At 45.1% G+C, this 72,089-nt stretch overlaps 2 protein-coding genes across 3 annotated transcripts in view; both read left to right on the top strand.

The window, feature by feature from the left end:
• LOC129695516 (aquaporin-3-like) overlaps positions 1–836 on the top strand; it is an 18,550-nt gene extending 17,714 nt beyond the window's left edge. The window contains exon 5 of one of the 2 annotated variants that reach the window (XM_055632517.1): positions 230–836. In XM_055632517.1, coding sequence (XP_055488492.1) covers positions 230–404 — 175 coding nt within the window. In that variant the 3' untranslated portion in view covers positions 405–836. The remainder of the gene's footprint in view (positions 1–229) is intronic. The other variant, XM_055632507.1, reaches the window with a different exon arrangement.
• A 13,425-nt stretch (positions 837–14,261) lies between these two features.
• aqp7 (aquaporin 7) lies at positions 14,262–49,554 on the top strand. Its single transcript, XM_055632493.1, has 6 exons — positions 14,262–14,476; positions 24,069–24,195; positions 24,895–25,032; positions 26,145–26,266; positions 40,360–40,577; positions 41,512–49,554. The coding sequence occupies exons 1-6, from the start codon at positions 14,369–14,371 to the stop codon at positions 41,684–41,686; spliced, it is 888 nt and encodes a 295-aa protein (XP_055488468.1). The 5' UTR covers positions 14,262–14,368; the 3' UTR covers positions 41,687–49,554.
• Positions 49,555–72,089: the final 22,535 nt, after the last annotated feature.

Here is a 72,089-nt window from a genome sequence, read left to right as displayed (position 1 = left end):
CCTGACAGCATTTGGTCCATTTCCCTCCAAACCTGTCCTATCCATGTACCTGTCTAACTGTTTCTTAAATGTTGGGTTAGTCCATGCCTCAACTACCTCCTCTGGCAGCTCCTCCATGCACCCACCACCCTATGTGTGAAAAATAATGACACATTTATACACTGAAGTGTATTCTGGCAGCATTTTCTCATTTTGTATTATTGATTCATTGCTTCTCTTTTATTTTCAGTGCTGGAAGCTATTGGTTTTGGATTCCACTTGTCAGCCCAATCATTGGTGCTATTTTGGGTGTTCTGATGTACCAATTCACTGTGGGATTACGTGTTGATACAAGAGATGACTCCTCATCCAATGCAGAGCAAAATGTAAAATTAATGGGCCAGGAAACAAAGGGAAGGTGCTAATGTATGGACACTGAAGAATTTGTTTTAGTAATTTTCAGTATATTTTGCAATAGTTTATTTGCCACATTACATTGATCTCTTTCAGCTTTGCATTTCTTGTGTGTCATGTATATTTTCAATTATTTTATTAGTTATGAAATAAAATGTCGAACTTTCTATTACTTGATGAAAAATAGAAACATATGCCAGGAAACAGAAATTTTAAAATGTCAACATTTCTTGATGTATTGACAACTATTATGTACATTTCATTTGGCATGGATTAAACTAATGCAGATCTCAGTGTTGGTGGCAGATAAAGTCTGTATTTCACTAATTTAATTCGATAGGCAATTACAATGAAGGTAGTGCACCAAATGCCTATCCCTATTCACATTTCATTATATGGAATTGCCAGAGATATTTTTATTGAAATTTAAAAAAAAAAATTGCTCTTAACTAAGTTAGGAGGACAAGGGATAGATCAATTTATTTATTTATTTTGTTTTATTATTTATTTCGAACAGAATAAAAGAATAAAAAGCAAGTGTGAAACAGCATACAAAAAACAAAACAAGAATATTTATAAATTGTCATAAACAATATCTATAAATAAATGAAATCGTATGTGTCCGAAAAGGAGCAGGAAGAAGCCAAAGCTTATTAATTCCCACCCCTTATTCAATACAATACAATACAATACAAATTTATTATCATTTGAGCCCCAGTGAGACTCAAACGAAATGTTGTTTCCACAGCCATACAAACAAAGACACTGTCTTACAGACATACACATAATTAAATTCACACAAACATCCATCACAGTGAAGCCACTGTGATGGAAGGCAAGTCTTTTCTCTCCCCTGTTCTCCGTGTCTCTCCCGATGTCCAAGCCCCAGGCGGGCGATGATAAGTCCCACGGCCATTTTAGGCCGCGCGGGGCGATTTACGGCCCCGCTCCTGGTCTGAAAGTCTAAGGTTGGAACCCCCACGGGCGATGGTGAGTCCCACGGCCATGAAGCCGTGCCGGGTGATGTACTGTCCCGGTCCGGGTCGTTCCAACCCCGTGACACCGGCTGGAGAAGTCGCGTTGCGGGAGCTCCGGGAAGCGGTCTCTCTCTCTCCTCCCAGACCCGCGAGCTCCCGATGTCACAGTCCACCGGACCTGCGGCTGCGTTGCTGGAGCCTCCGGGCCCCAGGAGTCGAGTCGCAGCAGCGAGTCATCACCGCTCCCCACGCTCCGAGGCCGGCCACCCCCGACGATGGTGAGTCCGCAGATCCGCAGCTCCGCAGCTCCGCAGTCTCCCGAGCCCCCGGGTCGTTCAGGCTGGAGGCCGCTCCACGGTGCTAGGCCCCAACGACAGCCGAGACCCGACAGGGAAAAAATCGGGGTCTCCCGGACAGGGAAGAGATTTAAACAGTTTCCCCCTCCCCCCCCCCCCCCCCCCCCCCCTCCCCCATTTAGACATTTAAAAATACTTTTAAAAAAGTCCTTACAAAAACCAAAAACACTACATTTAACTAGACAAAAAATAAAAAAAAGACAGACAGGCTGTAGGGGCCGCTGCAACGGGTGAGTCGCGCCGCCAACCCTGCTCTAATTCAATATTCAACTGCTTGTAATGATCTCATACAAATTTAGCAGCTATATGTACACCAGCAACTATATGTACACCAAATTATTTACATTTATACACTAATCAAATATTTACAAAGCCATACAAAAAATAAAAAAGGAAAAAGAAAAGAAAAAACCCTCATATACTATATTGATAGATAAATAACAGAAAATGCTGGAGTAACAGTGGGACAGGCAGCATTTCTGGAGCAAAGGAATGGGTGATGTTTTGGGTCGAGAACCTTCTTCAGACTGAATGTCAGGGGAGAGGGACAATAGAGATATGGAAGGGTAAGGTGTGACAGTGTGATCAAGCGCAGATTGGGCGGAACTCTTATGCTCTGTCCGCCATGGCCTATGCAATCTCCCGGTGGCCAAACATTTTAACTCCCATTCCCACACTGACCATTCTGTCCTGAGCCTCCTCCACTGTCAAGTGAGGCCACACACAAACTAGAGGAACTGCGCCTCATATTTTGTCTGGGCAACGCACAACCCAACAGTATGAATATTGATTTATTTAATTTCAAGTAACCTTTGCATCCCCTTCCTCTCCTCTCCCCCCCACCACCCTCACATTAGTCGTCCTGCAAGTTCCATTGTTTGAATCCTGGTATCCTTCCATTATCACCTCTTCCCCAACCAACAATGGGCCATTATGGACTCCACCCTTCTTCCTTGGTCATCTGTTGCAGGTCCTGGTTTGTTCTGGCTTATCTCCAGTTCCCTCCCCAATACTTTTAGTCTGAAGAAGGGTCCCGACCCGAAACGTCACCCATCCTTTTGCTCCAGAGATGCTGCCTGACCTGCTGAGTTACTCCAGAACTTTGTGTCTATCTTACTTATGCCCCTGTCCCACATAGGCGATTTTCTAGGCGACTACAGGTGACTAGGCAGTTGCCACATGTTGCCGGGGTGTTGCCTGTATGGTCGTGAGTTTTCTCCTCAGTTGCCACATGGTTGCCGGGAAGTTGCCTGTATGGTCATGAGTTGTCTCCTCAGTTGCCCAAAGTATCGTAGCGTTTTTCTGGTCGCTGCTGGATTTTGAAATGTTCAAAACCTTTCGCCGACAGTCGATGACAGTTGGCTTGACGCCCATGAGACTAGCTTGACTTCTCCTGACGTAGGTGCTGTCGTAAGTTGTCGCCAGGATGACGTAGGTTGTCGCCGGAGATTACTTCGTTTTTTGTTGTTGTTGAAGTAATGATTCTATTTCAAACTTTATGTCAAAGCGGGGTCCAGTCGCCATTTTCTTGGCGACCTGCTATGACTATGACAGTTGCCTAAAAATAGCCTAATTGGGCCAGGCCCATTAATTAATTTCTATAATTGAGGAAGATAAGGAGTTATGAGGAATTATACTGTTGTGAGATCCTAAAACTTCTTTAGTGCTTCCACTGCATTATTTTAAGCTAAATTGTGATTGCTGGAAATTTCTGGATGAAGTTGCTCTTCTTGGCTTACACACCCACTGGTTGAAAGGTACACTGTGATGCATACATATGAACATGACAACATACTTTAGAATGAGCCATTACCTTTGTAAAGACTATAGAAACATAGAAAATAGGTGCAGGAGGAGGCCATTCGCCCCTTCGAGCCAACACAGCCATTCATTGTGATCATGGCTCATCGTCCCCAATCAGTACCCCGTTCCTGCCTTCTCCCCATATCCCTTGATTCCACTAGCCCCTAGAGCTCTATCTAACTCTCTCTCTTAAATCCATCCAGTGATTTGGCCTCCACTGTCCTCTGTGGCAGGGAATTCCACAAATTCACAACTCTCTGAGTGAAAAAAAAAATTCTCACCTCAGAGAGAATGGCTTCCCCTTTATTCTAAGACTGTGGGCCCTGGTTCTGGACTCGCCCAACATTGGGAACATTTTTCCTTCATCTAGCTTGTCCAGTCCTTTTATAATTTAACTAGACTAAGTGGGACCCGTTGGGTCCCATGTTCACATGGGAGGGCTGGTCCCCCGACGCAATATTCCACCTCTCCACCAATTCCAATATTGGTGGCCAGTGGGGGGGGCTTTCTGGAGTGCTGGTATGGGTTCTTGGGGTGGCAGCTCAGTCCCTCAAGCCTGATGTGCTGGCAGCTCACTCACAGCTGGTGGGCTGGCAGTTGACGCATGACTATTCCTTGAAATTCCATTTCAAGCAGGGTGCAAGGCCACCGAATTCAAGTGCAGTTTCCAACCACTTCAAGCAGGGTGCAAGGCCACCGAATTCAAGTGCAGTTTCATACCACTTCAAGCTGGATCCAAGGCCACCAAATTCAAGTGCAGTTTCATACCACTTTCAGCAGGGTGCAAGGCCACCAAATTCAGTGCAGTTTTATACCACTTCAAGCAGGATGCAAGGCCACCAAATTCAAATGCAGATTCATGCCATTTCATGCAGGGTGGGGAAACCACCAGAAAACAACACAAAACACCAAACTCACAGTTCAGTAGACATTTAGTGTGTTCAGTTGATTCACAGCTCAGACAGAGTCGTAACCTCTCCCTCCCCCATCATGCAGAGACTGAGCCACACCCACACTTCCGGGTTTTATAACCCCTCCACTCCCACCGAAAAAGGTGTGGCTTTCATGGCGTGATTGACAGGCGAGAGATTCTCAACATATTTTAAACATTAATAACACTTTTATTTTTCATTGATGGGAAGAATTCTCTGCACCTGCTCAGCGGAGGGGGGAACCGAGTAAGATGGCCAAAAATCACAGCCTTTCAACCTCAAGCCAAAGCACCCAAGCCACCATTTGCAGTAAGCAGTGCCTTTCAACTTCATGCCACCATTTGCAGTAAGTAGTGCCTTTCAACTTCAAGCCTAATCACCTGCCACCATTTGCAGTAAGTAGTGCCTTTCAACCTTAAGCCAAAGCACCCACACCACCATTTGCGGTAAGTAGTGCCTTTCACCTTCAAGCAAAGCACCCACGCCACCATTTGCAGTAAGTAGTGTCTTTCAACTTCATGCCACCATTTGCAGTAAGTATTGCCTTTCAACTTTAAGCCAAAGCACCCAAGCCACCATTTGCAGTAAGTAGTGCCTTTCAACTTCAAGCCAAAGCACCCAAGCCACCGTTTGCAGTAAGTAGTGCCTTTCAACTTCAAGCAAAACACCCAAGCCACCATTTTCAGTGCCTTTCAACTTCAAGCCTAAGCTCCCGTCACGATTTGCAGTAAGTAGTGCCTTTCAACTTCAAGCCAAAGCACCCAAGCCACCATTTGCAATAAGTTGTGCCTTTCAACTTCAACCAAAGCACCCAAGCCACCATTTGCAGTAAGTAGTGCCTTTCAACTTCAAACCAAAGCACCCAAACAACCATTTGCAGGCAGAGCCTTTTTACTTCAAACAAACCATATTTTCATTTTCAAAACACATTAAGGGGACTCACAGTTGTGTAGACATTTGTTCAGTGTTATTCAGAGCTCAGACGATGTTACCCTTGGCTTCATCCATCTTGCAGAGACTGAGTGAGGCACACCACTTCCTGGTTTTATAGTCCCTCCCCCTCCCTCCAGCAGGGGCAGCAAAGAGAATGGTGATTTTTTTAAAACATTAATATCTCTCTGATTTGTCATCGATGGGAAAAGTCCTCCGCACCCGTAAGGTGGAGGGGGGCTCTGAGCGAAGTGGCCAAAAATGACAGCCGTAGGTGGCGGTGTTCTGTCGGAAATCGCAGCACAGTGGGCCAAAAGCGGTCAAGATCAGAGTTTTAGTAATACAGATATGTTTCTATAAGATATCCCCTCATCTTTCTAAACTCCAGTGAATACAAGCCTAGTTTTTTCAATGTTTCCTCATATGACAGTCCCGCTGTCCCAGGGATCAATCTCGTGAACCTATGATAGACTAATTTCATCTAACACCAAATGTAGTGGGTTATAGACAAAGACACAGATCAATGCAAATCTCCATGGCCTTATCCCATTACTCCTGTTGAGAATAGAAGGGGGTAACCTAATGGGAAGAGTGTGCTTGGAAATATTCACACCCAACCAGGGGGGAATAAAAAAGGGAAGGGTGGGAAAGAAGGGGTGGTTTGGTTGGTTAGTCAGCGTACAACCCAATGTTATAAGCTTCCTAATAACATTGGAGTATCGATTCTCTAATTTTAACCAATAATTGTAACTGACCAACACCACCTCCCCTCCAGCCACCCCATCATCACCTCCTCTCCCCCCCATGCTCCACCTGGACTCGACCATGTTTTCCCTACACCTCTCCTCCAACATGCCTTTCCCGAGCTTCACAATTTGCAACTCTTCAATCCTTTTTCTTTTCATCTATGGCCTTTGTCCAGCCAACTGCCAATTAAAACCCTCCCTCGCTGTATCCATCAATTAGTGTCATAAGATTCCCTCTCATCCTTCTAAATTCCAGTGAATACAAGCCCAGTCGCCCCTTTCTTTCATCATATGTTGGTCCCGATATCCCGGGAATTAACCTGGTGAACCTAGGCTGCACCCCCTCAATAGCAATAATGTCCTTCCTCAAATCAGGAGACCAAAATTGCACACAATACTCCAGGTGTGGTCTCACAAGGGCCCTGTACAACTGCAGTAGCACCTCTTTCCTCCTAAACTCAGATCACCTCGCAAAGAAGGGCAACATACCATTAGCTTTTTTCACTGCCTGCAATACCTGCATGCTTACTTTCGGTGGCTGATGTACAAGGCCACCCAGGTCTCGTTGCACCTCCGCTTCTCCTAATCTGACACCATTCAGATAATAATCTGCCTTCCTGTTCTTGCCACCAAATGGATAACCTCACATTTATCCGCATTATATTGCATCTGCCATGCTTCTGCCCACTCACCCAACCTATTCAAGTCACCCTGCAGCCTCATAGCATCCTCCTTGCAGCTCACACTGCCACCGAGCTTTGTGTCATCCGCAAATGTTACATTTAATTCCCTCATCTAAATCGTTAATCTTATATTACTATAAATCTAATCTTGACGGCTTTTGGCTCGCTGTGCTGCGATTTCCGAGAGAACGCCACCACCTACGGCCGTCATTTTAGGCCACCTCGCTCAGAGCCCCCCTCCGCCTTCTGGGACCAGAGGATTTTTCCCATCGATGAAAAATCAGAGAGATATTAATGTTTTAAACAATGTAGCCATTCTCTCTGCTGCCCCTGCTGGAGGGAGGGGGAGGGACTATTAAACCAGGAAGTGGTGTGCCTCACTCAGTCTCTGCAAGATGGAGGAAGCCAGAGGGTCACGTCTCTCTGAGCTCTGAATAACACTGAACACATGTCTACTCAACTGTGAGTGCCCTTAATGTGGTTTGAAAATGAAAATATGGTTAGTTTGAGTAAAAATGCACTGCAACTGGTTGTTTGGGTTGAAGTAAAAATGCACTGCTCATGGTTGCTTGGGTTGTAAAAATGCACTGCTAATGGTTGTTTGGGTTGAAGTAAAAATGCACTGCTAATGGTTGTTGCTAATGGTTGTTTGGGTTGAAGTAAAAATGCACTGCTAATGGTTGTTTGGGTTGAAGTAAAATGCACTGCTAATGGTTGTTTGGGTTGAAAAAGTGCACTGCAAATGAAAGTAAAAATGCACTGCAAATGGTTGTTTGGGTTGAAGTAAAAATGCACTGCTAATGGTTGTTTGGGTTGAAGTAAAAATGCACTGCAAATGGTTGTTTGGGTTGATGTAAAAATGCACTGCAAATGGTTGTTTGGGTGGGTTTTGGGTTGAAGTGAAAAGGCACTGCAAAGGGTTGTTTGGCTAAACTTGACAACTTCCTGTTTGTACTATATTAATTTTAGGTAAAACGCTACCACTTACGGCTGTGATTTTTGCCCATCTTACGCAGTCCCCCTCCGCTGATCAGGTGCAGAGGATTCTTCCCATCAATGAAAAATAAAAGTGTTATTAATGTTTTAAAAATATTGAGAATCTCTCTCCTGTCAATCACGCCATGAAGGCCATACCTTTTCCGGTGAAAGTGGGAGGGATTATAAAACCCAGAAGTGTGGGTGTGGCTCAGTCTCTGCATGATAGGGTAGGGAGAGGTCACAAGTGTCTGAGCTGTGAATCAATTGAACACACTGAATGTCTACTGAACTGTGAGTGTGGTGTTTTGTGTGGTTTTATGGTGGTTTCACCTTGCCTGAAATGGTATGAAACTGCATTTGAATGTGGTGGCCTTGCACCCTGCATGAAATGGTATGAAACTGCATTTGAATTTGGTGGCCTTGCACCCTCCTTGAAATGGTATGAAACTGCACTTGAATTTGGTGGCCTTGCACCCTGCTTGATGTGGTATGAAACTGCACTTGAATTTGGTAGCCTTGCACCCTGCTTGAAGTGGTAGGAAACTGCACTTGAATTTGGTGGCCTTGCACCCTGCTTGAAATGGTAGGAAAATGGTTTGAATTTGGTGGCTTTGCACCCTGCTTGAAATGGAATTTCAAGGAATAGCTGTGAGTCAACTGCCAGCCCACCAGCCGTGAGTGAGCTGCCAGCACATCAGGCTTGAGGGACTGAGCTGCCACCCCAAGAATCCATTTGGCCCACAATGTCCATACTAGCCCTCTGGAGACCAGTAGTCCCTGCAGCCAACAACACGCATACCAGCTCTCCAGAAAGCCCCCCCCCTCCACTGGCCACCAATATTGGAATTGGACGAGAGGTGGAATATTGCGTCAGGGGACCAGCCCTCCCGTGTGAACATGGGACCCAACGGGTCCCACTTAGTCTAGTATATATTGTAAATATCTGGGCCCCAGCACTGAGCCTTGCGGCACCCCACTAGTCACTGCTTGCCATTCTGAAAGGACCCGTTATTTCCTACTCTTTGTTTCCTGTCTGCCAACCAGCTCTCTATCCATGTCAATACCCTACCCCCAATACCATGTGCTCTAATTTTGCACATAAATCTCTTTGTGTGGGACCTTGTCAAAGGCTTTTTGAAAGTCCAGATACACCACATCCACTGGCTCTCCGTTATTCATTCTACTTGTTACATCCTAAAAAAACTCTGGAAGATTAGTCAAGCATGATTTCCCCTTCATAAATCCATGCTGACTTTGACCGATTCTGTCACTGCTTTCTGAATGCGCTGCTATAACATCTTTAATAATAGACTCAAGCATCACGCCTGCGCAGTGCGAGCCCGTCAGCTGCGCATGCTCAGTTTGATGGAATATTGCATTGGGGGAACAGGACCTAATGGGTCAGTGCTTGTTCTAATTTTCTATGTCCCGTAGTGGGGCACCAAGTAACAACATCCGAAAAGATTGAGAAATGCTGCAGGTTATAGTAGCAATGTTACAAAATTTTGAGATTTAAAAAATCAAGTCTGCAATTTATCCCATCAGATAAAGCATAACAATAAGTTTAATTTGACACCTAATTCACTTTCATATCTTCAGTAATTAAAAAGTTATGGCCATTTTCATACTCGGAAATTAGCATCTTGTTCCCTATTGCTTTTCCATTGACTTAACACAAAAGCTGTGATCGAGGACAGTCAAATGGCCATAACTTTCTTAAAAATTAAGAGAACTGAAATAAATTTTCAGTTATTATAGGTTGAAGCATTCTGAAACAAATATGAAACAATCTTACTTAGAAGACTTGAAATTAAAGCATATAATTAGTTACCTAATTGTAGCTAATTACAAAATTAAATTACTAGATCTAAACATCTATCAATTTCTTAAGAATAGATGAACATTTTTAAATAGCCTAAGTGTCCAAATAACATTCACACAAGAATTCACAATATAACATAATTTTCAAATCTCCAATTCCAATTGTCACGGATTTATAGGCCAAATGGAAGGAATTTAATGTTTAATACCTGTAAATTAATAGCCATTTAAATCAATGTGAGTGGGTTTTTGTGGAACGCGACCATTTGGAACGTTGCGGTTTGCAATGATTTAGACCCCCATATCGGCATGAAAAACACTGCCAGTTGGTATGGGGATTAAAGCACCGTTTCACAACTTAAAATGTGAACTAAAGGCATATTAAGGACCACTTTTATACATAAGAATAAACAGCTTTCTTTTACCAGTCACCTACCTGAAATCCGTCCCCATTGTCGGCATTGACGGCTTTAGAAGCAGATTTTAAAATGACTCCAGCGCTGAACTAGTCGGGCGATTAAAAAAAACAAAACAAAAAAAAACCAAAAAAAAAACCACACAGAACGATTCTTCAGAAAAAGCTTGCACTCCAAGCAAATATAATCCAGGACAAGGTAAGAAAAAAAACGCGTTTTAACCCCGCCCCCCCTCCCTCAAAGGCGCCAAAATCGCGCACACGGCCAGTGGCAGAATTGCAGTGCCGCTGAAGGTAAGTATTGTAACATACCTAGTTATAGCAGAGTAAGTAATAATTGGTTGCAGACCGTCTTTCAAAATTGCAACGCCATTACAATATGAGACATCATGGCTGTTTAAAAAACAGACCCTATCCCCAACTCTTTCATTTCCTTTGTTCTTATCTCCTTAAAGAGATTTGTTTCCCTTAGCCACAAATTCACGTGCAAAACCCTCTTAAATCCTAGCCTAAGAACTTGCCTCAACTGAACCTGTGGCTAATGTTCCAGTACTTCCATGTACTTGTGAACATGAAAGATCAACTCATAACAATTTTGTCTTGAATTTATATAATATCCTTAAGCTGTGACCCCAAACATCCTGGATTCCCCATCGGGAAAATGCCTGATGCATTATATAAGAACTTTTAACCAACTCCACTACGTTAAGGAAAATTTTAAAGATTTCTATAAGATTTCAAGGTCAATCTCCTTTTCAGGAGGAGTATAAACCAAGTCTATGGCGGTGGGTTCCTTTGGTAGACAGTCCTGCCATCCCAAAGAATCAGGTCAAGAGAACTACAGTAACTCTGAGGTCCCTCTAGCTGGAGGATACAAGGGTAATGGTTTGGAGACCAGAATCAAATACACAGGACTAGATGTTGTGGTCCCCAAGTGCCAATAAACTGGGGAGCATTTCACGACATTCGTAGATTATAGAGAGTGGTAAGACGCTAACATCGGTGGGGGGCAGGGGGGGTCTTTCAAAATTGAAACATGTGTAACCTTCAGTATAGTTGGGCACAGGACACATAATCAGTACTGTACCCTTGCCCCACTGGGTGTTTTTCCTTTTAACACTATACACCCTCCAAAAGAGTTTGCTGCAGATTCAGACCTCAATGCGTGTCCTGTGTCAAACCATCTTTAAGATTCACCCTGAGGTACTTGGGGCCCAGAACCTTGCCTAATTGAGCCCAAATCCACCGGTGCTTATTTCAGCCGCCTCTGAGAGTGATCTTATGGTCTTCTGCAGAGCCTGACCGTGGATTCCAAGCTCCTTCAGCAGTAATATTGTAGATGACGCAACAATGTCCATTATATATCCCACTGACTCCACATGTTAAGGATAGAAAGATTTTGGTGTTCCAGCCACGCTGGTATTGCCTCTGCTGCAAGCTATAAACATCTATAGCGCAGCTTCTTACGCTCATAGGCAGTTAAAACAGAGTTCTCCCATGGAACTGTGAGCTCTATGATGTAAGCAGTCTTCTGTGAAGGGGACCAGAACACCAAGTCTGGCCTGAGGTTGGTGGAAGCAATTTCAGGTGGAAAAACTACAAAAGAATATGACTACCCGAATGATGTATTTCTCAATAATGTGTCTTTGGCAAAATATCTCAGAACCATATTGATTCCTTTCAATTAGAAACAAGGAAGGGCAGATGCTAGTTTACCAAAAAAGAGTAACTCAGCGGGTTTGGCAGCGTCTCTGGAGAACATGGCTATGTGATATTTTGGATATGTGATAAGAATGCTCCCGACCTGAACTTGACGTCACCTGCTGCCTGACCTGCTGAGTTAGTCCAGCATTTTGTCTTTCTCTTATTTCTTCCAAGGTGGTTTTCTTAAGCGATACATTTTTTTTTAAGGGTTTTCGTTGGATTGACAGATTATAAATCAGCCTATGTATAATAGGAATTTATGACATGGTTGTGAAATTTATCTGTGCCTGTAACGATTTGTTCCTTTGGATTTGCAATTTCAATGAATAGACAGTAAAATTAAACACTCTGAAGCTTAACATATCATTTATTTTATTAAGATATAATTGCATGAATACATTTTGACTTCTTCAAGCCAGATGGCTTCCCGATGACCTGCGCGCGGCCAGAAGGCTTCCCATCAGGCCGTGGCTGTGGACTGGGAACGCGGACTGTATCGCTTATCGAAGGGGGGGGGGGGGGGGGGGGGGGGGGAGGGGGGGGGGGGGAGGGGGGGGGGGGGGAGGGAGGAGAGGAGGAGGAGAGGAGAGGAGAGGGGGGGAGAGGAGGGGGGAGGAGGGGGAAGAGGAGGGGGGGGGGGAGGAGAGGGGGGGGGAGGAGAGGGAAGGGGGGAGAGGAGAGGGGGGGGGGGGGGAGAGGGAGGGGGGGAGGAGGGGGGAGAGGAGAGGGGGGGGAGAGGGGGGGGGGGGGGGGGAGGGGGGGGGGGGGGGGGGGGGGGGGGGGGGGGAGGGGGGGGGGGGGGGGGGGGAGGGAGGGGGAGAGGGGAGGGGGGAGGGGGGGGGGAGGGAGGGAGAGGGGGGGGGGGGGGGGAGGGGGGAGGGGGGGGGGGGGGGGGGGGGGAGGGGAGAGAGTGCCTTTTTACTTCAACCCCAAACCCAAACAACTATTTGCAACTATTTTACCTCTAACCATATTTTCCTTTTCAAACCAAATTAAGGGTACTCACAGTACTGTAGACATTTGTCAGTGTCATTCAAAGCTCTGATTGAGGCACACCACTTGCAGAGGCTGATTGAGGCACACCACTTGCAGAGATTGATTGAGGCACACCAATTCCTGGTTTTATAGTCCCTTCCCCTCCCTCCAGCAGGGGCAGCAGAGAGAATGGGGAATGTTGTGAAAACATTAATATCTCTGTCAATTTTAATCGATGGGAAAAATCCTCGGCACACATGCGGCGGAGGGGGGCTCTGAGCGAGGTGGCCAAAAATGACGGCTGTAGGTGGCGGCATACTGTCGGAAACCGCAGCACAGTAAGCCAAAACCGGTCAAGAACAGAGTTTTAGTAATATAGATAGATATCCACAACAGTTTTAGCCACACGTATTGTGCAAAAAATAATAATTTTGATTATATTGAAAGTGGATGTTTCTAGATGAATTTATGGGAATTAAACATTAAATTCCTTCCATCTGGCATATGTTCATGACAGTGAGATTTAAAAATCATGTTATATTGTGAATTCTTGCGTGAATGGGATTTGTTTGTTATTTGGATACTTAGGCTATTTAAAAAATATATCCTTTTCTTAAGAAATGGAATCTACAGGACATTGTTAATGGGAAAGTAGTGGGCAGAAAGGCTCATCATGCGTGGTTTGAAGAGCAAAAACCTGTAGTTTACAATGCCAAAATTGAAAAGTTGAGGAAAAACCAGGTGTACAGAGTTGCTTATTGGTTACATTCTGAGGAGTATGATGATGCTACTGATTATGATATGCCAATGTACCAGCTAGCAACTGATCTTCTCCATAAAGACTTGGTCTATTGCTAGAAATTGTAATTTATTTACCTGTCTGTTACGGACTTTCAGCATATAATACAATAATATTAAAGTTCTGATCTTGAGAATATCACATTTTTGATTTTTCAAGGCAGTCTGGGTGTTTATTACTATTTCCGTCACAACGGTCAATTTTGTAATTAGTTACAATTAGGTAATTAACTAATTATATGCTTTAATTTCAGGTCATCCAAGTAAGATGTTTTATATTTGTTTCAGAATGCTTCAATCTATAATAACTGAAAATTTCATTCACTTCTCTTAATCTTTAAGAAAGTTATGGGCTTTTGACTGTCCTCGATCACAGCTTTTGTGTTAAGTCAATGGAAAGGCAATAGGGAACAAGATGCTAATTTCCGAGTATGAAAATGGCCATAACTTTTTTAATACTGAAGATATGAAAGTGAATTAGGTGTCAAATTAAATTTATTTTTATGGGATAAATTGCAGACGTCATTTTTTTAAATCTCAAAATTTTGTAACATTGCTACATTGGGTATGCAGCAAATAATTTTGCCTTGCCTCATCACATATATTGACAATAAAGTATTCCATTCCATTCCATTGTTCAATGAAGGGAATCGAGTGAAATGCTATTTAATGTTGTGTTTGATAAATTCCAAACTTTCTTGCTTTAAAAAACATGTTTTTTATCTGGTTATGCCTGAGGCTGTCCACAGGATTCCCAGGTACTTAAAAGGCAGGGCAGTTTTCCAGCAGTTTGCAATTGCACTGCATCAAGGTTGCACCCAGATTAGTCCGCTGAAATCTTCATTTCTCAATTCAAAATGGGAAAACAGAAAGCAATGATCAAAAAAATTGAAAATCATTGCCGAATAGAAAATCTGTTGGGAAGACAGTGTCTTGCTGAATGTCTAGGAACATTGATTCTTGTGGTAAGCATTTCACTTTAAGATTCGATGTTACTTGTCAAGCACTCTGTTTACATAACTTTGATAATGCTCTCACAGGAGAGTATTGGATGTTGTTTGTCACAAAGTGAAAATTACTACGTGGAGGTGAAAAACCAGAAAGAATTTGAATATGTAGAATAAAAGTTGGAAATTTTTTTGTCGAATTCCCTTGACATTTCTAATTTTAAAGCACCTATTTACAGTATTTGTAATGTGTAATGTTGCAAAATGATGGTTCTCCTTTAAGTTTTATAGCCATTTTATGCTTGTATTTTTTTTTCTTATTTGTCTACATTAATAATTCTTCTTGCATCAAAATGTCTTGAAGTTTGATCTCAGGTGTTCATAGTTCTAAAATCTGGACATCAGGGAAAAGTGGAAATTGTGTCGAAATTTCAAATAAAACTGGAGTTTATTGGTTTACTGCAACCAAATCTGTCAAGGGCATTACGATGCTTGAAAGAAAATAAGTTGTGATGTATTCTATGGGTAGATGTAGACGAGTTGCTGCAGAGAGGAAAAGCTCTGAATTTTGGTTCTTTCATGTTAGATCACCTCAACAATATATTTTTGGAAATTCTGCATGAATATAACCAGATTATAACTGCCTTTCAAAACCAGCGCTAACATTTTCCTACGGTTATTTTCCACCTCATTCAATCCAATATAAAACATATTTTGTCAAAGCACGTTGAAGAATTATTAATCATTGCCAGACGCCGTCAAATTTTAAAATGTATGCCTGAAAATAAATGATGAAAGATTTAGGGAATGTGCAATATAAAATCATGTCCTCTAGCAGTACTAATAATAGTTTTAACCATCTGATCACCAATTGAATATTTATTACATGTCATTTGAACCTCAGTGAGGCTCAAACGAAACTCAGTTTCTACAGCCATACAGAGACAATTCCTACAAGACACACACACAATTCAATTTACACAAACATCCATCACAGGGAATCTCCTCTTCACTGTGATGGAAGGCAAAGTCTTTTCTCGCCCCTGCACCATTTTTCTCCCGATGTTGAAGCCCCAGGCGGGCGATGGTAAGTCCCACTGCCATTTGAGGCCGCGCCGGGCGATGTACGGCCCCGCTCCAGGCCCAAAAGTCGCAAAGTTGGAGCCCCCGGCAGGCGTTCGAATGTCCCGCTGCCATTAAAGCCGCGCCGGGCGATGTACAGCCCCGCTCCGGATCGGGCTGGAGAAGTCGCGTTGCGGGAGCTCCGGAAAACGGTCTCTCACCCGGATCTGCGAACTCCCAATGTCCCAGTCCACCGGACCTGCGGCTGCAGTTGGAGCTTCTGCAGTTTATAGAAATATTTGCAAATATTTGTATGAATAGTTTTGTCCAAATCTTTGGATATTTGCAAATTTTTAGATATAAGGCGATCGATGGATTCATGTGGCCTCATCATTTATTCTATTTATTATTAGGTCGATTTTTAAAATGTTGATTTTGTAACAAACCACAAAGATATTGAATATCTGCCTGTTGTAGAGTTCTTCCCATATGTGAATTAATCACTTTTTTACGATAGGGAGAAAATTAATTTTGTTATTGAATGTTCTGGTTGTGTATTGCCCTACAGAGAAGTAATGTTTCAATGGTTGAATTTTATTTATTATCACATGTACCAAGGTACAGTGAAATTTATTTGCATACAGATCAGTAAGTTTCTTGCCATACATTACAATCCCCGATTAAGTTAGTCATTTTCAAAGCCGGCCCTAAAGGCCCGTTGCAGTCGTTGTCCATTGTCCCTCTCCTCACCCAGCCACCTTTAGCCTTTGTGCCCCAGGGGCGCCTCCCACAGCCGAGCTTGAGAGAATGTAAGACCACCAGTTCATCTCACCGGCCCCATGTTCCTACATCCACCATCATCGCCAAATCTCCCCATCTTAAGCTCCTGTCCCACTTTCACGACATAATTGGCGACCTCTGCCGAGTTTGCCCTTGACTCGTACTCGCAGCATGGTCGCCACGAGGTCGTGGGTCACTCTTCCACATGCTCGTAAGTGGTCTCCGCGTACTCGTGGCCTCAAGTAGACCGCGGCGTTTTTTCCAGCCTGATAAAAAAATGTCCACGATTTTAAAAAAAAGGTCGGCATGGTAAAAATTGATACTTTTTAAGTCATAGGTAGGTCGTAGGTAAGTCGTAGTAGGTCGTGATGGTAGTCGTAGGTAGTCGTAGGTCGGTAACTGGCCCAAGAATAAACATGCAAACATGACATCATTTTATCATGTGATCATTTCCACTCGTAGCTAGTCGTAGTTGGTTTTAGGTGTGGAAGACTGAGGTCGTGGGGGGTTGTAGGAGGTCGTCGACATAGTTGTAGGAGATCGTGGACATAGTCGTAGGAGGTATTTTACTTTGACAAGTCAACATGACCGTGCCATTTTTTTCAACTCGTCTAGGGTCTTCTAAACCCGTGGATTAGGTCGTCCAAGTGGGACGTCCCCTTTACTCTCCAGTTCTCTAGTTCTCGGGGGAATGTAGGAAATGACCCTCGGATGAAGCTCCCACTCCAGGTGGGGTTCCCGGTTCCATGGCGGGTGCGACAGGCCTACTGCCGGGGTATGGCCATGGCCCGTCGGGAGTTCTTCTGCTGCGGGCGGCCTGTAAAGTGGGTTTGGGTAATGTAGATCCAAGATCACCATTGGACAATATGTACATCAGCTGTGCAGAGATCCCATATCATGTCACAGTGCTAAGTTACGGAATCAGGACACCCCTAACACCCAGTGCTAGACCTGATCGTGGGCACATTGATGCAACTGATTCTACAATTTAGACCAGAAGATAATCACTGGACAAAAACACTGACGTGCAACACTTCCACTGAATGAGACGATGTTAGCAACATTGTTACTGGAGATCTTGAAAGACAGTAGCCTTACCTATAGCTTTACATAATGAACCATGTCAGAGCAGTCTCAGGGACTGATGAAGGAAGATAAAACAGTGCATTTTCACAGATACACATCACTCTGCAAACTTCTTCTCAAATTCCTCAGGTATGATTCCTAGATTTTCCATTTCCAGCAGGGAGTGATGGAATCATAGAAACATAGAAATTAGGTGCAGGAGTAGGCCATTCGGCCCTTCGAGCATGCACAGCCATTCAATATGATCATGGCTGATCATCCAACTCAGTATTCTGTACCTGCCTTCTCTCCACACCCCCCTGATCCCTTTAGCCACAAGGGCCACATCTAACTCCCTCTTAAATATAGCCAATGAACTGGCCTCAACTACCTTCTGTGGCAGAGAATTCCAGAGATTCACCACACTGTGTGAACATTTTTTTTCTCATCTCGGTCCTAAAATAGTTCCCCTTTGTCCTTAAATCAGCCTGGTGAACCTTTTCTGTACTCCCTCTATGGCAAGAATGTCTTTCCTCAGATTAGGAGACCAAAACTGTACACAATACTCCAGGTGTGGTCTTACCAAGGCCCTGTACAACTGCAGTGGAACCTCCCTGCTCCTATACTCAAATCCTTTTGCTATGAATGCTAACATACCATTCGCTTTCTTCACTGCCTGCTGCACCTGCATGCCTACTGAAGAAGGGTTTCGGCCCGAAACGTTGCCTATTTCCTTCGCTCCATAGATGCTGCTGCCCCCTCTGAGTTTCTCCAGCTTTTTTGTGTGCCTACTTTCAATGACTGGTGTACCATGACACCCAGGTCTTGTTGCATCTCTCCTTTTCCTAATCGGCCACCATTCAGATAATAGTCTACTTTCCTATTCTTGCCACCAAAGCACCAGAGTGAATCACAAGCACATACGATACAATATTCTGTCTATTTATGAATTTTAAAATGTTGAAAGTGTGCTAGGGGTTCACAAGAAATGGAGGAATAAAATTGGGTTTGGTATTATAGAAACAAGGAACTGAAGGTGCTGGTTTGCAAAAAAATACACAAAGTGCTGGAGTAACTCAGCAGGCCAGACAGCATCTCTGGAGAACATGGATAGATGATGTTTCGGAATGGGACCCTTCTTCAAACGGATTGTATGGGGGGGGAGGGGGGAGAAAAGAAAACTGGAAGAGAGACTGGAAGAGGGGTTGGACAAAGTGTGGCAGTTAATAGGTGAACACAGGCGAGGGGGGGGGGAGGGGTTGGGGGGGTTAATAGGCAGATGGTTGGACAAAGGTCAGGTATGAGTAAACAAGTGTGAGACAGAAGGATCGGCCTAGCATATGGAACCTTATCAAATGCTTTGCTGAAATCCATATAGACAATGTTTATGGCTTTGCCCTTATCAACCTCTCTGGTTACCTCTTCAAAAACTCAATCAAATCCATAAGATATGGTTTCCCATGTATAAAGCTATGCCAACTATTGCTAATCAGCCCCATATCTATCCAAATGCATATTTCCCATATCACTCAGATTGTGTAGGAAGGAACTGCAAATGGTGGTTTAAACCATAGACACAAAATGCTGGAGTAACTCAGCGGGACAGATAGCATCTCTGGAAAGAAGGAATGGATGACGATTTAGGTCGAGACCCTTCTTCAGACTCACTCATATATCACTCAGACCATATTTTGCAGCCCTTCTTAAATAGAGGCACTTATTAACCACCTTGCACTCTTCCGGCAGCTCACATGTGCCTAATGATCATTCATATTTCTCAGCCAGGTTGACTGCAATTTCTTCCCTAGCTTCCCACAGTGTCCTCAGATATATCTAATCAGGCCCCGGAGATTTATCTACCTTCGTACGCCTTAGGATGTCCAACACTTCCTCGACGGTAATACGGACTGTCCTCAAGACATCTCCATTAACTGTCTGCTGTCGCAAGTTCCCCAATCTTCATGTTTCTCCTCAAAAACAGAGGAGAAATACTCATTGAAGACCATGCCCATCTTGCACCTCCACACAGAGATGACCACATTGGTTTCTGAGGGGCTAGATTCTCTCTCTCTAGTTATCCTCCATCCCTTAATGTGCTTGGAAAATCTCCTTTATATTATTTGGCAGTGCTATTTCTTGCCCCCTTTTTACTCTCCTTATTTCTTTCTTAAGTATGCTTCTCAGTTTCCGAAACTCCTCCAGAGTGCACTTGATCCCACCTGCCTTTACCTTCTACTTTTTCCTGACCAGAACCACAATTTCCTTCATCATCCAAGCTTCCTTACTCCCACCTGCCTTGCCCTTTGCTCTAACAGGAACATGCATGCCCTAAACTAGACTTTTGTCATCACACTTTTAAAAGCATCGGTTGTAGCACACCATTAAGGATAAGGGGGAAATCTTTTAGGACCGAGATGAGAAAAACAGTGGTGAATCTGTGGAATTCTCTGTCACAGAATGTAGTTGAGGCCAGTTCATTGGCTATATTTAAGAGGGAGTTAGATGTGGCCCTTGTGGCTAAAGGGATCAGGAGGTATGGAGAGAAGGCAGGTACAGGATATTGAGTTGGATGATCAGCCATGATCATATTGAATGGCGGTGCAGGCTCGAAACGGCCGAATGGCCTACTCCTGCACCTATGTTTCTATTCTCTTTGTACAACGTGTAGTCAATAGTGGGGCTCTGGGACATGCCTAACAGGCCAAAAGGGAAAATGAGCCAACAACTGGGCAGCACAGTGGTGCAGCGGTAGAGTTGCTGCCTTACAGCGCCAGAGACCCAGGTTCAATCCTGATTATGGGTACTTTCTGTACCGAGTTTATACATTCTCCCTGTGACTGTGTGGGTTTTCTCCGGGTGCACCGATTTCCTCCCACACTCCAACGATGTACAGGTTTGTAGGTTAATTGGCTTCTGTAAATTATTGGTAGTGTGTAGGTGTGTGTACCATAGAGAGTATCCTGACCACCTGCTTCACGGTATGGTACAGCAACTGCACTGCTGCGGACAGGAAAGCACTACAACGGGTGGTGAAAACCGCGCAGCACATCATCGGTGCCCCGCTCCCTGCCATGGATGCCCTCCACCGAAAACGGTGTCTGAGATGGGCTGGGAAGATCATCAAAGACCCCCCACACCCCAACCATGGACTGTTTGCCCTCCTCCCATCAGGGAGGCGGTACAGGAGCCTCAGGTCACGTACCAGCAGGATGAGGAAAAGCTTCTATAACAACACAATCACACTGCTGAACTCGGAGTCCCGACGATAGATTTCTCTGGTCCCTCCGTCCCCCTTTGTTTAATCATTCTGTATTTCCTGATTATTCTGTATCTTCTCTCTTTCTATTTTTTTTCTTGTTTTTTCTCTTTATGTACAACTACTACGGACTGACGCAAAACTGCATTTTGTTGTACTGATACTTGTATTTGTGCGATGACATTAAAGTTGAATTGAATTGAATTGAATTGATAGTGTATCATGTGATACATTTCAATACAACGTCAGTTACCATGACATCCCTCCTTTATCAAACCAAAAGGATTTCCCCATCATCATATTGTAAATTGAACATTACAACACCATTCAGGATAGTGCTAGTGTACGGGGTGATCGCTCGGTTGGCGTGGACTCGGTGAGCCGAAGTGCCTTTTTCCACGCTGTATCTCTAAAGTCAAAATAATAACAGGCAGAATAGTCCAGTTCTGATACAGACAGAGAGAAAGAGTAAGTTACCTAAATTTGCAGAATTCAACAGCCGGGAAAGCTGTAACATGCCCAGACAGAAAATGAGGAGCTGTTCTGCATATTTATAATTGGCCTCGGTCTAACAGTGCAGGCGGCCACAGGCAGGAAAGGTGAGGTGGGAGTGAGATTGTTTAATTAAAGTGGCAGGCAAACTCTGGGCCACTCCTGCACATCGAATATAAATGCTCAACAAAGTGACCACTCAATCTCCATCTGGTTGTTATTCTTTGTCTGCTTTCAGTAAAGTAACAATGGAGTCTACCTTATAATGAATGAAGCAGAGATTTCATTGCTTTACATTTTATATTTTAAATGCATGACGTTCACCTGGTGACATCCTGGTTCTTTATCCCTTGGTGTAGGAAAGAACTGCAGATGCTGGTTTACACCGAAGATAGACACAAAATGCTGGAGTAACTCAGCAGGCCAGGCAGCATCGCTAGAGAGAAGGAATGGGTGGCCTTTCGGATCGAGACCCTTCTTCAGACTCCAGTCTTCAGGCTGTCTGTCCAGCTGAGTTACTCCAGCATTTTGTGTCTTTATCCCTTGGGTCTCAAAGTCATCAATCATTAGAGATATCTATAGTCTGAAGAAGGGTCTCGATCCGAAAGGCCACCCATTCCAGTCTATAGACTGCCTTCATAGAGGTGTCATTAACAATTTCTCCAAAAACCTGAAATGATGCAGATACATTTTGTTAAGCCATTTGGCAAAGTCCTTCCCTGTGCTCAGTCTCGGAGATGTGGCATCCATGGAAAAGTATGATCTCCTGTCCTTGCAGATGGCCGTTAACTTGTTTCCACTCGCAGTCTGCATCCATCGCCTGCCCAGGTGGTAGAAAGGTCACAGTGTGAGACCACCCAGTCAACAGCTTGAGATGCAGATTACAGGATCTGCTTTAAAACTAAGTTGCTGCAGATTGATTCAGTTTAGTTTAGTTTTAGTTCTGTAGACCTGGTGAAACAGCTGAAGTTCCCACAGCACATTGCCACGACCACCCTGAGTCCAGACATCCTCCTGGTCTCAGAGGCGGCCAAAAACATCGTCTTGTTGGAACTGACAATGCGTGGGCGGACCGTCTGGAGGAGGCCCACAAGATGAAGATGACCAAAAATGAAGAGCTGGTCATAGACTGCAGTAAGCAGGGCTGGAAGGCAAGGTGTATGCCCATCGAGGTTGGCTGCAGAGGTTCTGCAGGGCAATCGTTCCACAAAGCCTTGAGTGCACTGGGCATCAACGGAGTGGCGAGGAGAAGAGCCATCAAGAACATCACAGAGGCAGCAGAGAAGGCCTTGAGGTGGCTCTGGATCAGGAGAGAAGGTCCATGGGGAGGAGCGAATGCCACCTGAACACAAGTCGTGGTCTGATCAACCGCGGCTGGGTCGCCTGGGTGAGGGTGTCTGATGTTGAAAGACCCGAAACACCCAATGACCCCAGGTTACATCACTGATGATGTGTTCAGGAGCATCAATACATGTATTTGTATCAATAGTTTGGTTTGTTGTTGTCACATGTACTGATGTACAGTCAAAGTTTTGGATCAGCGACCATTCATCAGAACTGGGAACGAATTCTGTCAAAGGGTCACAGACCTAAAATGTTGGCTCTGTTTTCTACAGATGCTGCCAAACCTGCAGAGATTTTCCTGCATTTTCTGCTTTTTTGACTTTTTTGAGCTAAAATTTGTGAACATTCCCATATTGTTTTCTTAAGAACATATGTGATTGTTATTATCATATTACCTGGGTTGAATCCTAGTTACTAATATTGTACAGAGAATGGTCATTGGGAAGATGCGGTTGGATAATGGGTTATTTTAGTCTGTAATTTCATTTAGCTTGTGAAGTAATAACCTGGGCTGCCCACTGCCACTCTTCCTCCAAAACCCTTCACCCAATGTGAAGTTCTCAGAACATCATGCCTATCATCATGACTACTCTGAGTTACTTTGTGTGGATCCAGTACAGTTGCTTTTATTTGGTCGAGCCTTTAATTACTGTGGATTACAGCATGCGTGAGATAGAATACATTTCAGGAGTAGAGGGAAATAAAGAGACAATAATGGGATCGACGGGATTGCCTTTGTGGGAATCTGCATGGACTGTATGGATAATGAATGTTCAAGTCATCAAGTCCACTTTATTTGTCACATACACATACAAGATGTGGAGTGAAAATGAAAGTGGCAATTCCTGCGGATTGTGCAAAAACAACAGAACACAGAACAGAATAGAACAGAACCAGTATTTCCATTTTAGAAAAATAAATTAAAAAGACACAACACAACACAACTCTTTTCACACACCTCCCTGACCCTAGTCTGATGAAGGGTCTCGACCCAAAACGTAACGTACTCCTTTTCTCCAGAGATGCTGCCTGACCCGCTGAGTTACCCCAGCATTTTGAGTCTATCTTTGGACTGAGTAGTAACTCTCCTGTGAAGTAAGATATGACAAAACTCCAGGCTGGCATCTTTCTGATGACTTCTGCTACATGTTTTAACTCATGTTAACTCTGCTGCATGTTTTACCTGTGTCCACATATCCTGGTTGGCTGTACATTAAACTGCTATCAGAAAATCATGGAAACTCCCCGCAGATCAGGTAGAAGGTCTATTCATGGGTACATCTTTGTTCCGCTGGGCTAATTATACTTCTTAATGAGTCTGTCTACTTCTTTACTGAGGAATTAAATCCAATGAAATCTGAACTGACAGATCTGAGTCCAGCTGTAGCTGGGGTTTTAATCCATTTTATTGTCGATTTCAAAGCTCTGCACATACACAAAGAATCTTACTACATAAATACACAGCAATCGTATGTACTGCTCTCCCTCGATAGTTTTCAGAGCATAAACAATCCCGGACCCTTCTCTCATGCTGAAAGGAAGTCAAAAGAATGTAAAATATTAATGCCAAATATAATATGTATTAAGCTTTCCATTTTTTTCTCCAAACAGTTATTTGGTTGTGGAGCAGTGGCACAAGTTACCCTCAGCAGGGGTACACATGGACAATTTTTGACAATTAATTTTGCCTTCGGATTTGCAGTGATGCTTGGTGTGCTCATTGCTGGTAAAGTATCAGGTATGTCTGTCTATTGCCTGTCTGTCTGACTGTCCATCCATCCATCCATTCATTTAACCTCTCTCTCCCTCTCCCTCTCCCTCTCCCCTCTCCCTCTCCCTCCCTCTCCCTCTCCCTCCCTCTCCCTCTCCTCTCTCCCTCTCCTCTCTCCCTCCCTCTCCCTCTCCCTCCCTCTCCCTCTCCCTCCCTCTCCCTCTCTCTCCCTCTCTCTCTCTCCCTCTCCTCTCTCCCTCTCTCCCTCTCCCTCTCCTCTCTCCCTCTCCCCCTGTCCCTCTCCCTCTCCCTCTCCCTCTCCCTGTCCCGTCTTCCCTTTAGAAATGAACCATCCACAGTGGACACATACTCTACATGATAAAGAGAATAATGTATAATGTAAGATAAAGCCCAGTAAAGTCAGATTAAAGAAAGTCTGAGGGTCTCCAATGCGGTGGATAGTAGCTCAGAACCACTTGTTGATAGGATGAGACGTGGCGTGAAATGCTTCATAGGAAGCCACTTTTCAAAAATTTATTTATTAAAAATAAAAAAAATGAATATGTTTGACATTAATCTTTTAATCTGGTTCAGGGAGGTTTCATTGTGGTGGGTGAAACTAGAATGGGGGAGGTAGAGGGAAATGGGTGATGGGGAGGCTGGAGAGGTGCATGGGAAACAAAACAAATATTCATTTATTTGTTGTGCTTTTGTTCCTTTGTACAGGAGCTCATCTGAACCCCGCCGTGACCTTTGCCATGTGCTTGCTTGCCCGTGAGCCCTGGATAAAGTTTCCCCTTTACTCTTTGGCGCAAACACTTGGTGCCTTCCTAGCATCGGGTATTATTTTTGGTTTGTATTATGGTGAGTTCTTATTTCATTTAATACATTCCATTGCAAAAAAATATGCACAATGAATAGAAGCAGAACATGCGAGGACAGGTGGAAACCAGTTTAGTTTATTGTCACGTGTACCGAGGTACAGTCAAAAACTTTTGTTGCGTGCTAACCGGTTAGAGGAAAGGCAATACATGATTACAATCAAGCCTTCCATAGTGTACAGAGATGCATGATAAAGGGAATACAGTTAATTATGTTTAATGCAAGATAAAGTCCAGTAAAGTCTGATTTAAAGATAGTCCAAGGGTTTTTAATGAGGTAGACCGTGGCTAGTTACTGCTCACTAGTTGTAGGTAGGATGGTTCATCCAGCTGCAGCTCCAGTTCCTTACTGCGATCCTTAACAAGCTGCAGCTGAACAAACTTACTACAGATGTTGTCCTCAAGGGCACTGGAAATCCCCCTGGCTTCCACCATCCAGCAGGGAGGGGGAGCATTCAACTATTCCGCACCACCTCAATGACACCGTAAACCCAGGGAGAATTACACAGAGAAAATGAACGCACCTTAGCCTCCCGTTACCCTATCCTCAGCCCTCTTGCCAAAGCCTTTTGAGCCAAAGTCTCAATACTGTGGTGACCCTCAACACAGCACATCACCTCAACACAGCCTCTCTTGTTTACTTGTGTTTAGAGTTTAGAGATAAGGTGTGGATACAGGCCTGAGTTCTCTTCGACCAATGATCACCCATGCACTAGTCCTTTCCTACACACTAGGGGCAATTTAGAGAAGCCAATGACAAACTCTACAAAATCGTCTTTGCAATATAGGACGAAACTGGAACACCCGTGCAGTCACAGAGAGAATGTACAAATTCAGCACCAACCCCTGTAGTCAGGATCGAACCCAGGTCTCTGACGCAGTGAGGCAGCACTGCGCTACTGTGCTGCCCTAATCTCCACTGAATAGGAATTATGGTATTCTGTGTAGTTCTGTATTTCCAGTGATGGGCACTATTTATATTTAGGCCTGCAGTTGAATTCTGTAAAATGGTGGCATAGATTGTGTTGTTAAATCTGTAAAATGACTGTAAAGTGAATCTATGGAATCATTACTAATCACCCTTGTGCCATTCAGATGCGTTTTGGGACTTCAGTGGTCAAAACCAACTACTAGTTTACGGTCCTAATGCCACGGCTGGAATTTTTGCAACGTATCCATCTGCACATTTAGGTTCATCCAATGGTTTCTTTGATCAGGTGAGCAAGCACAAATGTACTTAATTAAATGTTATATGCTGTATCATGTAAACAGCAGCTTCTAATCTTTACGCTGTTTAAAGATTAATTACAAATTGAAACCTCGGCTAACTTCTTTCTGTTTGTCTATTAATAACTCATATGGAGGATGATATCGTAAAATAATTCACAGATTAATGCATTAAACTATCCTTGAAGCACATAATTAGAACTTGAATATAATATGTCGAACCAACAAAGGATGGCATTCCTTCACTCCATAGTTGCTGCCTCACCCACTGAGTTTCTCCAGCATTTACCAAGGATGGCAAAAAAATCAGTTTAGTTTATTGTCACGAATACCGAGGTACAGCGGAAAGCATTGCCAGCAGAGCTCACCGAAGGACATAAACCACATCAGAAACACAACGAAACAAACTTGGCAGAAAGTACATACATTTTAAATGAATGGAAATTGGTGGCCCATCCCGATGAATTCCAGCAAGTTAGTGCAGCACCGAGGCTTTGCATTGCGGATGGCATGAATCCTGTTGCATGAAAGACATCAGCTTTGCTCACCATCCCTTACAATAGGGGTTCACAGGCTTCTCGGACTGGATGACTGTGACTAGTGGTGTGCCTCAGGGTTCGGTGCTGTTTGCCATCTACATCACTGATTTAGATGAGAACATACAGGGCAAGATTAGCAAGTTTGCTGAGGATGCAAAAGTGAGTGGTTTTGCAGATGGTGAAGAGGTTGTGAACGATTACAGCAGGATCTGGATCGATTGGCCAGGTGGGTGGAGGAATGGTTGATGGAATTTAATACAGAGAAGTGAGAGGTGTGGCATTTTGGGACGTCGAACAAGGGCAGGACCTACACAGTAAATGGTAGGCCTCTGGGTAGTGTTGTAGAGCAGAGGGATCTAGGAGTGCAGGTGTATTGTTCCTTGAAGGTCGAGTCACAGGTAGATAAGGTGGTCAAAAAGGCTATTGGCACTCTATCAACCAGACCTGCAGAAATGCAAAATGCAAAGAGTCTTATTCACATCTCAACCAATTTTATTTATCCATTGAAAAAGTCCAAATTCAGAATCTACCGTGTTAATGTACAGTGGCGGCGCCTGACGGCACCGGCTCGACTACAGTCGTCTGTCTTTTTTTATTTTTGTCTTGTTAAATGTATGTCTTGAGTTAGTATTTATTATTTTTTTTAGCTGTGTATATGTGGGGGGGCTGTGGGGGAAACCGTTTTAAATCTCTTCCCGGTGTGGGGACCCGACTATTCCCTGTCGGGTCTCGGATGTCGTTGGGCCTAACATCGTGGAGCCGGCGGCGACCTCCGGCCGGGACTAACCTGGGGGTTCCAGTTGCAGAGCCTGCGGAACTGACATCGCGGAGCTGGCCAACTTTGGAGCGGGAAGAGCTATGGTGGCATGCGGCTGCGACCCGACTTTTGGAGTTCGGAGGCACCGGCCGTAGACCCGGTGGACGGGAACATCGGGAGCTCGCAGGTCCCTGGTGGGAGACCGCTTTTCCGAGCTCCGCAACGGCGACTTCTCCCGTTGGAATCGCGGGTTTAAGGACATGGAGCCGGGGCCTAACATCGCCCGGCGTGGCTTAAACAGCCTCAGGACTTACCATCGCCCACCGGGGGCTTTAATATCGGAGCCCCAGTTCGCCTCGACACTGCAGTTGGACTGCTGGACCACGGGAGAAGGAACAAAGGGAAGAGATAAAGACTTTGCCTTCCATCACAGTGAGGAGATGTTGGAGACTCACTGTGATGGATGTTTATGTAAACTGTGTTAAGTGTGGGTCTTGGATTGTTTTGTAATGTAAAAACTGTAGAAATGATATTTTGTCCAAACCTAGGTTTGAATGACAATAAATTGCATTCTATTCTATTCTATTCTATTCTATTCTAATAACAGAATATCAATATAACAAACTGTACACTCTCCAGCACATTTCAAGTCAGAATTAGTTGATCAGGATCTAGCCATGTTCCATACCTCTCATAAGCATTATAAAGTGTGTCTGCATCTATTAAAAACCTTTGGCTTACTTGTTTCACTTTGTTGATGACCACTACACTGTTGTTCCTTAAATATATTATACACTGCTGTGTTTCAGGATTGTAAATAGCTGTTCCACAGAAACATTTTTAAGCAATATGTATCGTGTATTACTGAGACTAGTTGATATAACATATAACAATTACAGCACGGAAATAGGTCATCTCGGCCCTACAAGTCCGTGACGAACAACTTTTTTCCCTTAGTCTCACCTGCCTGCACTCATATCATAACCCTCCATTCCCTTCTCATCCATATGCCTATCCAATTTATTTTTAAATTATACCAACAAACCTGCCTCCACCACTTCCACTGGAAGCTCATTCCACACTGCTACCACTCTCTGAGTAAAGAAGTTCTCCCTCATGTTACCCCTAAACTTCTGTCCCTTAATTCTGAAGTCATGACCTCTTGTTTGAATCTTCCCTATTCTCAAAGGGAAAAGCTGGTCCACATCAACTCTGTCTATCCCTCTCATCATTTTAAAGACCTCTATCAAGTCCCTCCTTAACCTTCTGCGCTCCAGAGAATAAAGACCTAACTTATTCAACCTTTCTCTGTAACTTAGTTGTTGAAACCCGGGCAACATTCTAGTAAATCTCCTCTGTACTCTCTCTATTTTGTTGACATCCTTCCTATAATTGGGCGACCAAAATTGTACACCATACTCCAGATTTGGTCTCACCAATGCCTTGTACAATTTTAACATTACGTCTCAGCTTCTATACTCAATGCCAAGATTTATAAAGGCTAGCATACCAAAAGCTTTCTTTACCACCCTATCTATATGAGATTCCACCTTCAAGGAACTATGCACTGTTATTCCCAAATCCCTCTGTTCAACTGTATTCTTCAATTCCCTACCATTTACCATGTCCTATTTTGATTTGTCCTGCCAAGGTGCAGCACCTCACATTTATCAGCATTAAACTCCATCTGCCATCTTTCAGCCCATTCTTCCAAATGGCCTAAATCACTCTGTAGACTTTGGAAATCCTCTTCATTATCCACAACCCCCTGGTATCATCGGCATACTTACTAATCCAATTTACCACACCTTCATCCAGATCATTGATGTACATGACAAACAACAAAGGGCCCAACACAGATCCCTGAGGCACCCCACTAGTCACCTGCCTTCAACCCGACAAACAACCATCCACCATTACCTGGCTTCTCCCATTCAGCCACTGTTGAATCCATCTTGCTACTCCTGCATTTATACCCAACAGTTGAACCTTCTTAACCAACCTTCCATGAGGAACTTTGTCAAAGGACTTACTAAAGTCCATATAGACAACATCCACTGCTTTACCCTCGTCAATTTCCCTAGTAACCTCTTCAAAAAATTCAAGAAGATTAGTCAAACATGACCTTCCAGGCACAAATCCATGCTGACTGTTCCTAATCAGACCCTGTTTATCCAGATGCTTATATATATTATCTCTAAGTATCTTTTCCATTAATTCGCCCACCACTGAAGTCAAACTAACAGGTCTATAATTGCTAGGTTTACTCTTAGAACCCTTTTTAAACAATGGAACAACATGCGCTGTACGCCAATCCTCGGGGACTATTCCCGTTTATAATGACATTTGAAATATTTCTATCATAGCCCCGGTTATTTCTACACTAACTTCCCTCAATGTCCTAGGGAATATCCTGTCAGGACCTGGAGACTTATCCACTTTTATATTTTTCAAAATTATATGTTAGCTATAAATCATGTTTTCATAGAGATTAAACATGTGTAACATGAAAGTTTATCAAGATATTGAAATATCTTTTGACTTTGAATAGAGTCTGGTAAACATTGGACATTGAAACAAAATGCATACCGACAGGTAGGCTGACAGCAAATGCAGGGAAACAATACGTGTCTAAAGGGCCCGTCCCACTAGCATGCGTCTGCATGCGGCAAGCGTGACCTAACGTGGTCGCTTGAGCCGTACGGCATCGTGACGGCCGGTCCCGACATCGCGCGGGGCTCCGAAAAACTGACATTGTCCAAAGATTCCGCACGGCAACGGCATTGAGGCCGTTCGGGATCACTCGACCTCTGCGCGGCCCCCGCTTCCGGTTTGGTTGCGCTCACTGCATGCAGTCGCATGGTCGTGGGACAGGCCCTGTACGGGGATCACTCGACCTCCGCACGGCCCCCACTTCCGGTTTGGTCGCGCTTGCCGCATGCAGTCGCATGCTCGTGGGACAGGCCCTTTAGATTTGTACGTCAGAATACAGAAAAAATCATGGGTTTTGATTAGCATTGACTTTATTGTGTTCCAATACATGATGATAACCCAGAGTCAAGGAGTCACAGTGTCATAGGCACGGTAACAGGCCCTTCGGCCCAACTTGTGCATGCCGACCAAGATGCCTGTATTTGGTCCACATCTATCTAAACATCTTGATTAATATGGGTGACAGAGGTTGTGGGGAGAAGGCAGGAGAATGGGGTTGAGAGGGAACGATAGATCAGCCATGATTGAATGGTGGAATGGACGATGGACAGAAAGGCCTAATTGTGCTCTTATAACTTATGAACATAAACCTTTCCTATCCATTTAACCAGACCTGTTCTGATTAAATTTCATTATTTACATGTAAGATGAAATTAATCAGATTGGTGGTTTGTACAAAGCTTGGTCTCATCAAATATTTGACCTGTCTACTGTCAAGTAAGCAAGTTTATTTATATAGCACATTACAGCAACAAGACAAAGTGCTTTACACAAAGCATTAAAAAGCAATCAAAAGCAATTAAAAAGTCAGTAAAAAGAATAGAAAATAAAAGCACGCTAAAATAGAATAAGACGTATAAAATACAAAAATAAAAATGACTGTGCAGTGTTAGAAATGAATAATTATTTTAATTTAACTAAAATGAAAAGTAATTAAAAGCAGCGTCAAAGAGAAAAGTCTTCAGCCCCGATTTAACAGAACTGAGATTTGGAGCGGATCTGCATTTTTCAGGAAGTTTGTTCCATATATGTGGTGCATGAAAACTAAACGCTGCTTCTCCATGTTTAGTTCTGATTCTGGGGACAGAAAGCAGACTTGTCCCAGACGACATAGAAACATAGAAAATTGGTGCAGGAGGAGGCCATTTGTCCCTTTGAGCCAGCACCTCAGAGGTCTGCACCTCATATTCCGCCTGGGTTGCTTGCGTCCGGATGGCATGAACGTTGAATTCTCCCAATTTTGCTAGCCCTTGCTGTCTCCTCCCCTTCCTTAACCCTCGAGCTGTCTCCTCCCATTCCCCCCGCCCTCAGGCTACTCCTCCTCCCTTTTCCCTTCCTTCTCCCCCCCACCCCCCATCAGTCTGAAGAAGGGTTTCGGCCTGAAACGTCGCCTATTTCCTTCGCTCCATAGATGCTGCTGCACCTGCTGAGTTTCTCCAGCATTTTTGTGTACCTTCGATCTTCCAGCATCTGCAGTTCCTTCTTGAACACCTCAGAGGTCTGGATGGTTCATAATGTAGCAGATGATCAGAAATGTATTTTGGCCCTAGACCATTCAGTGCTTTATAAACCAACAGTAATATTTTGAAATCAATTCTTTGACAGACTGTAAGACCTCAAAACTGGAGTGATGTGATCCACTTTCTTGGTCTTAGAGTGGACTCGAGCAGCAGCGTTCTGAATCAGCTGCAGATGCCTAGTCGATGTTTTAGGGAGACCTGTGAAGGCAGCATTACAATAGTCAAGTATACTGAATATAAATGCATGGACAAGTTTTTCCAAATCCTGCTGAACCATAAGTCCTTTAACCCTTGATATATTCCTAAGTTGATAGTAGGCTGACTTAGTAGTTGTCTTAAAGTGATTGTTGAAATTCAGGTCTGAGTCCATGATGACACCAAGAGTTCTGGCTTTGTCCGTGGCTTTTAACATTGCCGATTGAAGCTGACCACTGACTCGTTCCTCATTAGCTCCAAAAACAACTACCTCAGTTTTGTCTTCATTTAATTGAAGAAAGTTTTGGCACATCCAGTCGTTCATTTGTTCGATGCACTTACTCAGTATTCGGGTTGGTCCATAGTCCCCTGGTGATATGTAGGTATGTTACAAAACGTACCTGAATCGTGGCTGAGCATCTGCCCCTCCCCTTGTGTGTGATTTTGGAGCTGTTTGGAGGGGGCGGGTTTAAAACCCGATTTTTACTAGGCTGTTCCAATCGCAGATGTTCAGCCTAGTAAATCATTAACGGAGAATCGCTGCAAGACCCGGTCCCAAAAGCTATTATTAGTTTTATAGGCCTCGAAGAGTAGATATAATAAATTTAAAAGCTCTCGTTCAGTTCGCAAGCTCTGGCAGCCCCAGGGTTTTATAAAGCAAACAATTAAAGGTATGTACCTTATTTTTACATTAAATGGGGCATGTATATTACCCTATAATTATAATTTTCTATAGCGAGTAGCTCATTTTGGGCTTTTTATATCCCCCAGTATTTTTCTCGGCATTTGAGGGCACTAATCCAGCGCGCTGTCAACATTCTAAACCTGCGCGTTCCACATGAACCCACTAGAAAACCGATTTAAATGGGCATTTATTTACAGCAATTGAACACTAAATTCCTTCCATTTGGCCTATAAATTAATGTAAATTAGATATAAAAATCATGTTATATTGTGAATTATTTGTGAATAATCTTTGGACACTTAGGCTATTTAAAAATGTTAATCTTTCCTTAAGAAATGTGCTTTTGATTATCTAAGATCACAGCTTTTTTGTAATGCCCATTGAAAATCAATAGGGAACAAGATGCTAATTTCCGAGTATGAAAATGGTCATAACTTTTTTAATACTTGAGATATGAAAGTGAATTTGGTGTCAAATTAAACTTATTGTTATGCTTTATCTGATGGGATAAATTGCAGACTTGATTTTTTAAATCTCAAAATTTTGTAACATTGCTATGATATGGTTATGTACATTTGTGGGTCGTCTGCATAATTATGGTAACTTATTTTGTTGTTTTCCATAATCTGAGCCAGTGGCAACATGTAGATGTTAAACATAAGAGGCCCCAGAATTGAACCCTGGGGAACTCCACGTCATATTTGTCCGCTTTGATGTGCAACCTATAAACCTATAGACACAAAGTATTAAAAAGATAAAGAGATTGGAGAAATGAAATGCAGCCATAAACCTGTGATGTGCTACTATGTAAGTAGATAGATGGCAGATGGTCAATTCCTATAAACTAAGATAATCCACTGAATGAAGCCAGTGATGCCGCTGAATATGAGAAACGCAGCCCCCTATTGTACTCCCTGTACACACATGACTGTGTGGCAAGGTTCAACTCCAACTCAATAATTAAGTTTGCTGATGACACTGCGGTGGTGGGCCTGATCTCAGACAACGATGAAAAGGCCTACTGGGAGGAGGTGGCTGATCTAGCACTCTGATGCCAGGATAACAGGAGGGCACATCATCCGAGGACGTACACACCATTGAAGATAAATGGGGATCCTGTGGCTAGGGTGAGCTGTTTTAAATATCTGGTAGTCCACATCTCTGAGGATATGACATGGACAGCACACGCCGCAGCACTCGTGAGTAAGGCAAGGCAGCGCCTTTACCACCTCAGGCAATTGAGGAAATTCAGAGGATCTCCTAGGATCCTCCAGGGCTTCTACGCAGCGGCTGTGGAAAGCATCTTGTCCGGGAACATTACCATCTGGTTTGTGAATTGCTCTGCAGAGAGTAGTGCGTTCGGCCGAACGCACTATGGGAACTTCACTCGCCCCCCTGCAGGAACTATACATCAGGAGGTGCAACTCCAGAGCCAATAAAATCATGGGAGACCCCTTCCACCCCATGCAACGGACTGTTCCAGCTACTACGGTCAGGCAAACGCCTCCGTTGCCATGCTGTGAGAACGGAAAGGTTGAGAAGGAGTTTCTTCCCAGAGGCCACTCGGACTGTAAATCTCATCAGGGACTAACTTTACTGAACGTTTTTCCTTCCAATATTTAATATGTAAAAGAATATGTGTGTGTTTATGATGTGTTTATAGTTTGTTTGTTTGTCTTTTTGCACAAAGTCCGCGAGCATTGCCACTTTCCATTTCACTGCACATCTCGTATGTGTATGTGACGAATAAACTGACTTGACTTGACTTGACTAACTGTGGAAGCTCATTGAGAACAGCCACATGCCAGTTGTATGATATTGTGGGGTATAGCTGGCAAATACAGAACATTTACTGTAATCCTGCTCAGTATTGAAAGCACAGTCAATCCACAATCTCAATGATAAACTCTCTGTTGTGATTCCTTTTCTGATGCTTACAATTGTCTGGTAACGGTGAAAAGAGGAATCTCTGGTGTCCAACAGGGCGGTTATTACCAAGGTGGTTGAGCAGAGAGTCACATGAAAGTTTTCACAGGGAGTGATCTAGAAAGCAATTTTTATTTTAAATGTGATGCTGGGTTGTAAGCAATCAAACATAGACATAAATTTAAATTAGAAATAATATAGACAATGAATATAAACAAATATTTTAATGAAAATGTCCTTACATTTTGAAATAGTAATGTAAGAACATTACAATTCAGATGCTGAATGTTCATTGTTTGGGGTAATGAGGTTTGCCAAGCAGCAAATAATGCGTTTGTGTTATTTAAAACTCACTTAGTTCTCATGAAATTAAGCATAAGATGATTTGGAATATGTTATGGAGACTCAGGCTCTAGTTAAATCAGGCTCTAGTTAAACTACATGAGCCTGGTTATAGAGGAGAAAGTGGCATAAACTTAAACCGGTTTAAACTTACCGCTGGCAGGAGCTTTGACATGCGAACAACGCATGCGGACTGGGGGGTTTCTTCACAGAATCACTCACGTGACTCCGAAGTAAAATGTAACCTGTGAAAGCTTCAGAACCATCAGTAACATTAGAATTTCCCACTGAGCTATCCAAGCATAACACTACCCAAGCTGCTTTCAATACTCAGGTTATAAACTCCAGTTCATTTCCCAATCGGTGCACTCCTAATGGAAATTTGATGTGCTGAAAACCACACCAACAGGACATCATCAAACCACTGGTTCAAAGGTGAAGGGGAAAAGATTTAATAGGAATTTGAGGGGTAACTATTTCACACAGGTGGATGTATGGATCAAGCTGCCAGAGGAGGTGGTTGAGGCAGGGACTATCCCAACATTTAAGGAACAGTTAGACAGGCACATGGATAGGACAGGTTTGGAGGGATATGGACCAAATGCTGGCAGGTAGGACTAGTGCAGATGGGACATGTTAGCCTGTGTACGCAAGTTGGGATGAAGGTTTGTTTCCACACTGTATATCTCTATGACTATATGAAAATAAGCTTGACTGTTCCCTTCAACATTTTACGAGTGTTTGATGGCTTTGGGCCTGTACTCACTGGAGTTTAGATGGATGAGGATCTCATAGAAACTTACCATATAATGAAAGGCCTGGATAGATTGGATGTATCCAGCAGTGGGATCGTCTAAGATCAAAGAGCATAGGTTCAACATAAAAATACATTGTAGCGCATGCAAATACATTGCATTGTACCTTGGGGTAGTCAAACCCTCGAATTGGCTATTCCAGTCACGTGGGCGCAGGGAGCGGGTTTTGTGTGCTTTCTGTCATTTTCATTAATTCGAGCTCCACAACATCGTTATATAGCTGTCTTACAGACTCGCGCTATTCATAGTTTTACCATTCGTAATAAAGATCATTGAATTAACTCACGGTCTCGACTCCGCTAAACTGGTGACCCCGATGTGCCCAATCGTTATTGGATGCCGACAATGCAAGCCGCCGCCGTTCCCGACGCTCAACAGAATGTCGTTGGCCTAAAGCCGCCGGTGTTCTGGGTGGAACAGCTACAGGTTTGGTTCGCCCACGTGGAGGCACAATTCCACCTCCGTAACATAGCGGTGGACGACACGAGATACTTCCACGTCATCAAAGCGCTCACGCAGGAGATGGCTTCGCGGTTATTGCCTGTCCTGCAAGACCCGCCGGCACTCGCTAAATACCAGGGCCTCAAGGCCCTCCTTCGCACGTTCGGGCTGAACCGCCGAGACCGCGCCGCCCGCCTCCTGCACATGGACGGGTTGGACGATCGCAGGCTGTCCGTGCTGATGGCGGAAATGCTTGCCCTGATGGACGACACCATCCGTGGCTGCTTTTTGAACAGGCCTTCTTGGAGCAGATGCCGGACGATGTCCGCCTCAAGCTCGCCGGCGCTGATTTCGCCAACTCCATACCGCTCGCCGAACTCTGGCTGACGAAAGAGCAAGATGGTGGTACCATCAACCGGGTTTCCGCTCTAGCACGTCATTCGCCTCGGCGAGACCGCGGCAACGCCACGCCCATGGTTTCCACTGCAGAGCCACAGCAGCGCGCCGGGGACTGGGGTAAGCACAAATGGTGCTTCTATCACCTCCGCTCAGGGCGCTGAGGCTCGACGCTGCCATCAACGCTGGTCGTTTCAGGGAAATGTCTCGGCCGATCGTCTGTAAAGGCGATCATGATTGGCCCAAACAACCGCCTCTACGTCCGTGACTATCACTCCGGCAGACGTTTCCTTGTCGACTCCGGGGCTATCGTTAGTTCCCTCCGGCCGACCGGACGCGACACTGTGCTGGTAAGTGGGGCCCAGTGCTTACGGCTGTTAATAGGAGCACCATCCGTACTTACGGCACACGGACCCTCTCACTCACATTTGACTCCCGTCCGTATAAATGGACGTTCATCGCGGCCGACATCGCACAGCCTCTCCTGGGTGCCGACTTCCTGCGGACGTTCTCCCTCGCAGTCGATGTGGGGGCGGACACACAATCGGACCCCGCTCCCGCCCAGCACACAGCTCAGCGCCATCGCCAAAGTTGACGGCCCCTACGCCTCCCTCCTCACCGATTTCCCAGAGCTCCTCACTCCCCGTTTCAACGCGGCAGCCCCCAAGCACGAGGTCGTACATCACATCCCCACCGTGGGCTCTCCGATACACACCCGGGTGCCCCGCCTTCCACCGGACAAGCTGCGCATCGCCCAGGATGAGTTCCAGCTAATGAAGGACATGGGGATTGTCTGGCGCTCGGACAGCCCGTGGGCCCCCCGCTACATTTGGTTCCCAAAGCATCTGGGTCGTCTGAACACCATGACAATGGCAGACCGCTACCCAGTGCCCCACATCCAAGACTTTTCTGCCCACCTCGAGGATGCCGCTTTCTTCTTGAAAGTCGACCTCGTCCAGGGGCTATAGATTCCCATTCACCCAGACGACATCCCCAAAACCGTGATGATCACCCCGTTCAGCTTGTTCGAGTGACTACGTATGGCTTTTGGATTAAAGAACGCCGCGCAGGTATTCCAAAGGCTTATGGACAGGGTCGGGACAGGTCTGCCGTTTGTGTTCATCTACCTCGATGACATCCTGGTTGCAAGCCCCACCCAGGAGGAGCACATTGTTCACCTGCGGACCCTCTTCCAGCGCCTCCTCGACCACGGCCTCGTAATCAACCCCACCAAGTGCCAGTCCGGTCTCCGTTCCATCTCCTTTCTGGGGCACAGCGTCACACCGCAAGGCTCCGCCCCGCCATCCAGCAGTTCCCCCAGCCGCACACGGTAAAGGGGTTGCAGGAATTTTTTGGCATGGTGAATTTTTATCACCGTTCCATGCTGGCAGCTGCCAACATTATGCGCCCCCTGTTCCAGTGCCTCATGGGCAAGTCGCAGGAGCTCGAATGGTCCTCAGAGGCAGTCGCGGCATTCAAGGGTGCTAAGGCGGCCCTGGACAATGCGACCATGTTGCTCCACCCGCAGGCCTCAGCCTCAACGGCACTCACCGTGGACATCTTCGACGCGGCTGTGGGCAGCATCCTGGAGCAGCACATCGACGGCCGCTGGTCTTTTTTAGCCGTCAAATGCGCGCCCCCGAGCGCAGCTACCACGCCTTCGACCGAGCGCTCCTGGTGTTGTACCTGGCCATCAGGCACTTTCTATATTTCCTCAAGGGTCATGTATTCACTGCCTTTACGGACCACAAACCCCTTACCTTTGTCATGGGTAAGTTCTCCGACCCATGGTCTGCCCACCAGCAGCGGCACCTCGCTTATCGGAGTTCACCATATCGGAGTTCACCATGGACGTCCAACACGTCGCGGGCAAGCTAAACACCATTACTGACGCCTTTGTCCCACCCTGCCCTCCCCGCCATTTCAGCCATAAACCATGGCGTGGACTACGACGAGCTGGCTGCGGCACCGCGTACGGGTGCAGGGATGGCAGACTACCGCACCGCTGTTTCTGGCCTCCAGTTGGCTGATGTCCCGTGTGGAGCTTCAGGCACCGTGGTCCTTTGCGGTGTCTCCACGGGCCGGCCTCGTCCCATTGTCCCCACCATTTGGCATCGCCGGGCGTTTGATTCCATCCACGGGCTGACCCATCCATCCATACGGGCGATCTTTGCACTGGTGGCGGCCAGGTTTGTTTGGCATAGGCTCCACAAGCAGGTGGCGGCCTGGGCCCGTGCCTGCATTCCCTGTCAGACCTCCAAGGTCCAGCCCGTTTGGCCTCCGATGCAGGATTTTGAAGTCCCTGCGGGTCGTTTTCTGCATGTCCGTGTCGACCTGGTGGGCCCGTTGCCGGTATCACACATCTACTCACCATCGTGGACCATTTTACGAGGTGGCCGGAGGCTATCCCGCTCTCGGACACCTCCGCCGCGGCCTGCGCTCGGGCCATGGCGGCCAACTGCATTGCCCGGTTTGGAATCTCATCCGATATCTCCACTGACCGGGGGGCCCAGTTCACCTCTGCCTTATGGTCTTCCCTGGCTCAGCTCTACGTAGCGCGCTTGCACCATACCACCGCCTACCACCCGCTGGCTAATGGGCTTGTTGAACGTTTTCATCGCCACCTTAAGTCGGCGTTGAAGGCCCAGCTCACGGGTCCGGACTGGGTGGACCAGTTACAGTGGGTGCTCCTCGGTATTTGCACGGCCCCCAAAGAGGACTTGGCTGCTTCCTCCGCCGAGCTGGTGTACGGGGATTTTCTCCCTGCCATCCGTGGGCGGGTGGACTCGGCCCAGGCATTGCTGGCGAGCTTCCGGGAGCGGATGAGCGGGTTAGCTCTCGTTCCTACTTCGCGGCATGGTTTGCCGGCGGTGCATGTGCCGTCGGTTCTGCAGAATTGTGCCTATGTTTTTGTTCGCAGGAACGACCACCAATCCCCCTTGCAGCGGGTATACGAGGGGTCGTTAGGGTTGCTGCGGTCCGGTGTCACCACCTTCACCTTGGATGTGAGTGGCTGGGTGGCTTTCATCTCCGTCTGTTGTCTCAAGCCCGCCCACGATGGTTGCATCCAACCGCACCGGTTGTGCCTCTTTCCCCCGAACCAGTCGTCCCCGTTCTTTCCGCCCCATTACAGTTTCCTGGTCCTGTTCGATCAGTCCCTCTTGTCACGCCCACCCCCTTACGGTCTCCTGGGTCTGACGTTCTGGTCAATGTGTCCGGGTCACTACTCAGTTCCATACCTCGGGTTCTGGGGAGGGTCATTTAGCGCCGTCTGCTGGTGCCTTGGGGTAGTCAAACCCTCGGATTGGGCGCAAGGAGCGGGTTTTGCGCACTTTCTGTGATTTTCAGACTCACTTGTGGATGCAACATCGTTATTTAGCTGTCTTACAGACTCGTTTTATTCATTGTTTTACCATTCGTAATAAAGATCATTGAACTCATGGTCGCTAAAACATACCTTCAGAAAGGAGATAATTGGGAATTTATTTAGCCAGAGTGGGTGAATGTGTGGAATTTATTGCCACAGACGGCTGTGGAAGCCAAGTTTTTGGGGTTTTTAAGCAGCGATTGTCGGGTCCTTGATTAGCAAGGATGTCAAGGGTTATGGGGAGAAGGCAGGAGAATGAGGTTGTGAGGGAAAGATAAATTAGCCAGGATTGAATGGAGGAGTAAACTCAATGGTGCAAATGGCCTAATTTGACTCCTATGGCTTATGAACATAATATTGAACTTCCCTTTCCTTTTTCCAAATGTAGACGATTGGGACAGCTGCTCTCATAGTGTGCATCCTGGCCATTGTGGACAAATGGAATACCCCAGTGCCTAACGGACTAGAGGCATTTACTGTTGGCTTTACCGTGCTTGTAATCGGTTTGTCAATGGGTTTCAACTCTGGGTATGCGGTGAACCCAGCCAGAGATCTTGGACCCCGTTTGTTTACATCATTAGCTGGCTGGGGAACTGAGGTTTTCACGTAAGTTTTTTCATAAAAATAAAAAAAATCACTGTACAAAATTCTCGACATGTGTAACCTTGTGTAACCCTTGTGAAAAAAACATTAACAATTGAGAGCCTAAACATTGAAAATACAGAGCTTCTTGAGCCTGTTTGAACATTTGATAAGACAAAGGCTGGTCTTCCACTGCAACATAAGTAGATAAAGTAGTAATATGGCATAATTTAAAAGTTGGGGCATTGAGTATAAAAGTCAGAAAGTCATGTTGCAGATGTATGTAACTTTGATGAGGTCATATTTGGAGTATTGTGTGTAATTTTGGTTGCTACATCGGAGGAGAGTGAAAAAGGGGAGAGTGAAAAAGAGGTTCGCCAGTATGTGCCTGGATTAGAAATATTATCTCAAGGAGAAATTGTGAATCTGTGGAATTCTGTCACAGAAAGCAGTGGAGGCCAATTCACTGGATGTACAGGTACTGTATTGGAGAGTTATATACAGCTATTCGGGCTAAAGGAATCAAGGGATATGGGGAGAAAGCAGAACCAGGGTACTGATTTTGGATGATCAGCCATGATAATAGAAACATAGAAAATAGATGCAGGAGGAGGCCATTCGGCCCTATGAGCCAGCACCACCATTCAATATGATCATGGTTGATCATCCAAAGTCACTACCCTGTTCCGGCTTTTTCCCCCATATCCCTTGATTCCCTTAGCCTTAAGAGCTAAATCTAATTCTCTCTTGAGCGTATTGAATGGTGGTGCTGGCCCGAGGGGGCCGAATGACCTATTCCTGCACCTATTTTCTATGTTTCTATGAAAAGCTTTTGTTGCATGCTAACTAGTCTGTGGAAAGACTATACTTTAGTTTAGATCATGATACATGATTTGATGTGCGAGTTGTGATTTTTAATTTCAGTTTTAATGAGTTTTCGTCTTTCTATTTTTTACAGTGCTGGAAACTACTGGTTTTGGATCCCCATTTTTGCCCCACTTCTTGGTTCTATACTTGGTATTCTGGTATATCAATTAATGATCGGCATACACTTTGAGCCTAAAGAGCAGAGTTCACCCGCTGGTGAAGAAAATGTAAAACTCGCAAATGTGAAATTAAGAGAAGGTTGCTGATGCACTGTAGATCACATGCAAATACTTGCTAAATCGATACTAGCAATATTCTTGTCACACCACAAAATGTGGACGCTTTTGAAGATTATAGCTTTTTTAGAAGACTATTTCAAGGCAATGTAGCTTTTTATGTTCGACGCTTACAATGTCCTGATGGATTTCCAAGGCCACAAACCAAATGCAAAAATATCCACAGGCATTGGCGCACATACTGTTTAATAGACACAACGACAAATACAAAATAAAGTCATGAGTGCATTATGCTGTGAGAAAACAATTCACCAAATTATATTTTTTAATTAAAAATTTTTTTTTTTTAGATTTAATGGCATAACATCATAAGGAATTGGAGTAAAATTTGGCCATTCAGCGCATCACATCTACATTCAAAATCATGGCTGACCTATTTCTCTCTCATAACCCCATTCTTCTGCCTTCTCCCCACAACCTCTGACACCTGGATTAATCAAGAATCTATCTATCTCTGCTTTAAGAATAGGAGTAGATTTCATTTGTCCTGACAAATTTCACTTGTCCCGTTTCGCTTTAGGCACAGGGGTGCGTGCCCCTTACATGTTTTTGTAAATGGAAGAAAATTGGACCTTGGTTGCAGACTTCCCAGTCTAGATATTCATGGTGATTTCAACAATTAATTTGAATGAATGCTTGTTTTCAGTCTGTGCCTAATTTGGAGCCCATCAGCATTCATGTTATCAGATCATCATGTACGCCCATGAGAAGGTTCTAGAACGTTCACTGCTTTGTAAAATTTGTTTAAAGTTAATAGTCAAAAAACTTTGTGAGATACAATGTTTTAAATCGCTGTCTAGTGACCAAGTACACCTGACTAGTGTATACTACAATAAGGGATTGACTGGAGGTGGTATAATAATCAGTTTATTAATAACAGGGTTAGATTCCAGGACCTTTAATCTAGAATCTTAAATTTGATATTGTCTAACTATGTTTAATTATAGATTGAATCAGTAATGTTATATCTGAACAGAAACTCCTGGAAATTACATTAGGCCTGTAAGTTCTTTGAGGTGAACATTGGCAGAGTGAAGTTATCTTCCGCTTTGGCCATAAACATTTGTATTGTTTGCCTATCTGTTGCTTTGGCCTGAATCGTGTCATTTGTCACATCAGACGTGTATCTGGTTCTGATCATCCTCATGCCCTCTGCATTAAAGAGATCATCTCTTTGCACATCCACATCATTCACTGTTCTGCCTCAGTCCAATTCTTACTAAAATCGTATGTGCTTGCCATTTTCAAACCTAACTGGGAATGAATTGGAAAGCTCTTAAAAGTGGGAGTATGGATCAGGATGTGGAACAAACAATGGAATGTGCAAGTATCTCTATTTGTATTCTGGATAAAGTAGGTGCATAGGAGTTCAGACCAATCATTTTGATGGGCAATGATAAGGGCATGATACAATGAATGGTATCATGACCTGCCCTCTTTCGGAGCTTCTGGCATATCTTTGCAGTGACCCAGTAAATGCCATTAGCAGTCTGATTCATACTGCAACTCTTATTGATCGAGAAGTCAATGCCGGGGGCTGTGGTGGAGGCACATCCAACAGTAGCATTTTAAAGGCTTTTAGCCAGGATCATGGATATGCAGGGAATGGAGGGGCATGCATCATGTCATGAGTAGGCAGATGAGGTGAATTTATCTTGTCATCATGTTTTCGCATAAACATAATTTCTTTCTCATTGTTTCTACAGCTACACTCAACATAGCATTAATTGCTACTTATTAAACATCAAAATATATCTATAAAGTTTATAGAATGGGTTTTCTAAGTTTCTTTTAATGAAATCAACAGCCCAAAGTGACCACAGATGAGCCAGCTTTACCATATTTACATTCCATTATTTAAAATATAATAAAACATAACTTTTGTTTAAACACAATGAGTAAATCCCAAGCTAACTCTGTCAGCAATATAGTTTTTTTTTGCCAGTTTATGATCTGCCTATACAATGCATTAACTGTCATCTTAGGAGGGACTATTTTTGACAACTAGCTTTGTGCAGCCAATTGGTATTCTAAAATATTCAGCAGGATTTGCTAAGATATTTAGCAGGGAAAATTCCACAGGAAAGTTCACAATTTCTTCTAGTAGTTTTGTTCAAACTTCCAGCATCTGTAATTTCTTGTGTTGACTCTAATTTCCCTGGCTGGAGAGCCTAGAATACTCAATAGGTAGGATCGGTAAACTCAATGGGTTAACACCTCTGCTCAGTCTGGCTAAATTACATCTGATTACATCTTATCTCCATTTACTTTGTTGTTACCTTCTCCAAGCCAGGGCCGGCCTTAGGAGGTGCGGGGTCTAATTGGGAAAATTTTCCGTTGAAATATAAATAAATAATTATAAATGAGTCGTGTGTCGTGAGTAACATGACAATTCGGGGGAGAGTTCCTTTCACAGCGTGTGGGGAGTCTAGCCAGGGGTAAAGTTGCGAGGAGGGAATGAGCGTTGAGAAGGAGGGGGTCGGGTTCATGCCAGTAACACTCACTCACTGCTGCGGGCGCCACCGCATTGTGGCCGCTTCCCATCAGCTGCTAGCAATGAGGGATAGACTTGGCTATACCTCAGTACAGCAACATCGTTCTTGATGTTGCTGTACTGAGGGATAACGAAGTCTATCCTTCTTGGCTAACAACCTAACCTTCGGCCTCCAAGATGCGGGTACATTTTCCAGCAATTTTACAAAATCTTGAGATTCGAAAAATCAAGTCTGCAATTTTATCTAACTCGGAAATTGAATATAGACAAAATCTGGAGTAGCTCAGCAGGACAGGCAGTGCAGCGACTCTGGAGAGAAGACCCTTCTTTAGACTGAACTGAACTCTCGTCGGTGAGAGTACTTGTGATTGTCTGAAGAAGGGTCTCGACCAGAAACGCAACCCTCTCCCCAGAGCCCCTGCCCATCCCGCTGAGCCACCACAGACAGGGAATTGAAGGTAGACACAGAGGGGTCCACCTTCAACTTCAGAGTCAAACAAAAAACACAGAATGTTGGAGAAACTCAGCGGGCAAGGCAGCACCCGCGGAGGGAACATATCACTTATCAGGAGCCGCCACGGGCCAGGAATCCCCCCTCCCCCCCAAACAGAAAAGAACTGCAGATGCAGCCATCACCGCAAAACGTCGAAGAAAGAACTGTAGATGCTAGAAAATCAAAGGTAGACAAAAGTGCTGGAGAAACTCAGCGGGTGTAAGGCAGCATCTATGGAGCAAAGGAAATAGCCGGGTCTGAAGAAGGGTTTCGACCCGAAACATTGCATATTTCCTTTGCTACATCGATGCTGCCTTGCCCTCTAAGTTTCTCCAGCTTTTTTATCTACTGCAAAACGTCAATGATTCCAGGAATGCCGAGAGAGCAAGAGAGAGAGAGAGCACGCAAGGGAGAGATAGGGAGGGAGAGAGCGAGACAGAGAGACACAACGTGGGTCGGTAGGTAAATTGAATGACTAACCTGATGCAGACCATGAAGAAGTTCTCACTCATGATCAAAGATCTTATAGCGGAGCTTGCTCATGATGGTGAGTTTTAAGAAATTCAATGTGTCATTAATGCATCAATCTACATTCCTCAGTAAAATGTAATTATGTTTTGAAGAAGTGTTAATGACGTCGCATGAATTGTATTCAAAGGAACCCTCCTCCACCATAAATGAGGCTCGCACCAGGGTCTCTTCCATACCCCGCAACACTGCTCTCTCTCCCCATCCCCCCACTCGCAACAAGGGCAGAGTCCCCCTAGTCCTCACCTTTCACCCCACCAGCCGTCACATACAAAAGGTAATCCTCCGTCAGCTTCGCCACCTCCAACGTGACCCCACCACTCGCCACATCTTCCCATCTCCCCCCATATCTGCCTTCCGCAAAGACCGCTCCCTCCATAACTCCCTTGTCAATTCTTCCCTTCCCTCTCATACCACCCCCTCCCCGGGCACTTTCCCTTGCAACCGCAAGAGATGCAACACTTGTCCCTTTACCTCCCACCTCGACTCCGTTCAAGGACCCAAGCAATCGTTCCAGGTGCGACAGAGGTTTACCTGCATCTCCTCCAACCTCATCTATTGCATCCGCTGCTCTAGATGTCAGCAGATCTATACCGGTGAGACCAAGCGGAGGTTGGGCGATCGTGTCGCCGAACACCTCCGCTCGGTCCGCAATAACCAAGCTGACCTGCCGGTGGCTCAGCACTTCAACTCCCCCTCCCACTCCGTCTCCGACCTCTCTGTCCTGGGTCTCCTCCATGGCCACAGCGAGCAGCACCGGAAATTGGAGGAACAGCACCTCATATTCCGTTTGGGGAGTCTGCATCCTGGGGGCATGAACATTGAATTCTCCCAATTTTGTTAGTCCTTGCTGTCTCCTCCCCTTCCTCAGTCCCCCAGCTGTCTCCTCCCATACCCCAATCTTTAGGCTCCTCCTCCTTTTTCCTTTCTTGTCCCCGCCCCCGATCAGTCTGAAGAAGGGTTTCGGCCCGAAACGTTGCCTATTTCCTTCGCTCCATAGATGCTGCTGCACCTGCTGAGTTTCTCCAGCTTTTTTGTGTACCTTCGATTCTCCAGCATCTGCAGTTCCTTCTTAAACGCAGCGTCATTAATACTTCTTCTAAAACACAATTACACATTTACTGAGGAATGCGAATCCATGCATTGATGACGCATTTGGATAACGACTTGTTAACACAAGTGCTACAGTCGTTAACACATTGTTTGTGTCTGATAGCCGTACAGCGCCTGTATTCCATGTGCAAAACCATGTAAGTTTTGTAAAAAAAATCCGTATGGCGAATGTGTTTTTTTCATCTTTATTTAACAAAGCAAATTTGTATTTCCATATGAAATACGGAAAATTAACGCGGGGCCCCCCTTGGGCGCGGGGTCCAATTTGGAAAACATAGAAAATAGAAAATAGGTGCAGGAGTAGGCCATTCGGCCCTTCGAGCCTGCACCCCCATTCAATATGAACATGGCTGATCATCCAACTCAGTATCCTGTACCTGCCTTCTCTCCATACCCCCTGATCCCTTTAGCCACAAGGGCCACATCTAACTCCCTCTTAAATATAGCCAATGAACTGGCCTCAACTACCTTCTGCGGCAGAGAATTCCAGAGATTCACCACTCTCTGTGTGAAAAATGTTTTTCTCATCTCGGTCCTAAAAGATTTCCCCCTTAACCTTAAACTGTGACCCCTTGTTCTGGACTTCCCCAACATCAGGAACAATCTTCCTGCATCTAGCCTGTCCAACCCCTTAAGAATTTTGTAAGTTTCTATAAGGTCCCCCCTCAATCTTCTAAAATCTAGTGAGTACAAGCCGAGTCTATCCAGTCTTTCTTCATATGAAGGTCCTGGCATCCCAGGAATCAGTCTGGTGAACCTTCTCTGTACTCCCTCTATGGCAAGAATGTCTTTCCTCAGATTCGGAGACAAAAATCGGTCTAATCGGCCTAGGGCCAGCCCTGCTCCAAGCTAACAATGATCTATTCTACATTTTCCTTGATCTCCAGCCCCTTTGATGTCTCGTTCTCACACCTGATATTTCCTTATCTCTGTATCCCCCCCTCAGTCTGAAGAAGGGTCGTGATCCGAAACGTCATCTATTCCTCTCCAGAGATGCTGCCTGCCCCGCTGAGTTACTTCAGCATTTCGTGTCTATCTTCGGTTTGAACCAAAATCTGCAGTTCCTTCCTACACACGGGTTGGATACCTTGATGTTTAATAAATAGCAAATTATTTCTATATTGAGTGTAGCTGTAGAAACAAAGGTGAAGGAAATGCCAAACATCTAGCTCACTATTCATGTTAACCTGCAAAACATTAACAGAAATGGAAGTACAAGTGAGGCAGAAGCTGGTTTCTTTGAACCCACCCAGTACAGCGATTAAAGGTGTTGACAGAAATTCATGTTGGTTCAAGCTTGAAGGCAAGTCTAAATAAAAGTGAACATTTGACTGATGATGAATAAATCTGGCATCTACCCCTGCACCAAGAACATGTACTCATTTATAATTAAATCACAAATTGCTTAAAGGCTGCCTTCTATGGACATCTTCTGTTTATGTGAGATTAGTTGAAATAATTAGAATTGACATTTTGTGTGAATGTCATTTTATGCTGACACAAACATAATGACAAGTGTTTATATAGAAATAATGGATGAGATATTACCAATCAATTTAGGTGCATAGATATTAAAATAATCATCAGCCATCCTGAAACTTCTTGGTTAATGGTCATTGTTGACTTTTTAATGAAAAACAACAAAGAAACATTATTCAAAAGATTAGTCTGAAATACTGGCATAGTTTATAGTTGATCTTCTAATATAATACCTTAGTAAGAGATAATCTACTTGACTGCAAAACCGAGAGAAAGATTACTTTTTTTGTTTTCTGGAAAGTGATGAATGTGATGCAAAGCACTGCAGGTGTTGTAAAGTGCAATAAAAACAAACACAAACTGGAATTGTTGAGCAAGCGAGATCACGCGGGTGGAGAGAAACCAATGCTAATGCTTCACCTCAATGATTAAAATCATCAGTTAATCTGTCTCACCCTCTTCAGATGCTGCCCGGTTAAATAATCGTGAAGCCAAGTGGGACTTTGGATCTGACTATTGTAACATTGAAGATATATTAATCATAGCACAGTTGTATAGTTGTCAGAACCTTAAACAATAATAACCATCATATCACATTGGCTTAGATGGTTATTTAGAACAATAGAAATAGAAACAGGAGTAGGCCATTTGGCTCCTTAGAGTCATAGGAAACAGGCCATTTGACTGTTTCATAGCCAGCAAACATTGATTTTGATTGAATTTAAATTGCCTTTGTTTGTTTACTTCCACTTCTACTGGACTTCATTCCTTTGCTTTTCTTAAACTTTTCAAAAATTAATTCTGTCTGACATGGAAGCCACATAATATGAAAGTCAAATATTGATCTAGTTCACATGGTAATATAGATTTCAAACATAAATTGGTACTATAACCATATAACAATTACAGCACGGAAACAGGCCATCTCGGCCCTTCAAGTCCGTGCCGAACAAGTTATTTTCCCCTAGTCCCATCTACCTGCACTCAGACCATAACCCTCCATTCCTTTCCCGTCCATATACCTATCCAATTTATTTTTAAATGATAAAATCGAACCTGTCACCACCACTTCCACTGGAAGCTCATTCCACACAGCTACCACTCTCTGAGGTACTGTATGATATTAGTACAGGTCTATTCCACGCCAACATGCTGAAAAGCTCCTCCATGCCTTTGATACATTATACTTGACTTTTCTAGTGCAAAAGTTCTATTCTTCTATTCTAACCTTCTCCTTCATTCGTCTACTCTCTTCTAAACTTGAAATAATTCAGAAACCCTGTAATCTATAACCTAATTCCTTCCATCCCAGCTTATGTCCAACCCTCGTGATTGCCGACCCTTGTTGATTGTAGGTTAAGCCATCGATCACCTCCTCCACAGCCAACTATGGTCCATTGTGGGCTCTTTGGCCATTGGTGCCGGCTCTGATCTGTTCTATGCCTTTTCATACCTCTAGTTTCTCTCTCCCCTAACTGAAGAAGGGACTTGGCCCGAAACATCACCTATTCCTTTTCTCCAGAGATGCTGCCTGACCCGCTGAATTACTCCAGTACTTTGTGTCTAACATGATTTTAAAATGTTGCTGTTTTCAAAATTTACATGATCACTCTGCTCCCTATCTTCATAAAATCTTCCAACACTTTCTCTCAGATATCCTATTTCTGGCCAAGTGATCATTTCAGATTTACAAGGCATCATATTTGGATGCCAAGGGATTAATCTCTGAAATTCTGTAATGTCCTTCCTCAGATTTGGAGACCAAAAACTGTACGCAATACTCCAGGTGTGGTCTCACCAAGACCCTGTACAACTGCAGTATAACCCTCCCTGCTCTGTGTCTCTGAAAACTAACATACTGCCTGCTGGACCTGCATCTTCTGTTCTTTTTACATAATAGTCTGCTTTCCCGCCACCAAAATATATTGCTTAACCTCACATTATTTATACATTATACTGACATCTGCCAACATTTGCCACCTAGCACACTTTGGTCATCTGCCACAATGTCCCCCCTCCCCATATGTAGTGGTGCAATCTGAGTACTTGTCTGACAACACTCCAGTGAAGTGAAGTGCCTTATGCCCCTGTCCCACTTGGGAAACCTGAACGGAAACCTCTGGAGACTTTGCGCCTCACCCAAGGTTTCCGTGCGGTTCCCGAAGGTTGCAGGTGGTTGCCGGAGGTTGCAGGTAGTGGAAGCAGGTAGGGAGACTGACAAAAACCTCTGGGAACCGCACGGAAACCTTATTGGTGGGGCGCATTAGAATATTTCACTAAATCCATGAGGTTTAGAATATTTCACTAAATCCATGAGGTTTTCTGAATGCAGGTTATTGCTGACAATAAATAATTTGTTAACAAAGATGGAAACAAAATGTTGGAATAACTCAGCGAGTTGGGCAGCATCTCTGGAGAAAATGGAGAGGAGTCGTTTCGGGTCGGGATCCTTCATCAGCCTGAAGAAGGGTCCCGATCTGAAATGTCACCTATCCATTTTCTCCAGAGATGCTGCATGACCCTCTGAGTTGCCCTCACATTTTATGTCTACCTTTGCTATAAACCAGCATCTGCAGTTCTTTTTAATTATATTTTGTTAATTGAAGCCACCTGTTTGAAATGGGAAAAGTTTGACCAGCAATGGACCATAACATTTTAGAAATATTGTTATATGTTTGTGGTTTTTGAAGTAGGGCACTATGATGGGACCTTGGATACACCTTTCCTTGGTTTTACGTCCATCAGAAATGGAAAATAGGTTCCTGAACTGTGGTCCTGCTTTGTATGGGATACAGACCAATGCTCCAGGTGTGTACTATAATGGGGAGAGCATTGAGAAAAACACATACAGTGCATTGATTTTCTTGATATTGCTGATTCTCCAATTCAAACAAGTAACTCCATGGTGAATTGGCTGTCACATGCGAATGACAAAACTATGGGGTGAATTTTTGCCACTTATCTAATTTGCTGGAGGTTTTTTTTGTTATTTCATCAGTTATGATCAAGTGGCCAGAATTCACCCTATCTCCATTTTGCCCGTGCAGTTAATACTGTTCCAGCAATGCCATTCACTGAATGTTTTGCGCATCTTTGATGTAGGGCCCCTCCAAATAATTATTTTCTTTTTTATATACAGTTTGTATATCAGTGTATGTTATCTCCATTTCTATTATCTATGTATGATATTTGCATTTTAAAGTAACTTCCTTTATTTTAAAAGATTTTTTAAATTCTTACCATCTGACTGTCGCATGAATGTTGATCACTTCATCATAATCTTTCAATAAAAGTTTAAAAAGTATATTTATTTACACCGTCTACTTTTTTGAAGGAATAGAACAAGATGTAATTACCTGTCTAACACCGTGTTAGTATTGAACATGGGCCACGGAATTAGGGAGGTAATGTCATAACTGTATATCAGATCCATACTTCTATCTGGTGAAACTCCGTGCCAGGGCAATAATCTCACTGAATTTAACATTTACAACTCCAGCAAAGAATAACATAATACATTTGTTTGTCTCGCCAGGAAGTAAAGAGATACAGGAAAGTAGGTGAATGTATACAAATATTTTTATTGTATAGTATTGTGCTCTTTTGGGCAGAGAATATGAATAAACTATTTGACAATTGGTAGCAGGCATTATAAGCGATTCACATGAAAGGTTCAAAGATGGCAATAAATCAATTTTCAAGAAACATTTGAGGCTCTGGTCAGGAAAAGGAGACATGGGACAAGTATAGACAGCTGGGTTCAAATGTAACTCTGGAGGGGTTTTGGGAACTGACGAGGGTCCTAAAGAAGGAAATCAGAAATAATAGCAATAGACAAGATCTTGATTAGAACGGGTGTCGAAGGTTATCGGGGGAAGGCAGGAAAATTGGACTAGAAACATAGAAAATAGGTGCAGGAGTAGGCCATTCGGCCCTTCGATACTGCACCGCCATTCAATATGATCATGGCTGATCATACCCCCTGATCCCTTTAGCCACAAGGGCCACATCTAGCTCCCTCTTAAATATAGCCAATTAACTGGCCTCAACTACCTTCTGTGGCAGAGAATTCCAGAGATTTACCACTCTCTGTGTGAAAAATGCTTTCCTCATCTCGGTCCTAAAAGATTTCCCCCTTATCCTTAAACTGTGATCCCTTGTTCTGGACTTCCCCAACATCGGGAACAATCTTCCTGCATCTAGCCTGTCCAACCCCTTAAGAATTTTGTAAGTTTCTATAAGATCCCCCCTCAATCTTCTAAATTCTAGTGAGTACAAACCGAGTCTATCCAGTCTTTCTTCATTTGAAAGTCCTGACATCCCAGGAATCAGTCTGGTGAACCTTCTCTGTACTCCCTCTGTGGCAAGAATGTCCTTCCTCAGATTAGGAGACCAAAACTGTACGCAATACTCCAGGTGTGGTTTCACCAGGATTGAATAGAGGAGTAGATCTGATGGGCCAAATGGCCTAATTATATTCCTATAATGTGAACTTGTGAAGGAGGGCAAAAAGGGGGCAGGAGATAGCTCTGGCAGATAATATTAAAGAAAATACAGAGAGATTTGATCAATATATTAAGGGAAAGATGGTAACTAGAGAGTGGATAGGCCCTCTCAGAAACAAAAATGGGCACTCTGTGAGGAGATGGCTGAAGTGCTCGATGAGTATTTCTTCTCCTTTTTCACTGTGAAAAAGGACATAAAGACGAGAGAACTTTGGACAGTTAATGCAGATGACGATAATAATAATAATAATAATAATAATAAATTTTATTTATTGGGCGCCTTTCAGACATCTCAAGGACACCTTACATAGATTAACAGGAATATAAACATATAATCAGAAAATAAATAATAAAGACATCACAGAAACACAAATTAAAAACAGAATTCAGTCCAAAAACAAAAAGTCAAAAACACAATGTGAAGAGAGAGTAGCGGCAGCTAAAGCGCGCCAGCGTCCACTCTCTCTTGGACAAAGACTAACAGGATTACCTTAGACAAAAAAATCATCCCCCCACAATGGATACCACTGTGGGGGAAGGCACAATGTCCAGTCCCCACCCCAATTTCAGTCTGGCCTATTGAGGCCACCGCAATTGCCTCTACGGAGGCCCGATGTTCCTGGCCGTTCTCACCGGGTGGTCTTTCCCCGGCGTCGAGAGAGTCCTCTCAGCGGCTGGGCCAGCTGGAACAGCCACTTTCTAGCTGGAGACTGCGGCTTCCGAAGCCGAGAAGGCCGCGCCGGTTTGGAGCTCCCAGGCTCCCGATGTTGAAATGATGACAGTTCGTATTATGGTTGAAGGGCTGCTGGACATTCTAAGGCAAATGAAGATAACGAAATCTCCTGGGCCTGATCAAGGACACTGTGGGAAGCTAGAAAAGAAATTGTAGGTATCCTGGCAGAGATATCTAAATCATCATTAGACATGGATGAGGTGTCGGAAGGCTGGAGGGTCGCTAGTATTGTGCCCCTTTTAAAGAAGGGCTGCAAGAAAACTGTAGACCAGTGAGCCTAACGTCTGTGGTAGGCAAATTACTGGAGAGGATTTTGAGGGATAAAATATAGAAACATAGAAAATAGGTGCAGGAGTAGGCCATTCGGCCCTTCGAGCCTGCACCGCCATTCAATATGATCATGGCTGATCATCCAACTCTGAATCCTGTACCCGCCTTCTCTCCGTACCCCCTGATCCCTTTAGCCACAAGGGCCACATCTAACTCCCTCTTAAATATAGCCAATGAACTGGCCTCAACTACCTTCTGTGGCGGAGAATTCCAGAGGTTCACCACTTTCTGTGTGAAAAATGTTTTATAAATTCATTGGGGATGATTGGGGATAGTCAGCATGGTTTTGTACGTGGGACATTGTGCCTTTTGAATCTGATTGAGTTTTTTGAACCTGCAGAGAGTGATGAACACAACCCAGTCTATCGCAGCTTCGTCACTCCTATCATCCGCTCCATCTTCATGGTGCTTTGCATTAGGAAGGCTGTATGTAACCTCATGGATGGGCCCACTTTGCCATTCCCTTTCTCTCTTCTAACTTCTCGATGAAGACCCAGAATCTTGACAGCCCAGGCCTCCAGACTTAAGAACAGCTTCATCCCCATTACTATCACACAATGGGTCGTGGGTGTATGGAACAAGCTGCCGGAGGAGGTAGTTGAGGCTGGGACTATCCCAACGTTTAAGAAGCAATTAGACAGGTGCATGGATAGGACAGGTTTGGAGGGATATGGACCAAATGCTGGCAGGTGGGACTAGTGTAGTGGGACATGTTCGCCGGTGTGGGCAAGTTGGGCCAAAGGGCCTGTTTCCACACTGTATCAATCATTGACTCCTGAACTAATCACCTTTTTCACAACCACGTACCCAGAGGTGATACCACTGACTCTGTGTCTTAACTCTACCTCATTGGATTATTCTGTTATTGTAATTGAGTATGTTTTTTGCACTCTTTCAAGGTTTCAAGGTCAGTTTATTGTCATGTGTACCAATTAAGGTGCAGTGAAATTCGAATTACCATACAGCCATACTAAACAAAAAGCAACAAGACACACAACTACATAACAGTTAACATAAACATCCACCACAGCAGATTCCCCAAGTTCCTCACTGTAATGGAAAGCAATAAAGTCCAATTTTCTTCCCCTTTCATTCTCCCGTGTCGGGGCAGTCGAACCATCCGCAGTCAGGGCGATCGAAGTTCCCACAGCTGGTGGTCGAAGCCTCCGCATCGGGGAGGTCGAAGCCTCCGCGTCGGGACGGTCGAAGCTCCTGCAGCATGGAGTTCCCAATGTCGGTCTTTGACCAGAGACTGCGCGCTCCGTGATGTCAAAGTCTCGCAGTCTCCCGTGGAAGAGCCCAGAGGTCGATCCCTGCCAAAGGGATCACGGGCTCCGTAATGTTAAAATCCGCAGGCACCCGCAGTGGAGTTCTCCAGCAAAGACCGCCACCTCCTCGATGTTAGGCCGCAGTGCTGACGGAGATACGATACGGAAAAAAATCGCATCTCTGTTGTGGTAAGAGATTAGAAAAAGTTTCCCCAAATTCCCACCACCACATAAAACAAGCTAAAGAACACTAAAAGCATACATTTAACACATACAAACAGAAAACAAAAGAAGGAAGGGGCAGACAGACTGTTGGCGCGGCAGTCATTGCTGGCGCCACCCATTACATATTTCACATTGTAATATAATCTTTGAACCATATGATTCCAAAACCATTGACTGCAAAAGTTTTTATAGATATGTGAAAAGAAAGAGATTAGTTAAAACAAATGTAGGTCCCTTGCAGTCAGAAACAGGTGAGTTGATCATGGGGAGCAAGGATATGGCGGACCAATTGAATAATTACTTTGGTTCCGTCTTCACTAAAGAAGGCATAAATAATCTGCCGGAAATAGCAGGGGACCGCGGGTCAAAGGAGTTGGAGGAATTGAGTGAAATCCAGGTTAGCCGGGAAGTGGTGTTGGGTAAATTGAATGGATTAAAGGCCGATAAATCCCCAGGGCCAGATAGGCTGCATCCCAGAGTACTTAAGGAAGTAGCTCCAGAAATAGTGGATGCATTAGTAATAATCTTTCAAAACTCTTTAGATTCTGGAGTAGTTCCTGATGATTGGCGGGTAGCAAACGTAACCCCACTTTTTAAGAAGGGAGGGAGAGAGAAAACAGGGAATTATAGACCAGTTAGTCTAACATCGGTAATGGGGAAACTGCTAGAGTCAGTTATTAAAGATGGGATAGCAGCACATTTGGAAAGTGGTGAAATCATTGGACAAAGTCAGCATGGATTTACAAAAGGTAAAACATGTCTGACGAATCTTATAGAATTTTTCGAGGATGTAAATAGTAGCGTGGATAGGGGAGAACCAGTGGATGTGGTGTATCTGGACTTCCAGAAGGCTTTCGACAAGGTCCCACATAAGAGATTAGTATACAAACTTAAAGCACACGGCATTGGGGGTTCAGTATTGATGTGGATAGAGAACTGGCTGGCAAACAGGAAGCAAAGAGTAGGAGTAAACGGGTCCTTTTCACAATGGCAGGCAGTGACTAGTGGGGTACCGCAAGGCTCAGTGCTGGGACCCCAGCTATTTACAATATATATTAATGATCTGGATGAGGGAATTGAAGGCAATATCTCCAAGTTTGCGGATGACACTAAGCTGGGGGGCAGTGTTAGCTGTGAGGAGGATGCTAGGAGACTGCAAGGTGACTTGGATAGGCTGGGTGAGTGGGCAATGTTTGGCAGATGCAGTATAATGTGGATAAATGTGAGGTTATCCATTTTGGTGGCAAAAACAGGAAAGCAGACTATTATCTAAACGGTGGCCGACTAGGAAAAGGGGAGATGCAGCGAGACCTGGGTGTCATGGTACACCAGTCATTGAAAGTAGGCATGCAGGTGCAGCAGGCAGTGTAGAAAGCGAATGGTATGTTAGCTTTCATAGCAAAAGGATTTGAGTATAGGAGCAGGGAGGTTCTACTGCAGTTGTACAGGGTCTTGGTGAGACCACACCTGGAATATTGCGTACAGTTTTGGTCTCCAAATCTGAGGAAAGACATTATTGCCATAGAGGGAGTGCAGATTGAAGGTTCACCAGACTGATTCCTGGGATGTCAGGACTGTCTTATGAAGAAAGACTGGATAGACTTGGTTTATACTCTCTAGAATTTAGAAAATTGAGAGGGAACCTTATAGAAACTTACAAAATTCTTAAGGGGTTGGACAGGCTAGATGCAGGAAGATTGTTCCCGATGTTGGGGAAGTCCAGGACAAGGGGTCACAGCTTAAGGATAAGGGGGAAATCCTTTAAAACCGAGATGAGAAGAACTTTTTTCACACAGAGAGTGGTGAATATCTGGAACTCTCAGCCGCAGAGGGTAGTTGAGGCCAGTTCATTGGCTATATTTAAGAGGGAGTAATATGTGACCCTTGTGGCTAAGGCGATCAGAGGGTATGAAGAAAAGGCAGGTACGGGATACTGAGTTGGATGATCAGCCATGATCATATTGAATGGCAGTGCAGGCTCGAAGGGCCGAATGGCCTCATCCTGCACTTATTTTCTATGTTTCTATATATTCCATCCTCTCATCCACTTCCTGAGGTATTCCTTGGTCTTGGTCTGGTACAGAATACATATCCTATAAAATAAGGCACCCTGCTTAGAGAGTCATGTAACCTCCATTTAAATAACAAAGGGCCGGACTGTGCACTGAGCAGGACTCGATTATAATGTAAGATTTAAGAGCAGGAGTGTGTCATATGAGCCCTTCATGCCCATTCTGTCATGCTCATACTGTAAGTTCATAGGAACAGAATTAGGCCATTTGGCCTACCTAATCTGCTCCGTCGTTCAATCATGAATGATCTATCTTTCCCTCTTAATCATATTCTCCTGCCTTCTCCCTGTAACATTTGACAGCCTTATTAATTAATAATCAAGAACCTATCAACCTCCGTTTCAAAAATACCCAAAGATTTGGCCACCACGGCTGTCTGTGGTAATGATTACCTCAGATTCAACACCCTTTGGCTAAACAAGTTCTTCCTCATCTCCTTTCTAAAGGTACTGTAAGCCCTTTTATTCTGAGGCTGCACTCTCTGGTCATTAGAATCTCTCCTGAACGAGTACAGGCCCATTGCTATCAAACGCTCATCATTCATTAATACAATTATCCCTGGGATCATTTTCATAAACCTCCTCTGGATCCCTGCCAACTCCAACACATCCCTCCTCAGCTACAGGGCTCAAAACTGCTCACAATACTGCAAAGGTGCACAAAAATGCTGGAGAAACTCAGCGGGTGCAGCAGCATCTAAGGAGCGAAGGAAATAGGCAACGTTTCAGGCCAAAACCCTTCTTCATGCTGCAAATGTGGTCTGACCAGTGGCCTTTAAAGCCTCAGCATTACATCTCTGCTTTTATATTCTAGTCCTCTCGAAATGAATGCTAACATTGCTCTAAGATTTTTCCAATCATGATTCTGATGTCAACCCCATCTATGTCTCTCATAAGTGTTAAATATTTCAAGTTTTGAAACACTTAACGCAGGATGTCTTAATTACCTATCGGTTCAGCATTCCATTTCAGAGAGCTGATGTTGGACAAGTTGCTGGAAATTAATTTACAGTTCAATTGGCAGAAGCTACTTTCATTTGAAGTAATCTGTTGGTACAGCCTTACACGTCTAATGAAACACAGATGTGATCAACTGCGGCAGAATAGCAAAGATGAGTGAACGAAGCCTCCTCAAAATGATTGATGGTCTATAAATAATTTCTCATGCATTTCTTCAATACAGGTGTAATAAACATTGTTTGTTGGACACTGTATTTTCTCGGCCCCAGGTGGCTGCTGAGAAAAATAATTTATAATATTGTAGACAGATTTTTACGCAGTTGTGAATTGGGCATTAATGAATAACGGGAGGTAGGTTCGGCTGTAGATCCTGGCCATGTAATGCAGAACCCGAGTTCCATAGCAGTACTATTTGTAATAGGGCAACGGGAATGGAACACTGAGCTTAATGGGCCTGTCCCACTTAGGCGATTTTTTTGGCGATTGTGATAGCTGTACAGGTAGCAGGTCGCCGAAAAAACGACGACTGGACCCCCCCCCTGAAGACTGAAGACAACTTAAGACAATTCAGTCATCGGTACCTGTTGCCGGTTGACGTAGGGAGTCGCCAATGGAATTCACTGAAGTCAGCACCGGCGACAACCTACTTCATCCTGGCGACAACCTATGACAGCACCTACGCCAGGAGAGGTCAAGCTAGGCTCATTGACATCATGCCAACTGTTGCCGAAAAGTTTTGAACATTTCAAAATCCAGTGGCACAGGGGCATTAACTCATTTTCTGAGGATATTATCTATCTGTCTGTCTGTCTGTCTGTATATCTATCTATCTATCTCATTAACTCATTTTCTGAGGACATCCATCCATCCATCTCTAAAGCTCTGATCTTGTGCTCTGTTTTTCTATTGGCGCAATAACAATATGCGATAGCGCTACAAATTTTCTTCAGCTCACCTACCGTTCTCCTGTGCTGTGTGCAACAAGTTTCGTTCCGATCAGTGGTGTATTGTAAAAGTTAGCGAGGTTTAAAAATACAGGTAAAAACTGCGCATGCGCACATGGATCTCCTCTCCTGCCAGTCAGCGCCGCGTGGATTGGTCTCTTCTCCTGTCAATCCCCGGGACGGTCCGCCCCATCCTAAGCCATCGCATCTTTACTGCAGCTGAGGGAGGCCGGTGGAGGTCTCCAACTGGACACATTTTTCGGAAGGGCCGGAAGCGGCGTGGCGATGTCGCCAAACGGAAAGCGGTGAATCTGATCCCGGTGGAGGAGTGTCCAGCGCCCGCTGTGAGTCCCAAACGCACAGCCATCGCAACGCCCCACAGATCCAACCTGTTCCCCTCTGGTCCCCCTCGCTGGCTCCTGCCCCCTCCCCCGTGATACCTCCCTCTTCCCCCATGGCTCTTCCCCCGTCTGTTCTCCGAGCTCTCCCCCACTCCCCGCCCACACAACGGCGCAATCGTAGCTGCTGGTGCTTCTGGCCCGATCCGAGGCTTGGCTCTGAGGGCACCGACGGCTGATGCTCCTCTGGGGCACGCAAGAAGGGAGAGGAGCGGCAACCTCGAGATCCTGGGGAGGGGGAGTGGGGGAGGAGAGGGGATAGAGGGAGAGGAGGGGGGTAGGGAGGGGTGAGGAGTTATGGAGGGATGGAGGGAGTGACTGAGGGTAGGGGAAAGGAGAGGTGAGGGAGGGATTGGGAGAGGGTAGGAGGAGAGAGAAAGAAGAGGGAGGAGGTGAAGGGGGAAAGTGGGGGAATAAAGGGAGAGGAGGGGGAGTGGGGGAGATAGGGAGTGGGGAATAGAGGGAGAGGAGAGCAGTGGGGGAGATGAGGAGTGGGGGATAGAAGGATAGGAGGGGGGTAGGGAGGGGAGAAGAGTTATGGAAGGAGGGAGGGAGTGACTGAGTGTAGGGGAAAGGAGAGGGAGAGGGAGGTGCGGAAGGGATTGGAGGAGCAGAGGAGGAGCGGGGAAAGAAGAGGGAGGGTGAAGAGGAGGGGGATGTGGGGAAATGAGCTGCACCTGTGCAGTTGGGGGCTATGGGTGAGTGGTGGAATATTGCATTGGGGGACCAAGCCTCCTGTGTGACATGGACCCAACGGGTCCCACTTAGTCTAGTAGATTATATTTTTAGGTGACTTGAGTAAGTTGAAACGGTCAAGGGAGTTGATTTCAGTGATTCAGAACCTGGTAACGCACATGAACAGTTTCTGTGCCAAACATGATGCCAAGGGAGACTAATCTCTCTGCCTGCACGTGATTCATATTTCTCCAGTCCCTGCTTATTCATGTGCCGATCTAAAATCATCTAAAATACAACTATCGTGTCTGCCTCCACCATGTTCCATGACATTCACACCTCTGTGTCCAAAACTTGCATCACACAACTCTTTTAAACGTTGCCACTCTCACCTTAAAGCTATGCCCTTCTCTCTTTGGCTTTCCAACCCTGGTAAAAAAAAGTAATGTTTAATGCCTCTCATAATTTTACGTACTTCTATCAGGATATTTTGACTGCACAATGTATTGAAATTGAGGTAAGTTGTTTTATCCAAAGGTGATGGGCAGATTACAGAACTGGCCAGGACTCACCTGGAGGCAGAGTTCCTCCTGAAAGTTCGTCGGGCATGGAAAGGAATCACTGGAAACATTGGGCGTGGAGAGCAAGGGCCAGTGGGAGGGTGAACCGCGGTAATACCTCCAGCAACTTTAAGTTAGGCTGCAGAATGTTGTCCCTGGGTCACAAGATGGAGAACAGAGACGACAGTTCACGGGCCGAGCCGGTCTAGGGCGACAGAGGAGAGGGGATCGGGAGCTGCTTCGGTAGAACGATCACCAGAGAATCTGGGCTTTGTACTGGATAAAATGGCGCCAAACACGGTGGGACCAGCATTATGTGTAATGTGAATGTAGTTGCATATGTTGTAGCGGCGCCCGCTAGCGCACGCGGATAACGACCCCGGCCATAGAAGCCGCGGTCACGTGACTCGGGAGGGGCTGCAGTTTTCGCGCGTTTTTTCCCTTGTGACGCGTTAGTTCAGCGCTGACCAATGATTATAGAGGAGCAAGACAGTGTGACGCGTGTGATTGTCGCCGCCATTTTATTGGGCTGTCATGGCGTCTTCATCTCACTGCTCTGCCTATCAACTGTTCTAATCGTAAATCTAAACGACCCAACCAGACCTGTCATTCTTTAGGTTCCCCAATAAAAAAAGAAAGGTAAGAAAATATTATTATTATTTTCTGTCGATATTCTGTCGTGAAAATGTTATTTTCTGTTCTCCCATCAACGGCCATTGGGAAACTAGGCTTGTCAGTACATTAGAAAGTTAGTAGACTTATTTTTTAATAGATCTTTACTTACCACAATAATAAAGACAATTTTAACTCTACTGTACGTTTTTGGTTTTGTTTTTGTAAGGGATTGGTCTCTAAAATATGGCCCGCGGGACACACTGGGCCCAGTGACCACCAAGATTTTTCGAGCTCAGATTCGAGTCCGAGAACTGTTACCCGTTATGTCCCTCGAATTGTCGAGACATCACAAGCCCGCCGTGAAGAAGGGTGCAATCAAAGATTATGCAACTCTGCTCTATCATCTTTGGGTGCAATGGTGGTTCGGCGGCGGTTGCAATCAAAGATACGAGAGGAGCTCTGCTCTATAATCTTTGGTCGGAATGGGACGGCTGCACGTTATAACATGCTATCGTTCCATCCTCCCTCTCCCCCCCCTCCCCCCTCCCCCCCCTTCTCCCTCCCCTCCCCCCCTCCCCCCCCCTCTCCCCTCTCTCCCCTTTCTCCCCCTCCCCTCCCCCCCTCCCTCTCCCCCTCCCCCGCTCCCCCTCCCCCTCCCTCCCTCCCCTCCCCCCCCCCCCCCCCCCCTCTCCCTCTCCCCCTTCTCCCTCTCTCCCTTCTCCCTCTCCCCTCTCTCTCCCTCTCTCTCTCCCTCTCTCCTTTCTCCCTCTCTCTTTCCTCTCTCTCTCTCTCCCTCTCTTATCCTCTCTCTTTCCCTCTCTCTTTCCCTCCCTCCTTCCCTCTCCCTCCCTTCCCTCTCTCCCTCTCTCCCTCCCTTCCCTCTCTTCCCCTCTCCTCCCCTCCCTTCCCCCTCCCTCCCCTCCCTCCCTCCCTTCCCTCCTCTCCCCCTCTCTCCCCTCCCTCTCTGACTCCTCCCCTCTCTCCCCCCTCTCCTCCCCTCCCCTCTCTCCTCCCTCCCCCCCCTCTCTCCCTCCCCCCCCCTCTCTCCCTCCCTCCCCCCCCCCCTCTCCCTCTCTCCCTCCCCCCCCCCTCCCTCTCTCTCTCCCCTCCCTCCCCTCTCTCTCCCCCCTCCTCCTCTCTCTCCTTCTCTCTCTCCCCTCTCTCCCTCTTCTCCCCTCTCTCTCTCTCTCTCTCCCTCTCTTCTCCCTCCCTCCCTCTCTCTCTCTCTCCATCCCTGTCACCCCCTCTCTCCCTCTCTCCCTCTCTTCCCCTCTCTCCCCTCTCCCTCCCTTCCCTCTCCCTCCCTCCCTCCCTCCCTCCCTCTCCCCACGTTCCCCTCTGGCTTTCCTTCCCCCCCCCCCCCCTTCTCCTCTTTCCTCCCCCCTCGCCCCTCTCTCCCCCCCCCCCCTTTTCTTCCCCCGTTTCTCCCCTCCCCTCCCCCCCCTCCCCCCCCCCTCCCCCACCCCCCTCCCTTCCCCCTCTCTCCCTCCCCCTTCCACCCCCCTCTCCCTCCCTCCCCCCCCCCTCTCCCTCTCCTCCCCCCCCCTCTCCCTCTCCCCCCCTCCCTCTCCTCCCCCCTCTCCCTCTCCTCTCCCCTTCCTTCTCTCTCTCTCTCTCCTCTCCCTCCCTCCCTTCCTCTCTCCCTCTATCTTTCCATCTCCCTCTCCCTAGCCTCCCTTCCCTCTCTCCCTTCCCTCTCTCCCTTCTCCTCTCCCTTCCCTCTCTCCCTTCCCTCTCTCCTTCCCTCTCTCCTCTCTCCTATCTTTCCCCCTCTCTCTCTCCCTCCATCTGTCCTTCCCTCCCTCCCTCCCTTCCCTTCCCTCTCTCCCTCCCTTCCCTCCCTTCCCTCTCTCCCTCCCTTCCCTCTCTCCCTCCCTCCCTCTCTCCCTCCCTCCCCCCTCCCCTCTCTCCCCTCTCTCCCTCTCCTCCCTCTCCCTCCTCCCCCTCTCTCCCCCTCCCCCTCCCTTCCCTCCCTTCCCTCCCTCTCCCCTCTCCCTTCCCTCCCTTCCCTCCCTCCCCTCCCCCCTTCCCGCTCTCCCTCCCTTCCCTCTCTCCCTCCCTTCCCTCTCTCCCTCCCTTCCCTCTCTCCCTTCCCTTCCCTCTCTCCCTCCCTTCCCTCCCTTCCCTCCCTTCCCTCCCTCCCCTCCCTCCCTTCCCTCCCTTCCCTCCCTTCCCTCTCTCCCTCCCTTCCCTCTCTCCCTCCCTTACCTCTTTGTGAGAGTTGGCAGCTCTGCTATGGCTTGGATAGAGGATAAAAGAGGATAGAATGTTCTGCCTGTATGTTGTAAGAAGATTTTAATATGCTTTTCTATATTTAAGGTAAATTGACATATTGGAGGCAAAAAGCATTGTCAATATACAGGTCTCTCCACACAACTGAAAACAATTACACTTAACCATATAACCATATAACAATTACAGCACGGAAACAGGCCATCTCGGCCCTACAAGTCCATGCCGAACAAATTTTTTTCCCCCTTAGTCCCACCTGCCTGCACTCGTACCATAACCCTCCATTCCCTTCTCATCCATATGCCTATCCAATTTATTTTTAAATGATACCAATGAACCTGCCTCCACCACTTCCACTGGGAGCTCATTCCACACCGCCACCACTCTCTGCGTAAAGAAGTTCCCCCTCATATTACCCCTAAACTTCTGTCCCTTAATTCTGAAGTCATGTCCTCTTGTTTGAATCTTCCCTATTCTCAAAGGGAAAAGCTTGTCCACATCAACTCTGTCTATCCCTCTCATCATTTTAAAGACCTCTATCAGGTCCCCCCTTAACCTTCTGCGCTCCAGAGAATAAAGACCTAACTTATTCAACCTATCTCTGTAACTTAGTTGTTGAAACCCAGGCAACATTCTAGTAAATCTCCTCTGTACTCTCTCTATTTTGTTGACATCCTTCCTATAATTTGGCGACCAAAATTTTACCCCATACTCCAGATTTTGTCTCACCCATGCCTTGTACAATTTTAAAATTACATCCCAGCTTCTATACTCAATTCTCTTATTTTTAAAGGCTAGCATACCAAAAGCTTTCTTTACCACCCTATCTATATGAGATTCCACCTTCAAGGAACTATGCACGGTTTATACCCAGATCCCTCGAACAGATCCCTCGAAATGTATTCTTCAATTCCCTACCATTTACCATGTACGTCCTATTTTGATTTGTCCTGCCAAGGTGTAGCACCTCACATTTATCAGCATTAAACTCCATCTGCCATCTTTCAGCCCATTTTTCCAAATGGCCTAAATCACTGTAGACTTTGGAAATCCTCTTCATTATCCACAACACCCCCTATCTTGGTATCATCTGCATACTTACTAATCCAATTAAGTGATATGTCATCCATTGTGCAGGCATGTAGTTATGATAATTTTTTTTCTTATTAATTAATCCTAAATGATATCTCCTGTAATTTCAGATGTCAACGGTGGGTCCAGAATACTCGTCGACAAGATCTCCTACAACGAACTCCGGAGTACTTGTCAGCCAACTGTTGTCTTTGTTCTTTACACTTTGAACTTGACCAGTTTTCCAACAAGCAGACGAAGAACAGGCTAAATTGGAATGCAGTTCCAACGCTCTTCGACATTCCTAACCCGCCGAAACGTCTGTCTTGCCAACGCAGGTTACTCAAGAGGACAAATGAGAACCTCCCATCCTCACCAACGCCTTTAAAACAGCAAAGAGGCAAGTAATTGTCTCCTTTTTAAAATAAAATATATTCTCTCACTTTGGCTAAATATGAGAAAAAAATTGTATCCAAACTGATATGATTGCTAATGGTCAATATGTAATGGCATGTATGGTACTTTAATTTTCATTTGTGAAATGTTCACAAAACTATAATCACACATAAGACTACACAGTGTGGCTGGTGGAATGCGTACTAGTATTTAATTCAAGTAAGAACATCCATTTATAACTTCCTCAAGCATAATTATTGCAACATTTAAATCGATTTAATTAATATAACCATATAACAATTACAGCACGGAAACAGGCCATCTCGACCCTTCTTGTCCGTGCCGAACACGTATTCTCCCCATGTCCCATATACCTGCGTTCAGACCATAACCCTCCATACCTTTCCCGTCCATATAACTATCCAATTTATTTTTAAATGATAAAAACGAACCTGCCTCCACCACCTTCACTGGAAGCTCATTCCACACAGCCACCACTCTCTGAGTAAAGAAGTTCCCCCTCATGTTACCCCTAAACTTCTGTCCCATAATTCTCAAGTCATGTCCCCTTGTTTGAATCTTCCCTACTCTCAGTGGGGAAAAGCTTATCCACGTCAACTCTGTCTATCCCTCTCATCATTTTAAAGACCTCTATCAAGTCCCCCCTTAACCTTCTGCGCTCCAAAGAATAAAGCCCTAACTTGTTCAACCTTTCTCTGTAACTAATAAAAAATCTTCAAAAATATCAAGATCATGATTTTCTTCTGGTAGATTGAAATTGGTGCATCACATCTATTATAACTAGACCAAGTGCAGACCCGTTGGCCAAATCCGGTCAAGAACAGACTTTCAGTACAGGTGCACAACCTTTTATCCGGTGCTCCGGAAACCGAAAAACTCCGAAAAACGGCCATTTTTTCCAGGATGTCGTCTGCACACCAAAGCTCGCGTTTGGCGCCAAACTTGACCCGAAACGACCCACGGTCAACCCAGGTCTGTACTACTGTAGCGGCTGCCTCCTCCCCAGAGACCGGGGAGACACTTAAACATCTGTAAATCATTGCTTAAATGTTAGTCAGTTAGTTTGGAGGGCTTTTATGTGAAGGGGGGGGTTGAAGGGGCAAACTTTAATTCTTAGTCCCCTACCTGGTCGGAGAGACGGGGAGCGGTCAATGCCTTACCGGGTCGCCGTGCAGTAAGCTCCGCAGCACTGTGGCCGCCAACTCCCAGCTGGGGCTGCGGGCGGCGCCGGTTGTAGCTCCGACCCCGGCAACTCTACCCCTGGCTGCGAGGCGCTCCAAATCCACCGCCGCCCACGGCGCTGGGATACCAGCGGGGAGCGGGCAATGCCTTACCGGGTCGCTGTGCGGTAAGCTCCAGGGCGCTGAGGCCGCCTTCTCCCAACGTTCGCGGAGCTGGGGCTGTGGGCGGCGCTGGATTTGGAGCGCCTCGCAGCCAGGGGTCGGGTTGCCGGGGTCGGAGCTACAACCGGCGCCGCCCGCGGCCGGACGGAGCCCCCAGCTCCGCGATGTTGGGAGTCGCCGACCAGGTAGGGGACTAAGAATTAAAGTTTCCCCCTTCACCCCCACCCACCCCACCACCACATAAAATCCCTTCAAACTAACTGACTAACATTTATGCAATGATTTACAATGATTCCCTGGTCTCCGGGGAGGAGGCAGCCCCTCCAGACTTTTCAAGCCGCCCGCGCTACCTACCTAATCTACGCTAAAAATCTTCCATTCGGAAATCTGAAAATGTCTGAAATCCGACAAGTGTCTGGTCCCAAGGCTTTCGGATAAAAGGTTGTGCACCTGTAGTAGATGCTGATTTATTTACATGTATATGCTTAATCTTTTTAATTAGTATGCTTGCCATTTCATTCCCCCTTTTTCTTTTTTCTTGTATTGGCAGTGCCACACAACATACAGGCAGAACATTCTTACTGCTCAGCTGCAGACAAAGTTCCGCGGGAAGAACCCAGCAGTGTCTATACAACTCCTGAAACACCTGATCTTCAAATCACACCAAATGTAAATGACAGCAGAGCTCTGAAGAAGGAAAGACAGCGTACTTTCCGCCTCAAAAAAAAAGTACAACAGATCAATTTATCAATGGGAAAGAATACTACAGAAAGTAAGACAATCAGTGACTTGATCAGAGGGGCTGGTGAATTTTTACAAGAACCAACACTGTCTTTCTTTGCGTCGCAGTTGCGTAATGCGTCTGAACGTAGAAGTGCAAGAGGAAGACGATGGAGTTATTCAGACAAGGTAGTTGCCTTGTCCCTCTACCACCAGAGTCCCCAAACATATCAGTTCTGCCAGTGCATTTTCACACTTCCATCAATCTCATCACTACGTAGGTGGTTGTGCAATATTGAAGTGCGGCCTGGGTTTCCCCCTAAGATCTTTGAACTTTTGAAAGACAGGGTTGCGGGGATGTCAGAGAGAGATACATTATGTGTAGTCTCCTTTGACGAGATGAGTTTACGTGCAAGCCTCTCTTACAATATTACTGAGGATTCAGTCGAGGGCTTTGAGGACTTTGGATCTCTAGGGAAGACGTCAAGGCCTGCCAACCATGCTCTTGTTTCCATGGTTAGGGGCTTGATGGGGAAATGGAAGCAACCTGTAGGTTACTTTCTTTCACGGGACTGCACATCGGCTGACAAACTGAAAACATTACTCAATGAATGTTTACAGAAGGTTAAGGCTATTGGACTACAGCCTAAGGCCGTTGTTTGTGACCAAGGCCCAAGCAATGTTCGACTATACTCCAACATGGGTGTGACGGAAGACCATCCTTTCTTCGTCCACGGGGGAGCCAATATCTATTGCATGCATGACCCACCCCACTTGTTGAAAAACACTCGATCAAATTTGGAGAAATATGTTTTTGAGGTCAAGGGAGAGGATGGCAGAAAAAAAAACATATCAAATGGGCACATATTTACGCATTTTATGAGCATGATTCACAGTTGCCCATTAGAAAAGCCCATAAATTAACCAGAGGCCATTTTGTTTTAAACAGCTTCTTTAAAATGAGAGTCAACAAGGCTGCGCAGGAGCTTAGCCATTCAGTAGCAGCAGATGTCTACACCTATGCAACTCTTGGAAAGTTGCCTGGGGAGGCTGTTTATACGGCAGAGTTTATTGAAATGGTTGATGGACTTTTTGACTCCTTCAACAGCAGGTTTTACAAGGACGCCAAAAAGTTAAGGAGGCCTATGTCAGAAAAGTCTGCACATAAATCATTCTTTGAATCATGCTTGACTGTACTCCAAAGCCTGACAGTGCTTGGAGCTAAAAATGTGTTGTTTGTTAAGGGATGGCGGCTTGCAATTTCTTGCATTTCGCAACTGTGGCAGCACATCAAGGAAAGCACAGACGCTCGTTTTATGTTCACATCTAGGATCAATCAGAATAAACAATTGTGGCCCCAATACCAAACCTTACGGCACTCCACTCGCCACTGCCTGCCATTCTGAAAAGCACCCGCTCAATCCTACTCTTTGCTTCCTGTCTACCAACCAATTTTCTATCCATGTCAACACCCTACCCCCAATACCATGTGCTCAAGATGGACCACTCCTGCGAAAAACAATGGACAATCGGCAATGTAGGCAACACGACTTGTCTTTCTTCAGGTTCCCCATTAAGGAGGAAAGGTAAGAAAACATTTATTACTTCTGTGGCATATTGAGAATTATATTTGGCCTGTTCCATTTCTCACTGTAGTTAGATCATTGAGCTCAGATAGTCGAGTCCTCATGGTAACATCCTTGTAAAAATCTTCTCAAGAGCATTTTCTTTCTACATCTCTGTTCTTTAATGCAGAATAAGAGCATATTGACTGCAGATATTTTCTGTAATTTCAGATGTCGACAGTGGACATGATCTACACAGAACTGCGGAGTATTTGTCAAATAACTGCCCTCTTATGTACATTGTGTGACATTGTGATTTGTTAACTGCACAAAACTAATGCAAATGGCGATATATTTATTATTGTATCTACGTTGGACATTTTGCTCTTTGGTGAAGCAGGGGTGGGGCTATTACTGTGTTACATACGTTAAATTGTACATTACTTTCACTGGTTAGCTGATATGCTGAACACTGCAATCCTGTATAACTTGCGCACAGAATAATGTGAATTGTGTAAATCTTATCATGCATGTCGGAAATAAAATGTTAACCATGTTAGTGGATCTCTATTATGAAATATTTAAAATTGAGTGTGTTGGCGCAATATTGGTTCCAGCCGTCAGTGACTGCACTGCCAGCCCACCAGCCGTAAGTGACTGAACTGCCAGCCCAATAATCCATTCAGTCCACCCTCTCAACCTTCTCTCTCGCAGACTCCCTAGTCCTCACCTTTCACCCCACCAGCCGTCACATACAAAAAGTAATCCTCCATCAGTTTTACCACCTCCAACGTGACCCCACCACTCGCCACATCCCATCTCCCCCCATATCTGCCTTCCGCAAAGACAGCTCCCTCCATAACTCCCTTGTCAATTCTTCCCTTCTTGTACCACCCCCTCCCCGGGCACTTTCCCTTGCAACCGCAAGAGATGCAACACTTGTCCCTTTGCCTCCCCCCTTGACTCCATTCAAGGACCCAAGCAGTCGTACCAGGTGCGACGGAGGTTTACCTGCATCTCCTCCAACCTCATCTATTGCATCCGCTGCTCTAGATGTCAGCAGATCTATATCGGTGAGACCAAGCGGGGGGTGGGGGGGGGGGGGGGAAGAGGGGGTGAGATGAGGGGAGCAGGGAGGGGGTAGGGGTGTGTGGAGGGGAGGAGGGTTTAGGGGAGGGACGGTGGGGGAGGGGATGGAGGGGGAGGAGAGGGGGGGGATTGGAGGATAGGGGGAGGAGAGGGGGGGAGAGGAGAGGGGGGGGGGGGGAGGAGAGGGGGGGGGAGGAGAGGAGGAGAGGAGAGGGAGGGGGGGAGGAGGGGGGGGGGGAGGGGAGGGAGGAGGGGGGGGGGGGAGGAGGGAGGGGGAGGAGGGAGGAGAGGAGAGAAGGGGGGGGGGGAGGAGGAGATGGAGGGGGGGGAGGAGATGGACGGGGGGGGGGGAGAGAGAGTGTCTTTACTTCAACCCAAACCCAAACAACCATTTGCAGGCTCTCGGAAACCGCAGCACAGAAAGCCAAAACCGGTCAAGAACAGAGTTTTACTAATATAGATATGTGTGTATATGTATATACATATATATTGTGATATATGTATGTATATATGTGTATGTATATATATATGTGTGTATGTATATATTTTTTCAATCTGTGTGTATGTATATGTGTGTATACACATACACACAGAGATTGAAAAGAAAAATTTATATATATATATATATATTTTTTTTTTCCCTGTGTGTGTGTGTGTGTGTGTATATATATATATATATATATATATATATATATATATATATACATACATATACACACACACACACACACACAGATTTAAAAAAAAAAATATATATATATACACACACACACACACACACAGATTGAAAGAAAAAGGTTGCTAAACAAATTAGAGGAAATCTGAAGAAAGAAACTAGAGAAATATGTCAAGTCACTTTTATTTATATAGCACAGTGAAAGATTTTTCAAGCGACCACATTTGGTCGCGCTAGACGCATGCAATCGCATGCTGCTGGGACAGACCCTTAACTTTCCTCTCACACACAGGCACACACATTCATATCTATATATATATGTTAAATTTAATTTTGTGCACAGTGTGTGTTATAGCAATAGAAGGGAAACTGCACAATACAATGCAAGGGAAACTACGCAAAGGTGGCGGCTGGGGAGGAAAGATGGGAGGGAAATGGGGGAACAGGAGGAAAACATTGACAATAAAATTAACTAAAATATGTGATGTGATAGATGCGCTAAATCAAACAATGTTCCCTACAACACTGATGACACCAGACGATAGAGCGGAGTGCACAGCGGGAGGCATAAACAAATGGCGGCCGTGACGTTCCATCACGTACTACACGCCAGCCCATTGGATTTCGGAGGAGTGGTCTATCTTGCTCCTCTAGGATCTTTGGCGCTGACCACCGATGTGGGCAGATGTGTCTGATATGCCTGTATGCTGCAACTTGAACTTTTGAATAAAGATTGTTGAAAACACCAGTATTCGTTTCTCAGACCACTAAAACGTGACAATAAATATCCATTGATTGATTGGTTCATTAATCCATTGAAATCCTAGACTTTTTCAGTTCTTTGAAGCAAACAAACATGCTGTGGAGGAGCACAACAGATGGAGGGAATGGACAGTCAACATTTCAAATCCCGAGGAATGGTCCTGACTTGAATCGTCATCTGTCCACAAATGCTGCCTGACTCGTTGGGTTCCACCAGCTGCCTGTTTTTTGTTTCCAGATTCCATCACCTATTTCCCAATCCCTTGATTTCTTGTGATAGAGAAATCAATAACAAATTATCATTATGTAATATATTTGGCATTAAAATAAACTTTAAAAGGATTAAAACACACACTTAAGCAATTAACCGATTAATAATGAGAAGACTGATTGAGAAATACGTTGGGCACAATATAAAATAGTTCTAAAAGTCAAAGGAATGTCATTATGAATAAAATCACAGAACAAATGCTCATTTTTTTAAATAATGGACAACTATAGGAAGATAAGTGAAGATCTGAATTTCCCAATCTGCTCTTTGCCTACAAATGTACATTACTACTTTAAAGGCAGATTGGGCCAAGATAAGACTCCAACATTTTTTTTAAAATTCTGACTTGAAAGGTCCAGGATGGTACCTAAAACATGGCGACTCTTGTGTACCGATTCAGTGAGGTCTACTAGCTTACACTTTTATACTTAGTATGATTGTGCCTCATGTATAGTGGAATTGTCACTGAACTGAATGCAAAAAAAGAATGTCACTGTACTTAGTACATGTGACAACAAAGTAACATTGCATTGAAATCACCTAGTAACCAGCCAATAATAGTACTAAAACATTGTGGACTGAAACAACATGTTCCGTCACGTTAGTGTTCTTTCACTTCAACCTTACCTGCACATAACCTGGCTATCTGCTTTGGTTTTTCATTAACCTGCTCTATGACAGGAAATGGCATTTCCAGTAACTTTTCTGACTTGAGGGCTGACTTCAGTGTGTTACTGATGAAGTACTTTGGTTTGTCGCACCTGAATGTGAGGATCGCTTGAGGAAAGGAAATCCTTTGAATTCCTGCATTCACTAAATTTAAGAAGAATCTTAAT

The sequence above is a fragment of the Leucoraja erinacea genome, chromosome 1, assembly GCF_028641065.1.
Source record: "Leucoraja erinacea ecotype New England chromosome 1, Leri_hhj_1, whole genome shotgun sequence".
In the NCBI taxonomy this organism is placed as follows: domain Eukaryota; kingdom Metazoa; phylum Chordata; class Chondrichthyes; order Rajiformes; family Rajidae; genus Leucoraja; species Leucoraja erinaceus.
The sequence above is the reverse complement of the archived record's forward strand: the minus strand, read 5'-3'. Positions and strand labels throughout refer to the sequence as shown.

Excerpts from the sequence above, each read along its gene's own strand:
- aqp7 (XM_055632493.1), top strand. The coding sequence starts at position 14,369 with ATGGGAAAACAGAAAGCAATGATCAAAAAAATTGAAAATCATTGCCGA. Across the intron at positions 14,477-24,068 it reads TAGGAACATTGATTCTTGTG|TTATTTGGTTGTGGAGCAGT; the intron begins GTAAGCATTTCA and ends TTCTCCAAACAG. Across the intron at positions 25,033-26,144 it reads TATTTTTGGTTTGTATTATG|ATGCGTTTTGGGACTTCAGT; the intron begins GTGAGTTCTTAT and ends TGTGCCATTCAG.